This window comes from Mya arenaria, chromosome 12 (assembly GCF_026914265.1).
Source record: "Mya arenaria isolate MELC-2E11 chromosome 12, ASM2691426v1".
NCBI classification, from domain to species: domain Eukaryota; kingdom Metazoa; phylum Mollusca; class Bivalvia; order Myida; family Myidae; genus Mya; species Mya arenaria.
The window spans coordinates 53,463,297-53,526,653 of record NC_069133.1 but is presented as its reverse complement, the minus strand read 5'-3'; the positions used below and the strand labels follow the sequence as shown (position 1 = coordinate 53,526,653).

The 63,357-nt window shown below is 34.4% G+C and overlaps 3 protein-coding genes across 4 annotated transcripts; 2 read left to right on the top strand and 1 right to left on the bottom strand.

Moving 5' to 3' along the window:
- The first annotated feature begins 202 nt into the window (after positions 1-202).
- LOC128211242 (uncharacterized) lies at positions 203-2,939 on the top strand. Its single transcript, XM_052915795.1, has 4 exons — positions 203-272; positions 506-705; positions 1,319-1,423; positions 2,458-2,939. The coding sequence occupies exons 1-4, from the start codon at positions 257-259 to the stop codon at positions 2,803-2,805; spliced, it is 669 nt and encodes a 222-aa protein (XP_052771755.1). The 5' UTR covers positions 203-256; the 3' UTR covers positions 2,806-2,939.
- Positions 2,940-10,448: 7,509 nt separating this feature from the next.
- On the top strand, positions 10,449-13,263 carry LOC128211243 (uncharacterized). The gene is made up of 4 exons (XM_052915796.1): positions 10,449-10,506; positions 10,740-10,939; positions 11,554-11,658; positions 12,694-13,263. Exons 1-4 carry the CDS (start codon positions 10,491-10,493, stop codon positions 13,039-13,041), a joined length of 669 nt encoding a protein of 222 aa, XP_052771756.1. The 5' UTR covers positions 10,449-10,490; the 3' UTR covers positions 13,042-13,263.
- Positions 13,264-34,389: 21,126 nt separating this feature from the next.
- On the bottom strand, positions 34,390-38,797 carry LOC128211239 (uncharacterized). Of its 2 annotated transcripts, none has more exons than XM_052915791.1 (4): positions 38,737-38,797; positions 37,541-37,749; positions 37,082-37,198; positions 34,390-35,521 (listed from the first exon to the last, which is right to left on the bottom strand). In XM_052915791.1, exons 1-4 carry the CDS (start codon positions 38,747-38,749, stop codon positions 35,174-35,176), a joined length of 687 nt encoding a protein of 228 aa, XP_052771751.1. In that variant the 5' UTR covers positions 38,750-38,797; the 3' UTR covers positions 34,390-35,173. The 2 variants fall into 2 exon arrangements, with proteins under 2 accessions (XP_052771751.1, XP_052771750.1); XM_052915790.1 differs by lacking the exon at positions 38,737-38,797 and adding an exon at positions 37,924-37,987.
- Positions 38,798-63,357: the final 24,560 nt, after the last annotated feature.

The window sequence follows — 63,357 nt, the reverse complement described above, 5'->3', positions numbered from 1 at the left end:
AATATGATGACAGATGAACTAGCGATGTTTACATTCCTAAATTAAGTAGGGACTATTGTTAACGCCTATCAATTTATTTTCTTTGGATTTGGAAATAGTTCAGATTCAAAAATCACCACCTATATTTTAGAAATAACTGGGTTTTTTAGCAGGCTAGTATATAACAATCAAGACACATTTATACAAAGTAAAACTTCTAAACCAAAAATATCGTGAGCTGTTAATCGACATTAATTATTCATTTATCTCGACAAATATGAATTTTTGTATAAGTAAGTCAATTTACAACATAAACTGTTTGTATTTTCAAGATAATAAGTTTATTGATTTCACAGGATAACAATTAGGTATAGAGCATTAACTAGTGTCTTGTTTGGTTATTCAAATATGCTTGACAATTTTATCGTAATCGTTTAAGTTCGTTTATTTCCAAACGCATTATTATTATAAGTTAAAAACAATTTGAAATTCAATATACATTGCAAATATCTCTTCTAATTTTCAGAGTATATTCTAACGGCGATAATTGTGTCTGGTGTCGCGCTTGGTGCTATTTCGCATCCAAGACCTGTTGCTGTGGAGAACCCCTGTAATCTGGTTCTGGCAGAAGATCCTATAGATACCTCCGACTTCATTAGCAGACTTACTGACATACAGACAAGATCCGAAGGTATCGAGCTTGACGCCCAGCGCATTAAGACACAGGTATATATACTGGTGTACCTTACTTTTTTGTTGGCTTGATTCAATAAGATGTGTAGCATAAGAGGCCAATTCGAATACAGTTCAACCCCGTTGGCTTGAACTCCTAGGGACCGGCGAAAATACCTCGAGCCTCCGAAAATTCCAACCAAGCGGGAATTCTTACCTTCAGTATAATGAAATGAGATCTTAACATCCAGTTCGAGCCAATAAGGAATTCGAGCCAAACGAGTTCGACTCAACAGGGTTCGACTGTATATGTTTCCGAGATACACAAACACACGTGCTAAGGAAACTTTATTTATATATTGAACCGAGACAAGAATCATCTAATTTAAAATAAATCATTGGAGATGAGAATATTGATCAATGTTCAGACGGACTCATTAAAAGATCATTTGTATTCATACTACACAGCAATGAGGATATCAAACTGAAGGGAATACGGTTAACATTAAGTATCTATATCCGACTGCGGTACGTGACTGCACGGTCACAGTACTGACTTCAAGTTTGTTTTTCGCTTAAATAGGGAAATACTTATATGCATTTGCTTGTCAAGCTTCATGTATATGCAATTAAGTGCATCATAAAAGGTTCAATTGTTTACTTACAGCTCAAAGGTTCAGGAAAAGTGCGTTCATTTACTGCAAAGGTTTTGGATAGATACAATTTCATGGAAACTGTATCGCAAGATAAAATATCACCAGCTTTAAATAGCGTGAGTATATCCGTTTTAAATCAACTCGGGATTATCACTGTAGTTTTCTTCTTATTATTTTTTAAGTGATCTGTCAATTTAACACCACTTGTTAAGAGTCAAACCCATAAATATTGAGCAATCGGTCAGCCAATCCATCCTGTAATTTCGGAAATCACCGGTATTGTCCAACCAACTCTAGAAACTGATTAAACAATAACTTAGTAGTCAACAGCAGATTTTCAATTCTTAAATATTTACCAATATCACTATCGACACTCGAACTCAAAACTGGCATTTCTGCTTAATGTGTTCGGTAAGATGTAAGGCCTTCATGAAAGCTTTACCTTGGCTTTTACTACACTCATGTCAGTCCAATTAAAGGATACTACCTAACCCGCGACGGATAACTATTAAAACATGATTTAATATCATTTCCAATTTAATGCATTAAATCAAAATGTGGTCAACCAATAAATATTGTGGGTTTTTATCTTTCTTTGCCGATTCCTTAATAGTTCCGAATGTATAGCATTTAGATAGCAAACACAATTAATATGTATATTAAAGTGACACTCTTATTAAAAATCAATACATACACATGTATAACAAACATAAATTATGACTCATAAACCTTAAACTACTTACTAATTAATGCGTTTATTGGAATTATTTACTACCGATAAAAATATTGAAACTGTGATAGCAGAAAGCGCAAAAAATATTAAATGATTGGTGAATGCTTAAATATTGACTGTGGTCTACTATAGTCTCATAAGTAGAAAAACTGTGTTTTATGCTCGTTTCTTTTAAATTAAACTCGATAATCCTTCATAAGAACCATTGCTTTTGACATGTATTCATCCTTTTTGCAATATTCAAAATCTCTATTATCAATTGTGGAAAATCATTTATGGGTGTAAGAGTGCATCTTTAAAAAATTAAGGTGCATTGATGCGGTGGAATGTTCTTACAGACGTTATGCGTTACTTGTGTATTCTATTTTTACAAAATTTGTAAGATTAATGTTTCTATTCGTCTATTTTGTTTAACAGCAGGTTGAGGCTCTACAATCCCACTATGATTTCCTTTTCGAATATATCGTCCATATCCAGGACATTAAGGGCGCCGACAGTCTGAGCACCAACATCGACGTCGCCAATGCTGAACTGCTAAACGCCCTTGACAGTCTTGAGAACAAGATTGAACGCACAGCCTGCAGCGTCGTACTCGCACTAAGAGCCAAAGGAAGTGATATGCTCGAATACGAGCCGACGCTGTTAAACGGATATACATCGTCACCCTTTTCCGCCATTTACAACGCTTACATTCTGGCAAACGACGGTGTCAAACTGGGCGCCTACCTCAAAGAAATGTATGGAGAACTTTCAAAAGCAAACTAGGTTTAGTTTGGCTGGGAAATTTCAATGGTGGGGTTAAAAGAGGTTATTTTACATCACGTTTTTTACATTTATTACATGACATTATATTTATTTATGAATTTCAATGAAACTCAATCTTTATTTATAGTATTAAAATGAACGCTCGGTATGCCGGTTTTATTGCCAAGATTGCACATGTTTGATCCTTTATTTATTTATCTATTGCCAGTGTCTTTCAATGCTCCAAACATGCATAATTTACATTTGTATTTACATGATACTGAATGGTGTTTATTTATTTATACTCTATTTTTATAAAATCTCATAAATATGTTTTATTATTTAAGGTGAAACAGTTTTGTCGAAGCTTGTGAAAAAATAATTTGCCAGCATTTGATTTATCAAGATCAGTCGCAAACAGTTGTTATTTTTTTCGTTCGTTGTTTACATTAGGTTAAATGTTGATTGTGAACATATTTATTTGTGTATGAGTGTATTTATTTGTGTACTTGTTGTTGTACAAACGACTTTTAAACACTTGTGATATCTTATACTATCAAATATTTAATCTTTGTCAGGTTAATGTTGTTATAAAGTTTTACATTTATTTATATTAACTATGTTTTATTTCTTTTGCTCAAATAACATTTTTACTACTTTTATTTAATAAATTTTACACATTTTGGTGTGACCTTTATCAATATAGCCCACATTGAATTTGAATCAAACGATGGCATTGTCGTTAATATTCGACCATCAATACCTGTGCTATGAACAAGACCAGATTATTGCCTTAACATATTCCTTCACATGTTCAAGGACACTTCAGTTTGCATGATTGCGGAAAACAGATCTTGTCAAAGCACTTTTACAAGATGTTACTATTAAAGAAAAAACAAATTGAAAGCATACCAGGTAAATAGTATGTCGTAAACATGAAGCAGATTTAGTATGTGTAAAAACACTACTAAAATGAGGGAAATGGTCCAGTGGTAAGGTTTCCACCTTTCATTAAAGATGTCCTGGGATCGACACGTTCTCTTTACTTCACATATTGACAAGAAAGGACTGGATGGTGATTCCTTCTATCTTTTCTATGTATTAGTATTCAACTTTAATATAAATAAGTATAAACGAGCACGCACCGTGTTTATTATGCACAATCGTTATCTTGTATTGGTATGAAACTGCCGAAACAGACAGAGAAAACAACTTTACTCGCTCAGGTTGATTTCTACACTAATACCACCATCGACGGCAACCACGGTACTGTCTTCCGTTACTATTCATACACACAGTGGAACAATTGACTGACAAAATCTCGTTTTAATGAATATGCATAAGGCAGGAGATACAACTCTTCTTCCAATGATTTCGCATGTTACACTAAAATATTGTTCAATAACTTAACAGTGTCAGTAGCATTCATGACCGTGTGGTCTTGACTGTTGTCAAACATTATTGTACTCAGAAGGCGGACCCGGTTCAACACCGGCAATCGCAAGAATATTTTTCAGCCGTAAAGCATCTGGAACTTTGCGGAACCAGTGAAACTGCTGACTGCCTTGGAGCAGACAATGTTTATGTATAACGTAGCCGGAACTCATAACTAGGTAAGCTGATACCAATATAATAAGTTAATTGTAAAGACAGTAGTAGGCTGAAACACTCACGAGTTCGTTTTCCGGGTTGACACCGGTATTGCTGTGTGTTTTTAAACCCAATGATAATTGCTCTGGATTCATACCCATGATTTTGGGTGAGAAGGAAACTACATCAAACAACTAAAATAAATAGAAAACGTCAAGAATATATCAACGAATGGGATTATTTGTATTTCATCACGACGCTATACGACGGTTGTACAGAGACACTAAGCAAATTAAGGACATAGAGCTTCAGCAATGTATGATTAAACATTGGCTGCACCGAATCGTAAGATATTAATGTAAAGTTTGCAAGTCTTAGAAAAAGACAAGACCATTCAATACGTTGTTCAATAAATATGTAACGCTTATCTTGCTCTTGATAACAATATACCATGACATTTATAAAGTATTTGACTGTGTAAATAGCTCGTCCGTAAATTTATTTCATTGAATCGAACAGCATTATTTTTAATACAAATTGGCGTGTTTGTCTGCAACAAATACAATTAATTGTCTTTTATATAATTTCAGGGCGTATTAAAAACGTTTTGTTTACTTTCCAATAAATATATCAGACTTCAATGCTACTAACAGTTTTGATACTATAATTGTCCAATTCATAGTTATATGATAATGGAAGAATATATCTGGGGTATACGTAGATGTTTATCAAGTACATTTTGCATTTAAACTTTTTATTCTAATTGGCTCTTTAAAATGCCATTACGCTAAACAAAAGCTGAAAATCTGGCCTCAGAAGGCACAAGTATCTGTTTTGCTTTTGCAATACTTGCAAACGCAGGGCTCTTTGAAACTTGGGGAAAACCTTCTTCACCGCTGCTATGCTCAATTTGAAGAAGGTGTAATTTAAATGTTTCAAACGTTTTTTGTTGCAGATAGGGTCAATTTCTTTGATTTGAGTTGAATTGAAATTTAGAATTTCCTGGTTCATTTTATTGCTGATTTTACGTCCATTGTTTTCATTGGTACGTCATTTGCAAAAATTATCTGAAAGGAATCGTAAAATATATTATGTTTGAAAACTAGTCTGTGCAACATACCTCATTGTTGCTCTCGCTTTATGCCTTATATGCCCACTAACAAACTTGTTTCCATTTTTTATTCGTATTCATTTCAATCTTGAATGTCATGTATACGCTAATATAACTTAATGATGAGTGTTATTGATGGATTAATTTTATCTTTGCTTATGATCAAATAATAAAGATTATTGATACATGATGGGACAAGTATGGGGTTATTGCATTGCTAACTAGTTTAAGCCCCCAGTAGACTCGAGTTCGAGTTCGAGTTTATTCTTGTTTCTCTGGCCGTTCCAAGGCGAAATAATAGGATTACAATGCTAAAAATTAAATAACAAAGTTCATTGAGAGATGAGCGCTATGAATGAAATATTCCTTTCATGGTTTATCATTTATTGATCAAATGCACATTCAAAAACCGAATAGATTTTCATTTGGTTGCGTATTAACAATTCTCAGAAAGTGACAATTAGGGTCTTGTGCCAGAGATAATCAACACCGATTTGTCATAAAACAGCCCAAACAGCACTCGCTCACTCTTCGAGGTCAGATATTTATGGCAATATGAAAATATCCTATCTATCTATCTATCTATCTTCTTCTAGAGCTTAGAACTTAACAAATGAATTGATGTCATAACCGGGGTATGCATGAAGTTGAATTTGTCAAAGTGTGTGCGAACGCGTAATTTAAAAAGCCCAACTGCGTTCATATCCCTAATAATGACATCAATCCCGCTATGTATTACGTATATTTACACCAATTGATCATCATTTCATTCAGAAGGTGTTAACAAAATGCTTCATTTCATTTTTAAAAAGATTAAAGTGTTTTTTCTCACCCATTCTGTAAATAGAACGACCCGACCGTAACCGGAAACAGTTATATAAATTAAGTCACAATAACGCGGGAAAAAAATCAATCACTACGGATCACTTTTAAAGGTAAAACTGAAACACTATTGACAAGAATACATTTAAAATGTCATAAGTTTAACCTTCTAACATGTTGATTCAATTTACAGGTATGTTTTTATTCGATGATTCGCGATCCGAACATATCCGAAGATATTGCGTTCATCTGAAAATTTCCCAGCAGCCGAAAGGCAGTTTATATAAGGAAAGGAAGTTGAGGTGTAAATGTGTATTGGTAATCTTGATTTTTCTAAAATTGCCATCTGCAGTGTTCAATTTCGTCTCTACTAAACGTTACTGTTAAAATAAAAAATAGAATATTGCATATTGCATTGCTTCATTTAAATGACAGTGTTGATATTTCTCTGAAAGTCATCCTAATCTGTTACTTAAACTGAACACACATATTTCCCTTTTTGTATAAATTTAAATGAAAATAATATCAGGGTGTGAAACACGACTTTAATGTGTTCTTATATATGTATGTACAGCATGAAGGTGAGTTTATATGCGAAATACCACTGAAAACATGAACTTGTAGACTGCTGATACCCGCATAGACCACTTTCCACATGGATATCATTGACATGGGAACGTGACGTCAGTTTGGAATTGAGTTCAAAGTTGAACCATGCAGGGTCGCGTGATCAAAATGGACCAGTCAACATTAGTATTGTGAAATAAAACTCTAAGATATGTTTGATAAAAAACAACCTTTATGACCAAAAAAATTGTATGTAGACTATGAGTTTTTATAGCTTGGACCCGATTAATCTTATAAGCTCAGAAAAAAGTTTCAGAGGATATTTTACATATTATAATCTGATTTTTGATAAATGTGTAAACTTGAAAATGTAATGACATTCATTACATAATTATAACAGTATGATTTATATATGATTTATATAATGTATGAACTGTACGTAACCCAACTCTGGAACTATCATGGCCGTACCATTGTCCTACTACCTCCCTTTTCTTCAATTAATATAATTTAGCTTTAAATTGAAATAATTTATGAAAATACCAGTGTAAGTAAGATTATTTAGTTTACAAAAATATTCAAACGGATTACTTCGTAGTTAAATTATGAAAATTATTAGTATATAAAGCAATATAGTAATCTTAGCATTAAGAAAGTCATGTGATATGCAAGTTTCGTAGTGACATTGTGGCACTAAATGTAGACTTTGCTTTCGGTTTTATGGATGTTTGTTATAACGATAAATGCATTTTTTGATTAAAGATATAAAAAATGTCAAAACGTTTAAGAGAAGTCATCTGGATATACATACATTTTGATCAGTTTACATTGCTTAAATGTACTGGGACTGTAACATAAAGGATATTTGTGGTTAAATTTAGATAAATACGAGTAGTTGAATACTACTATTGTTTCTATCCTAAAGTAGTTGAAACATTTTGAAGTTCTAATATGATTTGAAAATACATCTCTTTTTTTCTAATTAATTGAAAAAAAATAAAAAAAAAATTTTTGAAGGTTTTGTAGTATGGGCTCTGCTGTACTTCTAACCTTCCTCTTAATACAATACAGTTTGATTATTCTGACCATTCTATTCTTGCTAATTGTCGAGTTTACAGTCATGTGAACTTTATTTTTAATATCATAATTACTCATTTTTGATAATAAATACCATTTAACTTGTTATAATTACTTTTCTCACAAACATCTTTGTAATTTCCTAACTTAAGTCATTTCTTTACATTAGGTATGTCACTGGTCATATGATATTCTAACTTAATGATATCTGAAAAACTTTATTTTCATTAAATTTATGAATAAATGCACATAATTTTATGTTCAAAAACTTGTAGTTTTTTTCTTATTTTGACAATGAATATTTTAGGAAATCGACTTAAATTAAGAAATGACTTTATATGTTTTATAAATACCAGCTTTATCATAATACATCTTATAAACTGTAAAACTATAGAATTTCCCTTATTAACCCAAAGCTTGTGTCACACTTGACTCATAAGCATAAACATTAAGTTCATAAATGTAAGTATTACAGCACCTGGGATTTTAATGCCCAAAAGGGTGGCATATAGTTATCTGATTGTCTGTCCGTCCATCCGTCCGTCCGTCCCCACGGTTTCCGATCAGTATCTGAAGAACGCTTAGGCCCAGGGTCTGAAGGCATGTTGGTTATGACCAGCAGATAAAGCCATTAGATTTTGAGGCCAGTTGGTCAAAGGTCAATGTCGTGGTGACCTTAAGATTATCTTCAGCTGAAAATCGAATTGCAATTAATATATGAAGGACACTATGGCCCAAGGACCTCAAACTCTGTACGTAGGCAGGTTGGACATAACCAGCAGATGAACCCTATTGCTTAAGATGTCTGTGGGTAAAGGTCAAGATCGATGTGACCGTAAGCTGAAAAAAGCGCAGTTTCCTATCAATAATTGAAAACGCTTAGGCCTAGAGACCTCGAACTTGGTAGAGGTCCCTTAAACATGACCAGCACCCTAACCTAATTTTGACGTCAGTTGGTCAACAGTCAAGGGCATGGTGACCTTCAGTTAAAGGTCCAAATTCGTTCAATAACTGAAGAATGCTTGTATCCAGGTACCTCAAGCTTGGTATTCTGGTGCACTGCGTCTGCTTTCTTTTAGTCATGTTTCAAAATCATTTTCGGCGTCTTTGAACGACTTGTACAATGTACTTTCATGGATTACATAGTGCACAAAAGAGAGACCACACATGCACACGTAAACATGTTTCGCGACCTCTCTAAAATGTGACTTTAAACACAAACCACTGCCTTATGAATGAAATAGTTTAAAACCTTAAAACCTTTAATGTAAAGCTGACTCGTAAGAGGCGAAATGTATCCGGTTTCAACACGCGTATGCATGTGATAGTTTACTAGTCTACATGTAGCGAAACTGACTCTTGAAAAGATCAATTTATCCTGTTTCAGAACGCAAAAATTATCAATGGCATACCTAGCATAAAAAAATACCCCACAGGTAGGTTATTATAGTAAAACTAGTCTTTCCCTTTTACTTGAATTTCCCGACGCAAGAGTGAAAAGTAAAACTCAGTTTCAAAGTTTTTTATGTAAAAGTGTACCTTACAAGGGCGAATCCGGGATTCGACGTAAGAGGGGGCGTTACTTAGGGGAGTTCCCTTTTCTACTTGCGCCCCACCCTGAGAAACGAAATTTATTTGGTTTATTAAAGTGTTGGCAGAGAGGTTTGAGGGGTCCTCCCCAAGAAAATTTTATCAAATAAATTCTAGTCCAAAATTGTGCATTTTGGGCGTATTTTATTTCTTTTCATCTTCTATATTGAAATAAAAAGTGAACTTGGACGATTTTAGGGTGGGGGTGGCTTTTAGTAGGCTTATACCTTCTTTAATTGAGGTTTTCTTGCCAGCGAAGGTTTGTTAATCATAATGACAAATCTAGATTGTATTACCTAAACTAGTAAACAAAGACTAACGACTTGATGTCAGATCCTTGTATCCAATCAGTGCAATTTCCATTTATTTCAAATTAGCTGGTATTGAATTTTCCTCATTAAGTACGTACTCGCATGACTTGTAAATGTCATTTTCTTAATTTAGCCCATACGAATGAGCGTTAACTGAATAACATATATCGCCATTATGCAAGAAAATTAAACGAATAATTGATTTGCATGAATGAAGAATACATCTTTTTAAACCAAATAGTAAAAAATAGAAAAAATAAAATAAATAAATACTATAATTGTTAGTATAATAACTACTTGATTGTAAAGATGAATGGACGCGATATAATACTTGTAGTGTGACGAATATGATTGACAGATGACTAGCCGATGTTTACATCCTAAATTAAGTAGGGACTATTGTTAACGCCTATAACAATTTATTTTCTTTCGACAAGTATAACCCGCTATCCCTATTTTTGGATTTGGATTTGGAAATAGTTCAGATTCAAAAATCACCACCTATATTTTAAAAGTAACTGGGTTTTTTAGCAGGCTTATATATAACAATCAAGACACATTTATACAAAGTAAAACTTCTAAACCAAAAATATCGTGAGCTGTTAATCGACATTAATTATTCATTTATCTAAACAAATATGAACTTTTGTATAAGTAAGTCAATTTACAACATAAACTGTTTGTATTTTCAAGATAATACGTTTATTGATTTCACAGGATAACAATTAGGTATAGAGCATTAACTAGTGTATTATTTGGTTATTCAAATATGCTTGACAATTTTATCGTTATCGTTTAAGTTCGTTTATTTCCAAACGCATTATTATTATAAGTTAAAAACAATTTGAAATACAATATACATTGCAAATATCTCTTCTAATTTTCAGAGTATATTCTAACGGCGATAGTTGTGTCTGGTGTCGCGCTTGGTGCTATTTCGCATCCAAGACCTGTTGCTGTGGAGAACCCCTGTAATCTGGTTCTGGCAGAAGATCCTATAGATACCTCCGACTTCATTAGCAGACTTACTGACATACAGACAAGATCCGAAGGTATCGAGCTTGACGCCCAGCGCATTAAGACACAGGTATATATACTGGTGTACCTTACTTTTTTGTTGGCTTGATTCAATAAGATGTGTAGCATAAGAGGCTAATTCGAATACAGTTCAACCCCGTTGGCTTGAACTCCTAGGGACCGGCGAAAATACCTCGAGCCTCCGAAAATTCCAACCAAGCGGGAATTCTTACCTTCAGTATAATGAAATGAGATCTTAACATCCAGTTCGAGCCAACAAGGAATTCGAGCCAAACGAGTTCGACTCAACAGGGTTCGACTGTATATGTTTCCGAGATGCACAAACACACGTGCTAAGAAAACTTTATTTATATATTGAACCGAGACAAGTATCATCTAATTTAAAATAAATCATTGGAGATGAGAATATTGTTCAATGTTCAGACGGACTCATTGAAAAGATCATTTGTATTCATACTACACTGCAATGATGATATCAAACTGAAGGGAATACGGTTAACATTAAGTATCTATATCCGACTGCGGTACGTGACTGCACGGTCACAGTACTGACTTCAAGTTTGTTTTTCGCTTAAATAGGGAAATACTTATATGCATTTGCTTGTCAAGCTTCATGTATATGCAATTAAGTGCATCATAAAAGGTTCAATTGTTTACTTACAGCTCAAAGGTTCAGGAAAAGTGCGTTCATTTACTTCAAAGGTTTTGGATAGATACAATTTCATGGAAACTGTATCGCAAGATAAAATATCACCAGCTTTAAATAGCGTGAGTATATCCGTTTTAAATCAACTCGGGATTATCACTGTAGTTTTCTTCTTATTATTTTTTAAGTGAACTGTCAATTTAACACCACTTGTTAAGAGTCAAACCCATAAATATTGAGCAATCGGTCAGCCAATCCATCCTGTAATTTCGGAAATCACCGGTATTGTCCAACCAACTCTAGAAACTGATTAAACAATAACTTAGTAGTCAACAGCAGATTTTCAATTCTTAAATATTTACCAATATTCACTATCGACACTCGAACTCAAAACTGGCATTTCTGCTTAATGTGTTCGGTAAGATGTAAGGCCTTCATGAAAGCTTTACCTTGGCTTTTACTACACTCATGTCTGTCCAATTAAAGAATACTACCTAACCCGCGACGGATAACTATTAAAACATGATTTAATATCATTTCCAATTTAATGCATTAAATCAAAATGTGGTCAACCAATAAATATTGTGGGTTTTTATCTTTCTTTGCCGTTTCCTTAATAGTTCCGAATGTATAGCATATAGATAGCAAACACAATTAATATGTATATTAAAGTGACACTCTTATTAAAAATCAATACATACACATGTATAACAAACATAAATTATGACTCATAAACCTTAAACTACTTACTAATTAATGCGTTTATTGGAATTATTTACTACCGATAAAAATATTGTAACTGTGATAGCAGAAAGCGCAAAAAATATTAAATGATTGGTGAATGCTTAAATATTGACTGTGGTCTACTATAGTCTCATAAGTAGAAAAACTGTGTTTTATGCTCATTTCTTTTAAATTAAACTCGATAATCCTTCATAAGAACCATTGCTTTTGACATGTATTCATCCTTTTTGCAATATTAAAAACATTTATTATAAATTGTGGAAAATCATTTATGGGTGTAAGAGTGCATCTTTAAAACATTAAGGCGCATTGATGCGGTGGAATGTTCTTACAGACGTTATGCGTTACTTGTGTATTCTATTTTTACAAAATCTGTAAGATTAATGTTTCTATTCGTCTATTTTGTTTAACAGCAGGTTGAGGCTCTACAATCCCACTATGATTTCCTTTTCGAATATATCGTCCATATCCAGGACATTAAGGGTGCCGACAGTCTGAGCACCAACATCGACGTCGCCAATGCTGAACTGCTAAGCGCCTTTGACAGTCTTGAGAACAAGCTTCAACGCACAGCCTGCAGCGTCGTACTCGCACTAAGAGCCAAAGGAAGTGATATGCTCGAATACGAGCCGACGCTGTTAGACGGATATACATCGTCACCCTTTTCTGCCATTTACAACGCTTACATTCTGGCAAACGACGGTGTCAAACTGGGTGCCTACCTCAAAGAAATGTATGGAGAACTTTCAAAAGCAAACTAAGTTTAGTTTGGCTGGGAAATTTCAATGGTGGGGTTAAAAGAGGTTATTTTACATCACGTTTTTTACATTTATTACATGACATTATATTTATTTATGAATTTCAATGAAACTCAATCTTTATTTATAGTATTAAAATGAACGCTCGGTATGCCGGTTTTATTGCCAAGATTGCACATGTTTTATCCTTTATTTATTTATCTATTTATTGCCAGTGTCTTTCAATGCTCCAAACATGCATAATTTACATTTGTATTTACATGATACTGAATGGTATTTATTTATTTATACTCTATTTTTATAAAATCTCATAAATATGTTTTATTATTTAAGGTGAAACAGTTTTGTCGAAGCTTGCGAAAAAATAATTTGCCAGCATTTGATTTATCAAGATCAGTCGCAAACAGTTGTTATTTTTATCCTTTGTTGTTTACATTAGGTTAAATGTTGATTGTGAACATATTTATTTGTGTATGAGTGTATTTATTTGTGTGCTTGTTGTTGTACAAACGACTTTTAAACACTTGTGATATCTTATACTATCAAATACTTAATCCTTGTCAGGTTAATGTTGTTTTAAAGTTTAACATTTATTTATATTAACTATGTTTTATTTCTTTTGCTCAAATAACATTTTTACTACTTTTATTTAATAAATTTTACACATTTTGGTGTGACCTTTATCAATAAAGCCCATATTGAATTTGAATCAAACGATGGCATTGCCGTTAATATTCGACCATCAATACCTGTGCTATGAACAAGACCAGATAATTGCCTTAACATCTTCCTTCACATGTTCAAGGACACTTCAGTTTGCATGATTGCGGAAAACAGATCTTGTCAAAGCACTTTTACAAGATGTTACTATTAAAGAAAAAACAAATTGAAAGCATACCAGGTAAAGTAGTATGTCGTAAACATGAAGCAGATTTAGTATCTGTAAAAACACTACTAAAATGAGGGAAATGGTCCAGTGGTAAGGTTTCCACCTTTCATTAAAGATGTCCTGGGATCGACACGTTCTCTTTACCTCACATAATTGACAAGAAAGGACTGGATGGTGATTCCTTCTATCTTTTCTATGTATTAGTATTCAACTTTAATATGAATAAGTATAAACGAGCACGCACCGTGTTTATTATGCACAATCGTTATCTTGTATTGGTATGAAACTGCCGAAACAGACAGAGAAAACAACTTTACTCGCTCAGGTTGATTTCTACACTAATACCACCATCGACGGCAACCACGGTACCGTCTTCCGTTACTATTCATACACACAGGGGAACAATTGACTGACAAAATCTCGTTTTAATGAATATGCATAAGGCAGGAGATACAACTCTTCTTCCAATGATTTCGCATGTTACACTCAAATATTGTTCAATAACTTAACAGTGTCAGTAGCATTCATGACCGTGTGGTCTTGACTGTTGTCAAACATTATTGTACTCAGAAGGCGGACCCGGTTCAACACCGGCAATCGCAAGAATATTTTACAGCCGTAAAGCATCTGGAACTTTGCGGAACCAATGAAACTGCTGAATGCCTTGGAGCAGACAATGTTTATGTATAACGTAGCCGGAACTCATAACTAGGTAAGCTGATACCAATATAATAAGTTAATTGTAAAGACAGTAGTAGGCTGAATCACTCACGAGTTCGTTTTCCGGGTATTGCTGTGTGTTTTTAAACCCAATGATAATTGCTCTGGATTCATACTCATGATTTTGGGTGAGAAGGAAACTACATCAAACAACTAAAATAAATAGAAAACGTCAAGAATATATCAACGAATGGGATTATTTGTATTTCATCACGACGCTATACGACGGTTGTACAGAGACACTTAGCAAATTAAGAACATAGAGCTTCAGCAATGTGTGATTTAACATTGTCTGCAACGAATCGTAAGAGATTAATGTAAAGTTTGCAAGTCTTACAAAAAGACAAGACCATTCAATACTTCAATACTTATATACGCTTATCTTGCTCTTGATAACAATATACCATGACATTTATAAAGATGTACAAGAAAGACCAATGATGCAAAGCATCAAAGGGCGCCGTTTAATAGTTTATGCATTTGTTATATGTTGAAAAACAAAGAATGTCAAGGCCAACAAGTATTTTATGGTGCATCGAACCGCATCCATGAAATTCTCAAAACATTTGTAGTATTCTGCTTGACAACATAGGCAAAAGCATTGAACTTGAAGAGTTTCAAGTTGAACATTTCATTAGGGGTGTGGTACATTAATGAACACGACAGAATTAGGGTGCTTGTGCACTGTACTTCTTGGCATTGCCACCTATCCATATACCAAGTTTTATTTCAATACCATAAGTAGTTTTAAAGTAATGCTCTGGTCAAGAAAAAGCGGCAAAGGGCAATAATTATGCAATAAGCTGAAAAACAGCTATAGTCATTGTGAACTGCACTTCCTCTCGTTGTGCTTAATACCATTGAATGATGTTTATGACATTCCAAAAAAGTAGTTTTCTAGTTATGTTCCGGACAGGAAAATGTACAAAGGGAATAACTCTTGCAATACGCTGAAATAGAGTTATTGTACATGTACACTGCACTTCTAATCATATAGGGGGAGGGGCAACGTCACCATGCTGGAATGACAACTTGTAGGGAAGAATAGGTTTCCTCATTCATCATGAAGAAGTGATATGAAATAACAATTTAACATTTTTTGTAGTACTTTAATAAACATTATCATTTCGTCTGAAAGTTGCAAACATAAATAGAACATAATTATTGAACTATTATATAAAAAGTGAACATTGTTTACTAGACGAAATGCATTTATAACATAACATGCCTTGTTTTTAGCTGTTTAATAATACTAAAATGTAATGTTAAATTGCATAAAAATCTGGTCAATGGAGTTATAATGTTAACTTCTTCATTTACATGGTAAAGAAGAGTTGAAAATGGATGTTTTTAGTTGATAATGATATTAACACAAAAACAGCATTTAAACTAACTGAATATGTATCAGACTATGTATGAAAGAAATAATACTGTTTCTATTTTTTACAAAGGTTTTGAAATACAAAAATGCACATATAAGCATAAATAGGCCAAATATGCAAAAAAAATAATAGTAAACAATGTGTGAAAGTGATACTGAACACTTAAAATAATTTCTTTGTGCAGTAAATGAATATATACCAGAAAAGCAATACAAAATCAAGTCCAAAATGTATAATAACATGGAGAACACCCCTTTATGGATATCTTCATAACAAATCAGAGTACATGTAAACAATAATCATTTATATCATTAGTATCAAATGTGTCTAGTTTAAAGTGTGTTTTTATTTGCATTAAATTACATTGTAATATATACCAGAAAAGCAATTATAAAAATCCTTAAATGTATAAGAAACTGAAGACAACAAAGAATAACACCCATTTATGAATATCTCCAAAACAATTCAGAGGTCACCTAAACAATAATCATTCATATAATAAGTATCAAATGTGTCCTTTTTTTGTGTGTGTGTTCATTATTTTTAAATGAGCATCTTTAAAGTGAACATCTTATTTGAAATCAATACATATAATTGTATTTATAACACACATCAAATTGACTGATAAAACAATAACTACTTACTAAATAATGCATTTACTGAAATATTGTTTACTGATAACAAGCTTGTGACCCTGTTTATAATAGCAGAAAGCATGACAAATATTAAATAATTGGTGATTGCTAAAAGATTTAATGTGGTCTACTATAGTATCACAAGGCAGAAATACCATGTTTTATGTTCATTCTTATTAGCAAATTGAACTCAAGATCCTTCATTAGAAACATTGTTGTTGACATCTATCAACCCATTTAAAAAAAATCAAAACTATAATATTAATTGTGATAAGTCTTATTTTGGAGTAAGAGTGCATCTTTAAAAATAGTGTGTGTGGTGTTTTTTTATTCACTTAAATATGTAACAATTCGATTCGACAAATGAGACAAAAAAAATAAGTTAGGAAATAGAAGTAGTAATTGTACATAATACAAAACAACAAAAAAATTGACAAAGCTCAATATAACAGGAAATCTATATGAAAACAAAAATCCTTAAAAAATAACTTGTATTAAGGGTATGGAGTTATGTAACCTCATTGGGTGATGGTCCTGAACAATTGTGTGAAGTATTAAGTCAATTGAATGAAGGGTATAGAAGTTATTAAACAATATCCCAACCTGCCCTAAAACTTTAACCTAAGTTCCATAGTCAATCAGGGGCCATAATTTGTATAAAAGATAATATGGAGTTATTTAACCTCATTATGTGATGGCTCTGAACATCTGTGTGAGCTATTAGGTCAATTGAATGAATGGTATTGGAGTTTTAAGTGAAAATCCCAAATTGCCTTAAAACTTTAACCTGCCCTCAAACTTTAACCTAAGTCAATCATGGGCCATAACTTGTATTTAGGATAATATGGAGTTATGTAACCTCATTGTGGGATGGTCCTGAACAACTGTGTGAAGTATTAAGGTAATTGAACAAAGGATATAGTTATTAATAAATATTCCAACTTGCCCTAAAACTTTAACCCAAGTTCCATAATCAATCAGGGGCCATAATCTATGTAAAGAATAATATGGAGCTATCTATCCTCATCATGTGATGGCCCTGAACAACTGTGTGAAGTATTAAGTCAATTGAATGTAGGGTATTGGACTTATAAATGAAAATCCCAACTTGCCCTAAAACTTTAACCGGACGCCGACGCCGACACCGACGCCGACGCTGGGGCAAGTAGTATAGCCTACCTATTCTTCGAATAGTCGAGCTAAAAATGAGCAAAATTGGCCAATTTATGAAAAAGAATGTTTAGCATTGGTGGAAGCAATCAAACAATTTCGACCATATTTATCATCTTCCAAATTTACAGTTTATACCGACAACTTTGGCGTCAAACACTTTCAAAAACTTAAAGATGTCAGTGGTAGGAAAGGTTGATGGGCAATGTTTTTGCAAGAATACAATTTTGAGATTTTTCATAAATCAGGTACAAAGAATGCGAATGCTGATGCATTGAGTTGAAGAGACTATTTGCCTATGAATGAACAAAATGACCATTACTCAGTACAGGTGAATTATCTAGATTCAAAATATTTACAAGCCGAGCTATGTTTATGAAACTTCATTAATAGCTGCAATGGATATTGCAGATGACAACGAAGATTTTAAGTCTTTAGATATATCGAGCATGTTCAAAGAAAAAATCGATTTGTCAAAGGATCAGTGGGAATGTCCTGATACGAAACCAATTCTTGCTTATTTGGTAAAAAATGAAATACCTGAAAGTCGTGTTGAAATTAGGAAGGTCATCATTATGTAAGAGCAATATTTCATTCTTGATTTCTCTATCATATCTATGACCCAAGCTTAAAAAGACATAAAAATCAGTCACCTTCATGGGCACAGGTTGTTTTACCTAGGAAGCATAGGTCAAACGTCATGATATCTTATCACGAACAACACGCTCATTTAGGATTTGAGAAAACATATCTTGCAATTAGGGCAAAATATCATTGGCCAAAAATGTACCGTGAAGTAGAAGAACACGTGAGCAGTTGCTTAGAATGTCATAAAGCCAAACGCAACTATAACAACTCGACACCACCATTATATCCAATTCCAGTGCACCTCATAGCTTTTATAGAATACATCTTGATATATTTGGACCACTACCTCCATCTAGTGAAAACAGGTTCAAGTATATACTAGTAGTTGTTGACTCATTTTAAAATTGGTGTGAAAGTTTTCCAATGCGAACTCAGGAAGCTGTTGAAGTAGCAAAGATTTTATTTGAAGAAATCATATGTAGATATGGAGCCCCTAGGATAATTGTCACAGACTTAGGGTCAAATTTTCTTTCAAAATTAGTGTCTGCTGTTTGCGAAAGATTTCAAATAACTAGGCACCATACATCTTCATTTTATCCTCAAAGTTACTCATTTGTAGAAAGGGTAATGGATCATCATCAACTGGGTTTACACCCTATCAAGTTTTGTTTGGTAGGCATATGAATTTGCCAATTGATATAGCTCTTATTCCTAAGGAAGACTTGCCTGTAAATGTCAAGGAATTTGTAGACAACCTAAATAAACAGCTGAAGCTTATGAACTTCATTATAAATGCAAACAGATCTGGCCAGCAAATAAAACAAAAATAATACCATGATAGGAAAGCAAAAGAACCATCTTATGTCAAAGGTCAACAGGTCATGTTAAAAAAGGAAAATGTCAAAGTAGGGCAATGTAGGAAATTGGCACCAAAATATGTAGGTCCATATGAAATTATTGAGTTAGGTCCCAATTACACCTACTAACTGAAACTAGTACACACGGGAAAAGTTTTGAAAGCATTGGTCAATGCTTCTCGTCTACAGAAATACCACATACCATTTGATCGGTATGCAGATGAAAACATTCAAAATGTTACGGAAAATGTTATAGGTCAGACTGGAGACCCTGAAATTGATGTCAGTGGCGATAGTCCAGATGATGATAATGTTTCCACAAACAAAGTAGAATGAATACTAAGATATTCTCATCAAAATGGAAAGAAATGGTAAAGGGTTAAGTTTGATAACCTTGATAATTCGCACAACAAATGGCTTCTTGCGGATTTAGTCCCAGAAGAGATGCGCAATACCTTTCATTTTACATGTACGTCTAAAAATAAAAGACGTAAGACGAAAGTATTTGAATATAGAAAGTGAACTGTCTTATTTTAAACAGTTATTTTAATTTTCAAACCATTTGCCTTTGGTTTGTATATATCATATAATTTATTACAAATAAACAAAAGTTTAAGTCTAATATTTTCTAAGATAAAACAATCAAATAAAAGATTACATACTCATATCATATACATAAATGATGTACATAAGTACATTTAAAAATATGTAACATGTACATAATGCACCAGTCAATTGTAACCACGTCCCCCCAGGTCATGGGATATGCCGGGGAAACCCGGGAAAATGGGCTGTGTTTTTACCTTTCAGGTGGCCTCGCAGTGCCGGGTGAATGCGATGGTTTTGTCTTTGAGCAAAATATAGCAGGGAATATGCCTTACCTAGGCTCCCTGGGGTACAGGGGCATATGGCGGGGATTTGACCATCAGTTCGTCCTCGCAGGACGAGGATTTTACCCGGGGTTGGCTGTACCGAAAGTCAAAGTCCAAGCTATTCCTCGGACCCGGGGGTGGGGGGGGGGGCGATGGGGGCGATGGGGGCGTGGTTACAATTGACTGGAGCATTATAAGTAGATGTAAAGTATGTAACATGTATATTTATAGTACATGTAAAAATATTAACACGCTGTCTTAACATTTAGCAAATAAAAATTATTTAAGAATTCCAAAGATAAATTAAAAAACAAACATTTTTAAACACATAAACGTACACAACTACTCAAGGATACTTACATGAATAGCCCTTTGATATGAATATTCAAGTTCATGATGACACTGATTGTTGACATGCGTTTTTTGACAGAAAATCTTCTCTTACGCGTATAATTCACTTATAATCCATGTTTTACTGTAATGACTCAAATTGTTAGATGCATCGTAATCAACTGTCAGTGTGTACTTTTAGTGTTTACTTATTTCAAACGTATATTCATGAGAAAACATCACCGAGTTTCCAACTATTGAAGGACGATGTAGAAATTCCATTATTGACCTATGAATAGCGGGGAAATACCTTCTGGTTCCAAAAATAGCAACATCCGGATATGTGTAGTATTCTAAAAATAAAACAACTCGGGGCAATCGTAATTAAATTTTACTAATGTCACCTTCAACACATTAACAAATAAAGTTAGGTGAACATTTAATTCCAATATCGATTAAATTAAAGAAAACAGCTTACCTCATGGTTTATCAATGCAGTAAACATAACAAAAGAACATAAAACATAATATTAAGCCATTTTATCGAAAATAATGGCCGAGGAGTTCCGAATGTTTACATTTCCGGCACATGATATTATGTGACGTAGCAAGATGGCGTTGGGTGGTCACGGATTTTATGCACTCCAAGTGGAAACTTTTTAAAATTAATATGAAATGGATATTTTGTAAAATAAAGAGTATATACATGGACTATTAGTTGCGCAAAACTGTTCTGTACTTTTGTCTTGGAGAAAAATACTGTTTTTTGTGTGTACGAGTGCATTACATTTTTCTCGTGCTTGTTTTCAATGGTACAAAATGGCGGCTAACTTTTCCCAGGTAGATATTTCTCGGGACGATGATATGGGTGAGTGGGAGTTTACGGCCAAGAATACTAGTAAACGGAAGCGCCATACTACTAGTGCTAGTTCGGTTCTTACAGGCGAGGACTTTGAAAATGCAAGTAATAATACCAAACTATCAATGATTTTTGAAGAAATATTGAATTTGAAAGGTGATCAAGCCAGTACACGTGAACTAATATCAATATCCAATCAGTACATGAAAATTGCCTGTGATAAGACTAACGTCATTAACCAGCAGTCAACACTTCTCAAAACGCTCTCGTATAAATCCATTGATATCGAGGCACGTGGCAGACGAAATAATCTTATATTTCGAGGGATCAAGGAGACCCGTTATGAAAACAGTGCGGTGCTTTTAATGGAGTTTTTAGCTCACACGCTGCAAATTGATACAACTGGAGTAGTGATTACTCGTGCACATCGATTAGGCCCCATTAAGATGGGTCAAAGCTATACTAGGCCAATTATTGCAAACTTTATGAACTTTAATGATGTAGAACATATTATGTCCAATGCAAAAACACTTAAACATTGCCCTGGTTATTCCATTGATCGAGATATGCCAAAGGAAATTGTTGACGCCAGGAAACGCTTATGGGGACAGTTTAAGAACGCCAAGAAAGATAACCCCGGGTCCAGCGTGCGTATCGTTTATCCGGCCAAACTCCTCTGTGGTAACCGTGTAATTCAAGATGAGTTTCCCGACTGGCACTCTGTACTTAATCAGTCCAGGTTGGTTGATTTTCCCATACTGGACACACATGGAAAATGTGACGTTACGTCGTACAACTTTTTGTCGCCAATAGACAGGACATCAGTTTCTCCTTCTAGAAACCCACCCCAAACTGCGCTTGATGTTATGCCAGATAACGTTGTGGCGGCAGAGAGTGTACCGTCTGCTGATGCCTCAGGACATACAGCCCAAATTACACCTGATGTTATCTTTCCAACGGCACGATCCAAAAGTCACGAGAAAGACATGGTGACCGACTTCCCGCAGCCACGTGATATTGTTGTACCATCACTCTTTAAACATAAGGAAACACGTGACGCCCCTAAACAAAATGGTACAAAACAAAAAACTGTTCAGTCTAAAACCCAGCCGGGTAAGGATGGTTCACATACTCCTAGATCAACGACCAGACGTAAGCCGGGTCCACGTCGGACACAGTCAGTATCAGCGCGCCGTGTAAACCTTCAACTTACTCCGGGTACAAACATTAACTCTGCCCCTGGTGGTGAATCTGTGGCATTAGGAGGTGCTGACTCTGGCTAGGAATGGCAGGAGAAGGTTAACCTTAAAATAGCCGTCCTTAATGTACAGTGTTTAGTGTCTAAATATTGTAACAAACTGCATTGTCCTGAAATTATTTCCATATTTGATAAAAATGACATAGTTATGCTTACTGAGACATGGTCTAATGAATCTATTGATTTAAATGTACAAAACTTTCAGCATTTTTGTTTACATAGGAAAAAAAGTAAAAACTCTAAACGTCATTCCGGTGGAATAATTATTTATGTAAAAGATACATATGTCAATGATAAAAGTTTGTTTTTCCAAAGTGAAGATGACATTTTATGGATACGGCTTGACGGCAATATTTTTTTGCTAGATAATGATTTATTTATCGGTTTATGTTATGTTGTACCAGAGAGTAGTGGAAGATTTAACTTACAGTTAGAAAATGTTTTTGACAGATTGTTAAACTCTGTAGCATTTATTCACAATTATACGGATGGTCAGTGTAATATATTACTGTCTGGTGATTTTAACAGCCGTACATCGGATAACTCCGATTGTATTGACTTTGACCTAAATAATGACCTGCTTATACTACCTGACGATTATACGGTTGACATATCCCGTCCTAGATTCTCTCAAGATAAAGGTCACACCAATAGTAACGGTACTGCTTTTATAGATTTTTGTAAACAAACAGGTTTACGCATAGTGAATGGTCGTTGTGGCGAGGACGCGGGGATTGGTAAATTTACTTTTGTAGGGTCGAGAGGATGCAGTTTAGTGGATTATGTTTTAGTTTCGGAATCCGTGTTTGACTGCATTACTTCATTTACCGTTCATGATCCAAATTCCTTATCTGATCATTGTTTAATTGAGTATGCATTTGAAAATACCGTTAACATTGACGCTTTATCACGTGATCAGACCGTAGAAAATGATACGTATGAAGAGATTAATTCTAGATATAAGTGGAAAGTTAATCTTACGAATAATTATATAAATGGAATTAGCACCGATGTATTTGTTGATGAACTGAATGCACTGACTCTTTTTACAAATAATTGTTCGACGGGTAGTGACATAGATTCTAGTTTATCACAGTTTTCCAAGCTTATGAACAATGTTACTGATGGTCTTTTTAAAACTTCTATTTATCATAATGCTAACAACTTAAATAAAACACAGCCTGGAAATAATCCTTGGTTTACTGAAGAATGCTGTCAAAAAAGAAGCATATTTTTAACATTTTTAAACAAATATCGCAATTGTCCTTCAAATGAAAATAGATTGCTTCTTGTTAAAGCTCGGTCGGAATACAAATGTACTATATAATCCTGTAAGAAAACATACCTCGCTTACAGAACAAACACTTTAGAGCAATATAGACATAATAACGCTAAACTTTACTGGAAAATGTTGAAACAGTCAGCACATGTAAAACCTCCAGACATACCATTGTCCTCTTTTGAAGTGTATTTTAAAGCAGTTAACAATCCTGGCGACCCATTTTTCCAGGCTGATGAGGATATCATGTATTTTAATGAACGATTCGTACGCGACGAATTTCAAGTTATGTTTTTGGAATTAGATGCTGAAATTAGTATAGCAGAGATAAATCAAGGTATTAAACAATTAAAACTCAGTAAAAGTGCTGGTCCAGATAATTATATAAATGAATATTTTATACATGGAAACACCGTGTTAAACCCTTTTTTACACTCACTATTTAATGTTATTTTTAAAACTGGATATTTTCCAGAAACATGGTCTGACGGTTATATAGTGCCACTACATAAGAAAGGATCTATTCATAACCCGGAAAACTACAGGGGTATTACTTTATTGAGTGTTTTTGGAAACTTTTTACCCGCATTCTAAATAACAGATTGACATCATGGGCTGAAAATTACAATGTTTACATCGAGGCTCAGGCCGGTTTTCGCAGTGGAATGGGCACTACTGATAATATATTCGCCCTACATGGCATAATTACACATATGATCAATCAGGGTAAAAAATTGTATTGTAGTTTCATAGATTTTAGCAAAGCTTTTGATTATGTTGAACGCAATAATCTTTGGTCTAAACTGATAAAACTTGGTATTCGCGGTAAAATGATGATAATTCTTAAAAGTATGTACTCAAGTGTTAAATCTCGTGTTAGGTTCAACAACAAGTTAAGCGAAGAGTTTTATTGCTTTTTAGGCGTTCGTCAAGGTGAATCGTTGTCTCCTTTCTTGTTTTCAATGTTTCTCAATGATATTGAAGAGCATCTAGTACTGAATGGTTTTAATGGTATCGAGATGTACATGACAAAAATGTTTATTTTATTATACGCTGACGACATTGTTGTTTTTTCTGATTCGCCCGAAGGCTTGCAAAACGGTTTAGATCATTTATATGAGTATTGTCGTAGATGGAAACTCAAAATAAATGTCCAGAAAACCAAAATAATTGTTTTCAGAAAGGGTGGCATTTTGCCAAGGAATCTACAGTTTTCATTCAATGGGGAAATTCTTGAAATAGTCAGGTCTCTTTCTTATTTAGGTGTTGTCTTTTCCTCGGGTGGTTCTTTTAGTAAAACAGAAGTAACTCTAGCTGGCAAAGCACAAAAAGCTATTTTTAAACTTAATAAATATTTATACAATTTTCCTAACGTGGGCGTGAAACACCGACTAGACCTTTTTGACAAGCTGATTGTACCTATTTTGAATTACTCTAGCGAGGTTTGGGGTTTTCATAAGGCAAATACTATCGAACGTATCCATACACAGTATTGCAAACGCATTCTTCAGGTAAAACGCTGTTCACAGAATGATTTTGTTTACGGTGTACTCGGTCGATTTGATTTAGCATACAATAGATATATTAGAATTGTTAAGTACTGGCTAAAGATTCTAACTAGTGACGACCTGAAGTATTGTAAAATTGTCTACGAAGTTTTAAAAACTGATGCTGATTTGCTTCCAAATAAGGTGTCGTGGGTAACATTACTTCAACATTTATTGTCATCATTAGGATTTTATGAAGTTTGGGTAGCTCAGGGTGTTGGTGATGCAAATGTTTTTGTAAGAATTTTTAAACAACGTTTGTGTGATACAAATGTACAAAACTGGAACGCGAGAATTGAAAATTCACCACGCAGCACTTTCTTTAAATCCATTGTTTCCTTTGGCTTTCAGTATTATTTAAAATGTAACGTATGTAATAGTTTAACCATAGCAATGTGTAGGTTACTTCTTTCATCTCATAATATGTCTATTGAAACAGGTCGATGGCATCGTCCAAACTGTATTCCACGTCAAGACAGAAAGTGTATTACATGCAATAAATTGGAAGACGAATATCACTTTGTGATAGAATGTAATTTATATACTGAACTCCGTAAAAGATACATTGCAAAATATTATTGGTCCAATCCAAGTATGTATAAACTTAAACAACTCTTCGAAAGTACTAATATTACTAAACTCAGAAAGTTATGCACATACGTAGATAAGGCTTTTAAATTTAGAAAAAGTTTACAAATATAAACAACCTTCTTTTTTCCATTTTTTTCTTCTTGTTGTTTTTACTGTTGTAATATGTTGCCTTACATTTCATTTTATGTATTGGTAAATTTGTCCTTTGATTTGTATGTATTGCAGATCGATGATTTCGTTTTTGAAATGTGTAAATGTACAATGTGTAAAAATTTCACTTTTCTCAGATTTCTATGTTGCACTTTGTTGACACTGTATGTAGTAGTATAGGTATATGAACACCTTCTCCGTATATGATGTCGACTTGCACCTTTAAGTATTACGTTGTCTCTTACCATGTCCTTCGTTAGCTGTAAAATCTATAGTAAAATTTAAACAAGCCTTACGTGCTCCACTTGCTATGTCATTTGTAAATGTTAAATCGTGTATTTTGTTTTTCTCACGGGCCATGTGGCTTATTGAACATGTATTCAAAATAAACCATCTCTCTCTCTATTACAGGTAACCAATCGGAAAACGTAAATAAACGAATCGGGAACAGTTATTAAACATATTTGTCGTCCTTCCGATATAATGTTTTGAAGATAAATTGAAGACAATCTATTCAACCATATAAAGCATTTTTAACATCAATGCAATCGCCACCCATTTGCATTTTTTAATCATAATAAAATAACACTAAAACCCAACTGTCAATCAACTTAAAAACCGCTCCTACTACTAACTAAAATAAATTCCCATTCCATAATAGGCGCGCACTTGAGTGCGGGGCCAATGAATGTGTAAATAGCTCGTCCGTGAAATTATTTCATCGAATCGAATAGCATTATTTTCAATACAATGGCGCGTGTGTCTGAAACAAATACAATTAATAGTCTGTTATATAGTTCCTACGCGTATTAAAATATCAGTTTTGATGCTATAATTGTCATATTTATAGATATTTGATAATGGAAGAACATATCTTGAGTATACATAGATGTTGATCATGTGCATTTAGAATTTAAACTTTTAATTCTAGTAGTCTGTTTTATAGTTCCTACGCTATTAAAATACCAGTTTTGATGTTATGATTGTCCAATTTATAGATATTTGATAATGGAAGAATATATCTGGAGTATACATAGATGTTTTTCATGTGCATTTATAATTTAATAATAGTTGGCTCTTAATAGTGCCATTACGCTTAATAAAAGCTGCTGATCTGGCCTCAGAAGGTACAAGTATCCGTTTTGGTTTGGCAATACTTGCAAACACAGGGCTCTTTGAAACGTTAGGAAAACCTTCTTCACCGCTGCTATTCTCAATTTGAAGCAGGTGTAAAATAAATGTTTCAAACGTTATTTGTTGCAGATAGGGTCAGATTCTTTTATTTAAGTTGAATTATACTTTAGAATGTCTTGGTTCATTTTATTGCTGATTTAACGTCCATTGTTTTCATTGGTACGTCATTTGCAAAAACTATCTGAAAGGAATCATGTAAAAAATATGTTTAAAAACTAGTCAGCCCTTGCGCAACATACCTCATTGTTGCTTTCGCTTTATGCCTTCTATGCCCACAAATAAACTTGTTTCCGTTTCTTATTCGTATTTATTTAAATCTTGAATGTCCTGTATACGCTGAGTGTTATTGATGGATTAATTTTTATCTTTGACTATGATTAAATGATAAAGATTATTGATAAATGATGGGACAAGTATGGGGTTATTGCATTGCTAACTAGTTTAAGCCCCCAGTAGACTCGAGTTAGTTTAAACATATTTATTTTACAACGATTGTGAAACAAGTTATTACAACTTTATATTAATCACTCTCGTTGGCCCGATTTTAGGCGAGAGTGTGGTCTTGTGTTATGGGGGAAAGCAGAGAACCCGAAGAAAATTCACATGTCCGGCTTGGTGACCACAAACCAAACTCACATGCGCCCAGGTCGGGAATCGAACCCGGGTTTCCTAGGTGAGAAGCGAATGCGCTAACCACTGCGCTAACCGGACGACCTAAACTCGACTCGAGTTCGAGTTAATTCTTGTTTCTCTGACCGTTCCAAGGCAGTAATCCCACCATTTTTGTATTGTGTGCGTGGTGTTTGTATTGTGTGCGTGGTGTTTGTTTTGTGTACGTGGTGTTTGTATTGTGTGCGTGGTGTTTGTATGTGTTTGTGGTGTTTGTATTGTGTTTGTGGTGTTTGTATTGTGTGCGTGGTGTTTGTATTGTGTGCGTGGTGTTTGTATTATGTGCGTGGTGTTTGTATTATGTGCGTGGTGTTTGTATTGTGTGCGTGGTTTTTGTATTGTGTGCGTGGTGTTTGTATTGTGTGCGTGGTGTTCGTATTGTGTGCGTGGTTTTTGTATTGTGTGCGTGGTGTTTTTATTTTGTGCGTGGTGTTTGTATTGTGTTTGTGGTGTTTGTATTGTGTGCGTTGTGTTTGTATTGTGTGCGTGGTGTTTGTATTGTGTACGTGGTGTTTGTATTGTGTGCGTGGTGTTTGTATTGTGTGCGTTGTGTTTGTATTATGTTTGTGGTGCTTGTATTGTGTGCGTCGTGTTTGTATTGCGTGCGTCGTGTTTGTATGGTGTGTGTGGCTTTTGTATTGAGTGCGTGGTGTTTGTATTGTGTTTTTGGTGTTTGTATTGTGTACGTGGTGTTTGTATTGTGTACGTGGTGTTTGTATTGTGTGCTTGGTGTTTGTATTGTGTGCTTGGTGTTTGTATTGTGTGCGTGTTGTAAGTTTGTTTTATTGGTTTGTTATTTGGTATGTGATGTTAATATGCTTGTATCTAAAGCCCATTGTCGTTTGTGCACTTGGATTGTGCTCCTAAACAGGATTTATTTGTTTTCATTTTCGACTACTGGGCTGATATTTGAATTAAGTACTGCCGGAAAAAGTATCGGTTGTCTGCCTTATAGGCCAACATCTTAACACAGTTTATTTTAAATTAATATCTACAAAACTTTAATCGACAACTATCAAAATAACCTGTCTTTTAGACGCCTGAATGGAAAGCTGAGCAAACAAATGTACCTCATAACTTCCATTTTGCTTATCAGCCCTAATCCAGTCAGGCTTAACCAGCCTTTATATGAACCAGTTGTGCGCAGCCAATAAGATCATCGATGCCCTTAATAACACTTAAAATTGGCCATGCCATGTCTATTGAGTGGTGTATCTATCAGTGAAAACCGTGTAAACACTGTTTTTCAATTATATATCTGTGACTCACCACGTGATTTGGGGCCCAAATGTGCGGGTCAAAGCGGGTCATGAAGCTAGTGAAAAGATTTGTTTTGAAATGCATGCAGTTTAATATTTTCTTTAAGGCAATGCACATTGATACCCCAAGTATCCGGGTATTGATACAGAAATCGAAAATTCCGAAACCTTTTAAGCCCTACATTATATGACTCCAGTGTGTTAACTGATAATGACGACGATATTAGTCTTCTACTTTCATTTCTGAGATCAGCGACAGAAAAAATTCTGGCAGTTGTTCTTGGTGAGTAGATATTGGTGCTGGCCGGTGGAATCTCTGCCACTGTTTGCGTGAAACAGAGATCAGCAATTTCATTTGCATGTGTATCAATATGCATTGCCTTAAAGAAAATATTAAACTGCATGCATTACAAAACAAATCTTCTCACTAGCTTCATGACCCGCTTTGACTTTGCTGTTTGCTTGTTTATTATAGAGACTAGCGCTAAATATATATAGGTTATGATATGCTGGGGTGCCGAGGATGGATTATGATTGCAACACACTTCCAGGGACCTTATTACTCGCTATTTGTAAATGAACTAGTTTGAAAATCGTTGGCCATGAGCAGTGGTTTAGCTCTAGTTTTAAACCTCTCTGACAGTTAAATCCATGAGCATTTTTAACTTCAATGATAAAAAACAAGATACATATTTTTGTGTACAGATAAAAAAAATTATCAGCGATATGTTGGTGCTTTTTAACCCTGGACTTTGTGGCCACGTAGCTATTTATTACAAAAATCCCATTCTTGAAGACTGAAATATCTTTAAATGTACACTTATCATTATGCTCTTTTGAATTAATCCTTAAAACCAAATGAATTAAACATAATAATACCTTAAAGCTGCACTCTGACAGATTGAACGTTTTGACAACGTTAGTTACAGTTTAAGCCATAAAACATTAATTTTCGAACGGAATATGATTATCTACGATCTGATGTTTTGTCAGAAATCTTATATTATTGGTTTGCAGATATGTATGCAAAAAATTGCTCTAAGACAAAAAAATATTTAAAAAAATGTAAAAATAATATATCTGTGAGAGTGCAGCTTTAAAATTAAAACAAAAATGCATAAATTCATATTATGGCCATTTAAACGGAATGTGTTAAACAACTTGACAATCATAGCTTTTCAGATATTACTTTTTGTCTGCTTATGGCATGCAGCATGCCTTTGTTACCAATACGGCAAAATACACCGGTGTAAACCCTGCAGTAAATATAACATTCAACTATTTTAAATGTTTGCTAATTAACCAATAAGACCGAATACTTATTTAAAAAAAACTTTGAATACCGCGTACAAAAATGGAGAGCTACATATTTAAAAAAACATTCGCAAATAGCATAAACCAAATATAAACCGATCTGATGGGAGATCACTCTTGGGTATCAAATATTGCTATATCTTGTTGCCGACATCCGAATTACATTCCCTTTAATAGTAAAAATGGATTTACGCATGAATCATTCATTACTTTGATTCAAAACATTTTATCAGGATGCGTCAAATCAAACAGGAAAATGTTTAAAACCAAATACACAGGGTGAGTCGTTAGAAGACAGACTTCTTTAATACAGCGTAAAATAGTTTACCATTTTGCGGTTGGGAAGTGTCTTTGTGCCACCGATCCTATGAAATTTGTTTTAATATTTCCCGGAAGCATAATCCTTTATTCAATATAAAATTAAAGCAGATGATGCGGCGAAAACACCTTGTTCCTGATGATGACTTGGGGAAAATAGTAAATAATATCAACAACATTTGTAAATTCCGAACGGAAAAAAACAACACATTAATAAATCTATAGAAAAACTAATTTCATGGATGAACTACATACAAATTTCATTAACACACATGATTGAACATAGACGAAAGATATTAACACACACCTTTAAAATGATTGCATCTTCATCTTTGTATTTTTTGCTGTAACAAGCGCTTCATAATTGTTGAGCGGAATCTTGATCGTTCAAGTCATGTCTATAAGAGCTTTTGTTTACAAGCATATTTTTATTTTAAATTTTGTAATTAGATGTTTCTACAAGTATGAGGTTATCGTCATAAGTATATACCCAACTAGTTTAAACCCTCAGTGGAATCGTGTTCACGCTATTTTGATGCGTTTGTGGGCCTGTTTGTGGTGCGTGTATGTGGTGTGTGTATGTGGTGTGTGTGTGTATGTGATGTGTGTATGTTGTGTGTGTATGTGGTGTGTGTGTGTATGTGATGTGTGTATGTTGTGTGTGTATGTTGTGTGTGTGTGTATGTGATGTGTGTATGTTGTGTGTGTATGTGGTGTGTGTGTGTATGTGATGTGTGTATGTTGTGTGTGTATGTGGTGTGTGTGTGTATGTGATGTGTGTATGTGATGTGTGTATGTTGTGTGTGTATGTGGTGTGTGTGTGTATGTGATGTGTGTATGTGATGTGTGTATGTGATGTGTGTATGTGGTGTGTGTATGTGGTGTGTGTATGTGGTGTGTGTGTGTATGTGATGTGTGTATGTGATGTGTGTATGTTGTGTGTGTATGTGGTGTGTGTATGTTGTGTGTGTATGTGGTGTGTGTATGTTGTGTGTGTGTGTATGTGGTGTGTGTATGTTGTGTGTGTGTGTATGTGTGTATGTTGTGTGTGTGTGTGTATGTGATGTGTGTATGTTGTGTGTGTATGTTGTGTGTGTATGTGGTGTGTGTGTGTTGTGTGTGTGTGTATGTGATGTGTGTATGTTGTGTGTGTATGTTGTGTGTGTATGTGGTGTGTGTATGTTGTGTGTGTGTGTATGTGATGTGTGTATGTTGTGTGTGTATGTGGTGTGTGTGTGTTGTGTGTGTATGTTGTGTGTGTATGTTGTGTGTGTATGTGATGTGTGTATGTTGTGTGTGTATGTGATGTGTGTATGTTGTGTGTGTATGTGATGTGTGTATGTTGTGTGTGTATGTGATGTGTGTATGTTGTGTGTGTATGTGGTGTGTGTGTGTGTATGTGATGTGTGTATGTTGTGTGTGTATGTGATGTGTGTATGTTGTGTGTGTATGTGATGTGTGTATGTGATGTGTGTATGTTGTGTGTGTATGTGGTGTGTGTATGTGGTGTGTGTGCGTGTGTGTGTGCGCGCGTGCGCGTGCGCGTGCGTGCGTGCGTGCGTGCGTGCGTGCGTGCGTGCGTGCGTGTGTGTGTGTGAATGTTGTGTGTGATGTGTGTATGTGGTGTGTGTGTGTGTGTGTGTGCGTGCGTGTGCGTGTGCGTGTGCGTGCGTGCGTGCGTGCTTGCGTACGTGCGTGCGTGCGTGTGTGTGTGAATGTTGTGTGTGAATGTTGTGTGTGAATGTTGTGTGTGTGTGTGTGTGTGTATGTGTATGTGTATGTGGTGTGTGTATGTGGTGTGGGTATGTGGTGTTTGTACGTTTGTGTCCCAGGTTCATTGTCGTATGGACTCTTGCCTTGTGCCTTTTAATAGGGCTCTTTTTTCGATTTTCGTCTACTGGGTTGTTCTTTGTTATTTCATTGTGTTATTGCAAACATTACATCAAGCTCTGTACAAAAACAGTGTTAGGTAATGTTCGGTCCAGAAGACACATTAGATAAGCCTTGGGTCCATACGTTGCATATAGCAAATTACCGAAAAGTATTCCTTGAGTTGAAATAATCATATACATTAATGTAATCTTGCTGTTTAATTGTTAACTTTATATGTTGATTGCAGGAGTTCAGTCGTTAAAGTGTTTGCTTCTCATCCAATTAGTTGTAGGTTCGAGTTTCACAAGGCGCAATTTTCTAAAAAAATTTAAAGACACCAGTACCATTCGCTAGCCGGGAAAGGAATTCAAGAGTGAACAATTGTCATAAGGCTCTGCCCTTTTCTTATTTCCCCGCCCACTATAAACTGGGCAGTGTCTTTTTTCACAATTGCTCCAAGTCTTTTATCCCCTTTTATCCCCGTAGTGCCGTTTATATTATCGAAATAATCACCAAAGATCGACGGTTCTGTGATCCACTGCCACAATCTAGACATATTTCGCAATGCACATGCTAGTAGCTCAAGTGTTTTGTGTATGGCACCAGCCTCCTGCTGTCCTTTTGACTGCGGACAAAGTGCCGAGCTGCTCATTCACCTTCCAATGTGCAATGCCGTTGTCATATGACCGCTTCGTGTGTATTTGTAAAATGAGCAGACGACATGAGATATGGTAATCGATAGTCTGTTTATTAGTTAGCGTATCGGCCAATCATATGAACATGGCCAGTAGGCGGACCTATCGAACGTCAGCTAATCAGGTTGTTCATTGAGGACACTCTCATTAAATAATGAATGTTCGTGAAATACGATAAGGATAAATAATGTTGTCAAGCATTAATAAGACTTTGAAAACATTTGATTCTTGTACTGAACAAACCAGGAATATTGGTTCTTTAGCGGACTGTCATTGGAGATATTTGTAAACATTGGCAAGATGGCCCTAAGAAAATCGAATACATTATTACTTATTGACAAAGCTTTGATAGTTTATCATGAAAGTTTTCTTTGTAACCACAAACATATTGTGTGCTTTATGTAGCGTTTACTGTCATGCCTACGTTGTAAACTATGATAAAACGTTTAATATAAAACCTCAAGATAAAGCATTTTAACAGGTTGTCTGGTAGCATTTATTTATTATACCAAGACTCCTCCGGAAACGACGAAAAGATTTAAACTTAATGGACGTTCACGTTAACAATCACCGCCATTTTGTTACTTGGGTGCCTTTGTTTTTTATGCATTTCCTTAGTTCAACTTTCCGTTGGGAGTTTACACAATATAATTCAATAATGTCACGGAAACAACAGTACCAATCTCTATAACCGAACCTCAATGTGACCTTCTTCAATGACACAAGGATCAAAAGACAGCAAGAAGCATTTGGAAAATTAATTGTCTCTGGTCTAGTGCATGTTTGGGTAATCGAAAATAGTCTGCAATGGAATCGATTGATTCAAATACCTTATGAACCAAATTGAAGATAATTCACTCCGCAATGTGTAAAATTTATTTCATATGTTTTTATAAAAGGGGTTTTGAGCTTAAACGTAAAACATACAACATGTAAATGAATGTAAAAACGTTAACATAAAAAGGATTATGTGTTTGAAAGTATAGCATATCACATTTGTTTAAAGATGGTTTAGACAACAACAGTTACACAAATAAATACACTCACACAGTTAAATACATTCAAACATCAACATTTAATCTAGTAAAACAATAAGTAATAGAGAAAGAGTATAATGTAAACGTGTGTAAAAACAGATCTTGGAAATGAAAAAGATAAAAAGAAAATAAGCAATTCCTGAGCAAATTATTTGCGCAAGTTTATTCGATAAAACTGTTTCACCTAAAAGTGTTAGCTATACTTATGAGATTTTCAGTATCAGCGTTTATGCAATTATAAAGATGCCCTAACAAGAGACAAACAGCGAAAATAAAATTGCCAAAGAGGACAATCAGATTGGTACCCTATGTGTATTGCAAATAGTCTTCCGATGAAGGTAAGAGTATAAAAAGTATAGCAGAAAAACATCAACAATATTCAACAACATGTAAATACGTACACTTGTAAAATGTATAAAATTGCATTGAAAGACACTGGCAATAAATAGATAAATAAATACATAAATAAAAAAAATTAAAACATGTACTATATTGGCAATAGAAGCGGCATATGGAGCGTCCATTTTAATAGTATTTCTATAAGGCTCTGCATTTCGTTTGGCACACTCAAAAAGAATACCATATAATAAAAACGTCATGCAAAAGATCTTCTTTAAACTTCAACCTTAAAATATCACTGCCAAACTAATCCTAATTTGCATTTGAAATTTCACCATACATTTGTTTGAGGTAAGCGCTCAGTTTGACACCGTCGTTGGCCAGAATGTAAGCGTTGTAAACGGCGGGATAGGAAGATGAAGTATAATTTTCTAACAGTGTCGGCTCGTATTCGGGCATATCACTTCCTTTGGCTCTTAGTGCGAGTACGACACTGCAGGCTGTGCTTTGAAGCTTGTTCTCAAGACTGTCAAGGGCTTTTAGCAGTTCATCATTGGCGACGTCGATGTTCGTGCTCAGACTGTCGGCGACCTTAATGTCCTGGATATGGACGATGTACTCGAAAAGGAATTCGTAGTGGGATTGTAAAGCCTCAACCTGCTGTTAAACAAAATAAAAGAAATTGTAATCACACAGTTTATAACAAAAGTTAATGAATCGTCTTGTGCGCCTAAACCGGATATATATATTTTTACCTACTGGGTGTGTCCCTGTGGATTTATAATTATTTTTTGGAAACATGTGTTTTTACAAACAAACATGATACATTTAAAGAATAAAATCAATAACGAAAAGAAAAGCACAGGTCCTTGGTTATATTATCATTGTGAATTATTAAGCTTAAGGTTTTGCTGAAGCTCCCATGCATCACCCTTTTACTCAAATCAATGTTTATTATTGACAAGTCCGCCGTTTTTAAAGTGTCAATCTTATTCAAAATCAGTACATACACATTTAAAACAAACATCAATTTTGACTGATTAACCTTTAACTACTTAAAAAATAATGCATTTATTGAACCTATTAATGCCTGATATCAAGATTATAACCGTATATTTAATAACAGAAAACGTAAAAATATAAAATGATTGGTGAGTGTATAAAGATTTACTGTGGTCTACAATAGTCTAATAAGGTAAAAATACGGTGATTTATGCCCATTTCTTTCAAATTAAACTCGGTATCCTTTATAAGAACCATCGTTTTCGACATGTATTCATGTTTTTTTTGGAATATTGAAACATTATCATTAATTGTGGTAAATCTTATTTGGGAATAAGGGTGCATCTTTAAGAAGTCGTTGTTCACCGGATGAATGAGTTTAAATGTTTGGTTGAAAACTTTTTTTCATGAACATATTTTAAGAATTTGATTGCAAAATAAACGCTTATAAATCATCTTCTTTAAAATGCTTCAGTTGTGATCTTAACATTGCGTGTTATCTCTGTGCTATACATTCTGACAGAACTAATCAAACAAAAATAACCCGTCACAATGTTTTGACACATACAACTAAAACAGGATGAATCAATCAATCATGGTTTCGAATCAACTTAACCGTAAATTAAATTAAATCATGTTAAGTTATCCGTAACCGGTTAGTTGATGACTATAGTTTGGAAAGAGGCATGAGTTAAGTGAAAACTTAAGTGGGGTGTGACTTATTTCAAAACCTACAGAGCCGTAAATTTCCGGACTTCTGCCTGTAAGTTTCCGTTTAACCACACATACAGCAGAAGTCCCAGTAGTGACTGTTTAGATATTGGTGGTAAATTTTGGTGATATGGGATCATGTGATATTGGAATGTTAACCTGCTGTTGGAAAGACCACATGTTCATCGTGGAATACCACCAATCGTTAAGAGGTGCTCGGACAACACCGGTGATTACCCAATGTCAGGATTTTTCGGCTAACTGACTGACCAATATTTTTAAATTGACCTTTGACAAATAGTGCTTGATTGGTCGTTCATAAAATTACACTCATTACGTGTTTTTTGTGTGCGATTAAATTGATAAATATGTCTGTTAGTACAAATTTGATTTCCAGATTATCTCATTTAATGAGATATTATGCTGTAGAGCATGATATATTATCGATATGATGTGTGTGTATATATATATATAATAAATAACTATACATATAATTGATGTACTCACATTATTTATAGCTGCTGATGTTTTATCCTGCGAAACGGTTACTCTCTCTGAATCCAGAAAAGCTTTTCTATCCAAAATCCTTGCAGTAAATGAATGCACTTTTCCAGATTCTTTAAGCTGTAAATAAACAATTGAAATGTTTATGATGAATTCGAAATAAGTCCGTTTTTAAGCATTAACAAACTTCATGTCAGTATTGTAAATGATTAGTCACGTCCATACCGAAGCCGGAGATAAAGACTTAAAGATAAGCGTATTCATCTACATTGGTTATCCTGTTTACAGGGCTGTAAAGAGGCGATGTGTTCACTGTTTCGTAATATATGACACTTACTCGGTTCAATGAAATTAGCTTCGCACGATTATTTCTATACTTCATCAACATGTATTCAAACCTCTTATGTTACATACTTTATTGAATCAACCTTAAGTAAAAATAGTTTAAACCAATAATTATACCTGTGTCTTAATGCCCTGAGCGTCAAGCTCGATACCCTCAGATCTGGTCTGTATGTCAGCAAGTCTGCTCTTGTAGTCGGAAGGCTCTACAGGGTCTTCAGTCAGCACCAGATTACAGGGGTTGTCCGCAGCAGCGGAGCGAACGGGTCTTGGGTGAGCAATAGCACCAAGTGCGAACCCGAATACAGCCATTGCGTTCAGAATAGACTCTGATAATAATAAATAATTGCAATGTAAATTAAGTTTATTTATATTTTTTTATTTTTCTTGGAAACAAAAGTACTTAAACGATAACGATAATTTCAAGCATACTTGAATCACCAAAATGCTTTACATCAAACTCTTATAAAATCTGTATAAGGTTATATTGTAAAAATACATACTTATTGAGAAATTCATATTTTTTTAAAATTAATGAAAAATTAATGTCGATTATGAGCTCACGAGGTTTTGGTTTAAAAGCTTTACTTTATTGTAATTCGTCTTGATTTTTATATTCTAGCCCGCTAAAAATAACGGAAGAAAACCCAGATTTTTAAAAATAGATGGTGATCACTATTTCACAATGTATTAGCTACATATTCATCTCGAAAGAGAAATTGTTTGTAGGAGTGTAAAATAGTCCCTTCTAAATTTGCGATGTATGCATCGGTCAATCATATTCGTCATACGACTTTTATTAGTTTGTGTTCTTACATCGTTTCCAAAAAGATCGTAATAATACTAAATATTAATCATACAACTGCAAAAAATTAATCTTGCAACTGCAAACAATATACATTTATAAACGGGTAATTTGAAAATGTAAAAAGAAAAATATCCAACTCTGTCATTGTTTCTTTTTTTTTAAATTACAGAAACACTATTTATGAGGATCATTTTTAACTTAAGTACCGACACATTTTGATTATTTAGCCCTGTATTTTTAACAACTTTGACTGAAACTATTTGTAGAAGGATAATATTTTTATTTAACTCTAAGTCTGTTCGTATATGTTCTCTTTATCTATTTACATATATATTACTTCAATTAATGTTTTAATTTGAAATATATTTTAAATTCATTTTATTGAGCAAATTCCTTTTTATGTTTAATTATTTAAGCTACAATAATCCGTTTATGCTATTTTACACCAATATAAATCGTACGGGTATTCTATAGTTAGTGAAAAATAACAAAACATTCGAGTACTTACTTAAAGTAAACATTTTCGGAACGAAAATTCAAATTCAGTTAGTTTGTAAAATGAACAAATGTACTATTTGGATACAGTTATTTCATTGTAAAGTCAGGGGTCTTTATATACTAGTTTACGAACTAAATTCCAAATTTATCTTTGTGAGTAACGGACTTTCGCTCTCAAGAAAACAACAATTCTAAAAAAAGTAATAGGTTCATATTGACATGAAAGACACCTGAAACTTAGTTTTGCTTTAAACGGTTACAACGGGAAATTAGGCTACTAGGGAGAAACTGTTTCAGCTGTACTATGATAACCTTCCGGCGGGGTATTATTTATTCAGGTATGCCATTCATAACTTTTGGCATTCGAAACCGGATACGTTTCGCTTCTCACGAGTCTAGTTTACTACCTAAAGCTCAGATTTAAACTATTTCATTCATAAGAAAGTCGTTTCGTTAAGTTTAACAGTAGATAATGGTTGCGAACATTACTTGTACGGGTACGTGTGGGCTACATTTTTCGCACTACTCATCCATGCATATACCTCTTAAAATTATATGCACAGGTGACTTATTTTCAAGAATAATGCTTTTTCTTTTGTTTCTTTACTTTGAAGGCCATATTGAAAATTAGAATATATGTTCTCATATGTCTAAATGTGTAATCTTCGGTAAATAAAGTTTGTATTAATATTATTATTAAAATGATATAACAAGAGGGAAGTTATTTCCACTTTGACTCTAACGAGATTTACATGCAAGCAATGTATAAGAACATGTAAAAGTCGTGTTTCAAACCCTCTCTGTTTTTGTCCATTTAAAGTGCGTCAAAAAAGGACAGACGTTTACAACCTAAAAAACGTTCTAGGGTAACATACAAGCAATTGTACTGGAATAGAGCATGCACCATTTTTTAATATTAATGTAGATATGATATTGAACATTGCACATACTAATTTCAGGAAAGGCATGATTACCATCAGGTAAATTAATCAGGTAAATCTAGGCACTGACCATACAAAACCAAAAGGATCCTCTGTTGGAGCGTATGCTAAAACAGGATTAGTTTTGATTTGTCATAAAACCGCTAACCTTGAAGAGTGGGATAAAGCTAATTATGGTAGTTTTTGGACAAATCGGTATTGATTAGTCCTGGTACAATGCATTCTTTCCATTTATTTCGTCCGCTGTATTCTTTTCTTAACTTTATATAGTTAAAATGAAAGTAAAAGTAACTTTCACAACAATTGCTGAAGGCAACCTAATCAACATCTGTTTCGGTTTGCAATGTACGTATTTGATTAATAAAGGACAGCTCACTACGGAACTATTTCGTTCATATTGCTAATCTTGCAATTACCTTGATGAATTCGATTTATAAGCTCAGTTGTTATGCTTTTAAATATTATCATTCCGATACCTGTGAAAATAAAATACATAAGCAAACTTACTGTGAAAGTAGGTCTAACAATCGGAGCGGTTAAAGTGACACTCTAAATCAAAATCAATACATACACATGTATAACAAACATCAATTTTGACTGATAAACCTTTAACTACTTACTAAATAATGCATTTATGGAAATATTAATTACTGATAACAAGATTGTAACCGTTTATCTAACAACAGAAAGCGCAAAAATATTAAATGATTGGTGAATGCTAAAAGTAGACTGCGGTCTACTATAGTCTTATAAGGTAGATATACCGTCTTTTATGCTCATTTCTTTCAGATCAAACCCGGTATCCTTCATAAAAACAATATTATTACTTGTACTAAATCGCATTTGGGAGTAAGAGTGCATCTTTAATAAGATAGCAATTGATCGATTGACGAAAATCCAATGAAATTCAACAATGCGATTATTATTGTAAATAGGAAAAAAGTTAAAATACGTGTTGCCTCTGTTACAGTAAATATAGTAACTTTAGTTACTCAAGCTTAAACTCCTTAAACATTGTATGACCGTATATAACTAGTCATGTCGTACAAATAAAATTGCATCAATTTACATATAGATATGGGATGAAACAAAGTCAAATTGTAAATCTGGTAATAATGATAAAAAAACTTTTAAAGGTTTTAATCCAATTACGAATTGGGAGGTAAAATATTCTCTGACATACATTTGCCAGAGGAAACCATAACTACTTTTCTACATTTTAAGTGCCAGGGAGCAACTATAACGCAAGAATGTTGTATTACCGAATCATTAAAATTCCATTATAATTATTTGTTTTGTTATATTCGCATGTTTAGTGACAAATGTTGAAGACTATCCAGTATCTGGCTTTTTGTGACAATTTGTCAAATGAGAAAGTCATTTGAAACATAGAGACTTACATTAATTTCCTTGTTACAAAAATACAAATGTCTTCTTTAAAACAAAAGCAATAACGACAAAGAAACAAGCCATTGTTTGAACAGTGTTGAGTGTACGTCAAATGAAACATGTCCTAGACTATAACCACTGTCGCGTTAATATGCAAATGTTCCTTGAAGTCAGTTTTTTTATAGATTTGTTTGCTAAACAATTAATTCGGCATCCGAGACATTTCTTGCGTATGTCTTTACAGATTAAGTAAATAAAACTATTATTTATTACTATAACTATTAATATGTCTTTGGTAGTAACTGGAACATGTTCATATCCCTTTGCCAGGCATGTACAGTGTGTGTATACCACGTGATAAATTACGTCATAAATGCTATGTCGGAAGGCAATATTTTGCCTCGAATAAAGACTTAAAACAAAAATAACTTCACTATTTCTTCACCATTTGCAATGAAACATAGCGCAGTCTACGCCTCTTAATGAGCCCCGCCTTTGGTCTTTTACCAGAGTTTGATTAAGAGTTTAGTTTCTTCAAACACTTCGACAAATCTTTTCACAATACGGCCGTCTGACGGAGCACTGTCAAAACATTATTTGGAAACAGGTTTGTCGAAGTATTTGATTAAACTATTTACCTTATCAAACTTCGGTAATAAAACAAAGGCAGTGCTCTTTAAGCGGCATAGACTGCCCTTTGTTTTATTTAAAATGGTGTAGTAAAAGAAAAGTTATCTTTGATTTAAGTCTTAATTTTAAGCAAAATATTGCCTTCCGACGTAGCAAATATGACGTCAATTATCACGTGGTATACACACACTGATGTAGTTACCTATAAAATAATCATTCCTATCTAGCCGAATAGCTGAGGCCCGGAATTATAAAGATTCTGGTTTTCTCAAGCTAATCTGCCGGTACAAAACAAAATTTAACTGTTATAATACACACATGTTACTTTGGAAACAAAAGAATCATTGACCTGTTACATTATATATAGTAACTTGAATGTCACCCTTTATTGTACCGCTATGGGAAAACCCAGTTATGTGAAATCCGGGCTACATGTTTTAGACTTTGGTTACCCATCCAGTTTCTGGGACACACTGTCGTAAATGTACAGGTTACTCTGTGACCTCTGTGTTCAGCAAAGTTGAAAAACAGTTAAACATTTTTGTTTTATCAGATATTTTTTTGAGTAGTATAAACGGTGTGGCATGTGCTATTTAAAAAATAATGTCTTTATGGTAACCTGTCTGAGTTCATTGTGAAAGTATGTGTTTAGTAGTGGAAATATCATTTGAGAGACACTACAATACTTGTAAAATATTCGAACCAATGCCTATGAAAAGAATGGGTAAACTTTTATAAATAGCAAACTAAACATAATAAAACAATGACACATTTAATCTTATATGAATTCCAATCAATTAACTATTTACACTACTTGAACGTGTAGATTTGTTAGAATATGTACAGATATCAAAATATTCAGCTCTCGCAGTTAACTTATGACATAAAAACTTCTAAAATAGGGTTTCAGATATTATAATGTCGCTTTTATTTTTAACAATGTTTTCTTTATTTGTTCCCAGTTTTAGTACAATGATGCTTTTCATTATGATCACACAGTTTTAAACCTTTTAATTTATAAGGCAGACTGTGTGTGATGCTCATAGTTAGCACAATGACTGCATCGTATCTTTAAAACCTGTTTGCATTAGGTGCTCTGAATTGTATTCCTCCGTTTTCAGATAAAGTTGGGATCTCTAATGATAGTACTTGGGGCTTACCTATAAATTTATTATTATTTGTTTCATTGTTAAGTTTCCTCAAGTTAGTGCATACTTTGATAAGATTTACCTTTTTGCGTTTTTTTATTTAAGAGTGTTGGGATAAGAGTGAGGTTTGTGCACTTAAACTGGTTTAAATCCCCAGTAAACTTACATTTTACTGACCGTTCCAAGGCGGTACCTAACAATCCTTGATAAACATACCTAGTTTTTATAGTATGTATGCAATGTGCTGTCTGTGTACTTTTGTGCTGTTTTTCTAGTTTCTTGTTTGTGATATTTTTTGCTTTTATGTCCTATGTCTTTGGCGTTTACCCAGTGCCATTAAACCGGGTTTATGTTTAAACAATTTGCTTTTGAGCCTGTTTCTGCAGTGTGTTTTTTTGCATAATTATTGTCATGGTCACAACAAAACGTCTGTAGAGCAGGAGTTGGAAGCCTGCTAATTCTATCGCCGTACATATTCAACTTTAATGTATTAGAAGAGCTCTGATAACTTACAAGTTCATTTAGTAGATTACAACCGCCAAATGTCATATAAGTAATGGAAACAACCGTTAAGTCCAAATAATAAATATTTACTGGTTTTATAAAGTGAGTTATAAAGGTGTTCGCGCATACGCATTGATAAGCAGAGTGCAGAGTAATTAGCGGTGCATTTTTGCCGAACACTAAGAATGCTACCATTTAGTTTTGGTCTTCTAATGGTTAAGTTGGCGCCGGGTTTCCCCCGGTTTCCTAAATAAATCTTAAATAAATAAATAAATGAACGAATTTATCAAAGTGTAGTTATCTAAGAATCTAAAACTATTTATTTAAATATTTTCATCCTTCTGATCTGTTTAAAGGACATTTTAGATGGACAAATATGCAAAAAAAGTACACAAGTTGAATTTCGATTAACACAGGGTATGTTTTCAATCGAATCCATTTATTTAACGTCCCTATATTTATAACATATGGAAATACTAAAAAGAAAATAGTTTGTGATCCTAACTGATCCACATAAAAGTCACTTCAATTCGCACTTGACACTTGAATCGATCAAACAAGTCCTTAAATTCTGCCTTTTCCGTTATAGCCATTATCTATGGATGAGACATAATGGGGGTAATGTTTATTCATTTGGTTTGTCCTATCCAAAGGCACTTCAACTACATTAAGATGTACGATGTACTTAGGTTTACCGGTGATCACAAGCGGATCCAGGGGGCGCCCCCACCCTAAAACCGTCCATGTTTACTTTATATTTCAATATAGGTGAACAAAGAAATAAAACGAGCTCAAAGTGTACCATTTCGGACTAGAAAATGTAAAAAAAAACCTTGCCAACACCCAAAGATTTCGGTTTTGATGGAGGGGCGCAAGTCAAAAAGTTTCGCCCATAGATTACGCCCCCTCTAACGACAAATCCTGGATCTACCCCTGGTGATTAGCAATAACAAAGCGTACATTACTTCTTAAGCATATGCAGAAGCATAAATTGCAAAAAGGATTTTTTTCGCCTACGTATTTAACATGATATGAGCTCTTTCAGTATAAAGTCGTAATGTATAAATTGATGGATCTTTTTAAAAAAAAATCGCTAATAAAAAAAAATCAATAAAGAATCTGTAAAACAGATTTATTTTTTTTGAACTTATGTTTTTAAGGAAATTCCATATATTTTATTTTTCTACGGACGGGCAGTGTTTACGGGGACATTGTCATTTAGTAAGATAACTGTCGTAATAATGTAAAAAAAATATATATATATCTAAACATATTAACAACTTAACCGATACATTAAACTGGTTATGTTCATAATAACATACAAGAAGGAACCCGTGTCGACCGATGGGGCATGGTTTTTACGGAGGGTACTAAAGCATTCTGTAGGTTAGCTTTCGCAGAATGTAAGCGAAATATAAATGATAAAATTTTATCGTATAAATCATATTACCAATACATATAAACTGTTGGGGTTATTTTTTCATTACAGAACATACGAGAAAACGAAGAAAAAAAAATGTCTACGGATTGAACAGAAGAGTGAATGTTTTGTTATAATTGATTTCAAAGAGCACTTGATAGTATAAAGTTAACATAAGGTATCAGAATCAGTATTCAAAGAAACGTAACGATTTTTACGTTAATTGAATTAAATGAAATGCATTGATACATTTGTGTCATCTTTCAATTTGGGCATGTAAATCATGTTTTATCCCCTGTTAAATTTGGAAAAATACATGAAGAAAAACAACGTAAAAAACGTGTTCACGAGACGATAAGTTGCAGCGTTTATCTGAATTGACTTTCCATTAAAACGTGTATAGTCATAGCTTTCAATCTTACATTTCGATCATATGAACAGTGTGTCGCTTTAAAACATAATTATTAAAATATATTTTTTACAATAAAACAGAGTCAAGACAACTGTTCGCCATTTTGAGAACGATTTGCTTGTAAAACATCATTTTACTAAGTCAGTACAATGAAACTTATTTTTGTTGCTAACATATCATATTGACCACGTGTTCGGTATAAAGAGGTAGTCACTTGTTACATAAAAAGATATGCACCTGTAACACACGCGATTATTGAAATATCATTCTTCTGTGTCCAAGGCATAACTTTGTCACTTCCGAATGTATTCGGGTAACTTTGGATTTTATTATTGCATTCGTTATGAGTCATCACACTGTTCTGATTTAAGCCCATTTTCAGAAACAGAGTGTTTAAAATAGCCCTTGCGGAAAATTGCGATAGAAAATAAAATCAAAGGATGGTTTGAATGTTTTAAGTAGATATTAAATTGAATTTTATGAAATGTATTTGTGTCCACTTTCGATTCGGGCATGTAAATCAGGTTTTATCCCGTGTTTCAAATGGCAGAACATGTAAGAGTATTATTTTTAAATTAGTAAAACGTCCAAATGCATTGGAAAAACGGTACACATAACAAAACATGTTTGTGAACATTTTCACAGAATTCTTTAAAATATGTACAACAGTGGACAGAAGTAAGACTATGCTTAACAATATTTATCATAAAAAGCAGCATGGCTGTTTTCCCGAATCCGGCCAAGGCAGTGTCTAACATTAATTGTAATTGACAAATTGTAACAACAATAGAAGTATTTGTGTTTTATAACTTGTATGTGTTTGTATCTTGTTTGTGTTTGCTAAGGGGCGATTGAATATGTACATGTGACATTGCTGGGTTGTTCGTATAAGTAATTGTTAACGTGGGGGTCTTAATTAAGATCATTATGATAATTTAAGATAAACTCATTCAACATGTTTTAACCAAACCATAAATATGACACGATACACATATAAAGGATTTTCATAGACGAACATAAAATTTGAGGCATAAGCGCCAAACAAACATATTCGCTTTTAGTTTCAATCAAATCGAAATAGAAAGCGTTTGACTGGGTAGGTGAATTATTATTATTTTTATGGCAGTTTATGAGCCATGATAGTAGAAGTGCACTTTTAGAAAATGTAGTTGAGTTAATTCAGTTTTCGTAAACGTTCATAATGGCATATAAGTTGGCTAAAACTTAAGGGAAAGCTATGTTACAAAAACAGTTACTATTTCATGTGCATATTTGAAAAGTTTTTCTTTCTCGTTTTGTTCTCTGTTTTCTTCCTCTTCTGCTCTATAGCCATTTCGATTGCTTTGCGTGATGTGAACATTCTATTTATATCTAGTGTGTGCTATTGTTTCCCGTGTAAAGGGGGACTAAACATTTACGAAAGAAAAGTTTTAAGATGATAATCGCTTTACCAGCTCTATTTTCGTCTAGATGTTAGGGAATGCATTGTTTGTTTTTATTACAATTATGTTTTGGGAATTATATCAACTTTTGAACATTTATTATTTCCCTTTTTTACCAGGGAAAGTATTCGCTAATAACAGATATTTACAATTATACTTTTAAAATTGATTCTGCCATGTCAATTCACGATTTTCTAATGGATATCAATGAGTCCTGTGTATGAAAACTTTTAATTAACGTTTTAATTTTCACTGCCATGTAGTTATAAACATGTAACTAAATCTGATTTCCCTCTAAATTATAAGCGTAAAAAATATCCGCCACAACGGCTTATAGTCCAGTAAATCGTAAAACGCCTTCAAATGGGTATACGGATACAATAACCAACGAAGACATCATCCTCGTTTCAGTTTTCATACCTTCATCTCCAAAAAAGCATTGCTAATTTGCATAAACCTTTATAAAGTTGACATATTTTTTGAATGTTTGCATACATTAACATAATTCAATTATAGTTCTATCTATTGAAGATTCCCTGTGTTGCACGACAAAACACAATGTTATTGCACTTAGTGTTCTTCCGGCAAGCTAATGAAGGCCATTCATTACCATAGAGTTATTCAATATTCGCTTTTACTATATTTCTTGCTTTGAATGGAATATTGATCATGTCTAGTCAAAAAAGACTTTGTAAGGTCAATAATACTTTTACTACAATTATAGTACGTATATGGGTGCCATTTAAACAGGATTTATGTTTAAACGTTTTGCAACTGAGCTTGATTCTATTGTTGATTAACGTACTACACACGTGCACAGGAACCGCCACTGTGTCTTCAAGCGGATGCTGGCTTCGTTTTAATAGGCTTATATTTTCCATCTAATGTTTGGACAGGTTTTAGGTGCGCACACGCCTTGTCACCTGTCCACCCACTCCGCCTATCAACACCCACGATCAGACTAGAGCTTGAAGGTAATTTTAAAAATGTTGACGCGTTAAAATGTCAAAATTGTCACCCAAAGCGACAGGAAAATTGAAAACTACAAATTACTTCTTACACCCTAAGAAACGTTAAAGCATGTGAATTCGAAACCTAATCGATACGTTCGGGATATGAGGACATTCGAGCTTGCTTAAATTATTTGATCAAGTAACTTGAGAAGCACAAAATAAACTATCTTCGATTTTGTGGTGGAAAATAAAATGCGAATTTATAATTGTGGTGTTTTCCTTCCGATACTCCATACAGGCAAAGTTAACAGGGTGGTGAACTTGGCTTGGTGAAAAAACGTCCTTGTTGCCGGTTTACCACTAAAGAAAAGTGATCTTTCTAAACTGTGTAGTCATTGGTATTAATTGGGTGATACGTTTACTTCCCGATTGGCCATTTAGTACAGTTCATGGTTTAAACAACAGGAATAACCAATACAATCAGCGGAGTTAACGGATTCTGATCGTGACTTCCAATTATGGAATAGGTTAACAGCATATTTCATTGCTGACATACAAACTTTCTACGTTTTTGGGTGTATTGAAGTATAAAGTGAAATGTCTCAATCAAGGAGACGTCCATGAAAGTATATAGAACATAGTATACGGAACTAATTCATAGATACATGGAATAACCCATGTCCTGAAATCGGCAGTGCTACTCAACTGCCTTGAGTTGAGTTCATTTACGGCGATATAATGTATATGGTTATTTTTGCCAAATTACTTGCATATAATATAAATGAATTAAACGTCAACAAGGGAATAAATCCGTGAATAATACCAACCATCTTTTAAGAATCTTATGTGTATTTCCTTTGATAATACATATAGGAACAAGACGCGAAATATATTCAACTTGAACGGGCATTATGTTTTAACTTTCAACTAATGGACCTCTTTGTTCTAATGCAAAGCGATTGACTAACACCCAAGATACAAAACATAAAATGTAGACTAGAATCACTGTATGGCTCTAAATCAAACACACTTTTAGGTGAATGTAACATTTATTTCCATGTTCAATTTGCCAATTTTTGGTTATGTCAAGGGCCATTATACTACTTTGCACAGCCACAATAAAACTCTATTAGTACACGTGCACATTCATTTATCTGACTCAATGGTTATTATTCTACTCTTACCGGAAAAACATACATGCTGGTTAGCATATCTCACTCTGGCTCTTTTACTTTTGGAATAATTTGCGATACAAAATTGCAAGCTTAATGTGCAACTTTATGACCTTTCCTTATAAATTAGCCATACACGGATGGCTAACCCTGTGTTTGTTTTCTCAGCCTTATTAATACCAAAATTTATCATTTACAGCCTAAGTCGAAACGTCGAAACGTCGCTGAATTTCATGTAAATTTTCTAATAGTATTCTCTGCCACGGAATATATATAGTGGGTATTTTTTGCGTAGTTCATTACAGTTACACTTTTGTAAGCAAGTTTGTAAAGTAAAGACACGAAAAAATCTCGTATTAGGGTAACTATATCCGACACATATACAAAGTTATAATTATAACAATATAAATACATCAAATGTATTGTAAGAGTATTCAGTTTACCCGGTTTATGAAATGCAAGATATTATTTCGCTAGAGTGACCCCTTTTTAGTCGTTAGTCTGTGAAGGTTAATTATTGTTGAACGAGAATAAAAAGACGAGAATATGTTTAAATGTTACTTATTTTATTTGTTATAATTAACCAACAATGAAGCAATATAGTTACATTTGCGACGCCATCCGTAGTAGTCTTAAGTTGTGTAAGTTACTGTTAGTTATGTAAGTGTAAATTTTGATGTTGTCAGGCCTAAAGAAATGCAAAAAGAGATCCCTGTTCTTCTGCGCGTTCCTTTTATACCCAGCTCCTTGATACATCTTCAGCAGCCACCGTAGTAGTACTTCGTCAGCTCCCGCCAATGAAAATGCTGCATTCGCAAATTTCCCTCTTCTCAGCCAATCGAAAAGACGCGACAAAAGTATTCTACCTTGTGTCAGTCCGCGGTCCAAGAAATCATAGTGTAAATTAACCTTACATGATTTGCTGTATTACTTCGCAAATCTCACGAACCAATATTTCGTATACAGACAAGTTCAGATGGCGCCACATATACATGTGATACAAAAGTTACTTTCCAATGGAATTATGACGTTACCAATGAGATACGAATAGTGTAAGATATACTCTTTCACAAGTGACAATATATTTTATAGTGATATATGCATGAAACCTTCTTCAATGGTTATTTACATGCAAATGTCATATATTTCCGCGACCTGTCAAAACTGTCAGAAACTTGGCACATTGATATCTATAGAAATTGTGGTAAATATGTAAGTAATGTTAAAGTCAGCTGGATTCACTTATTTTGCAGTTGTTATATGTTGCCGGTTGTTCTTGAAAAATATAAAACACTTTACAAAATATTTTCATTTATTGCATTCAATTTGTAGCTATTTGGCCTTTGCCGTAAGATAAACAAATGGTTTACAGCTGGGAAAGGAAGATACTTCAGTTGTATATTGTTGTCTATAGATATCTTTTAGTCCCCTTATATTGTAAATTCAGAATCGGCTATATATTTCTGTGCACTGGTAAATGTTATAAACATTAATCACTTCTGACTTAACATAAACTTTCAATATGTTTTCTGAATTGTTTTATATTTGAACGCTTCAAATACATTTAAAAGGCTTAAATCCGTAATGTGTTAATGAGTTAATTGGCGACATATAAAATCTTAACATATGATAATGTGTGGTATTCTGTTTGCTTGTAACATATGAAGAAAAAGTCAGACTCGAGATTCAGAAACTGAAAATCTTGTTTCAATTTCTATTTTCCGTCAAGCATGGCGTGTGGGTAAAAACGGCTGTAAAATCAATAACACTCGAATGCTTCAAAATGATTTAAACGTTTTTATACAAATAATGCTCTACAAAATTGTATATGTCTTGTCATCATTGAAAAAAATGATCTTCTGGGACTGAGACTAGACTCAGACTAAGTTCGTTTGTCAGCCGCCAGTTTGGGATCTACTATGTTTTTGCTTCTATTTCTAGGGCACAATAACAGATACCGGGAGGTCCAATGTAATCAAAACCCTTCCTAATGATTAAAAGCTGAGGTAGAAAAAAACGAAATTTATCCACACATAAAACAAAACGCACAATCTACAGTAATATCAACACACACTGTGTATCAGTAAAAGCTGGTTTACCGCGTTAGAAGGGTCAGCAAAACAAGATTAAATATCTAGGGGATATACGGTCATCATACTGTTCACTACATTTACAATCAAACTGATTGAAATCGCCCAAACAAATCCACATTTCACAAATCCATCGACAGTGGCTCCTTTTTTAATTTCTTATGTTTGGTAAAGCCTTCTCTTGATATTTTATCAACGTCTACATTTCTTTTGTTTCTTATTTAAAAAAAATACCGGTAGAAGCAAAACGAATACATCCAAAGTATGTAATGCCATTCAAAATTGATTTGATGTTAAGTGTCAGGTACCAAAAACCTACCCATCAGGCAGGGAAAAGAAAAAAACGACGAGAAAAAAAGCAAGCATAGTTTCATAAATTCAACTTAATTTAGCTATTATATACAAAGGCATTCGGAAGAGCTATGGTACACGAAAAACTTTACTACAATTCACATGCAGATCATTATATAACTATAGCGAATTAAGTTCATCTGTTAAAATATGTTAATTAACCTGTTTCAACTCTATCTTTACTGTTATATATGCTATTTTAAATTCTCTTTTATTTTGTGTTGTTGTTTTTTGGTTTTCGACATCCAAAATTATACCCAACGAATGATGCTATAAATGGATTGATTGAAATCATTTATTGAAAAAAGTATTGAACTGCGCAACACTGTCAACGTCCCTAGAACTGACTGAATGCGGTTTTTAATGTTCAGGAACCAAAGCGTTATTCTATTTAAAGAACCATTAAGACACTATTAATGAATACGACTTAATTTTGCTTTTATTCGAAGTGATCACGAGTTGTTGTTTTTTTCTATGCATTAAATTCTGTTCCTTTTAAACCAACTGTTATCATGGTTCTGTGCGTGTATAAGAAACTCTACTATTGTCGAAACCTGTATCGTTAAGCGACAAGATTCTTGAATCTATATTGTGTTTTCCTCAATGCCGCTGCCATTCTCTTATTAAGAAAACTTCATATTGTTATAAATGGACAAAGTAAGTGTGTCAATTTTATATGAAACACTACAGAAACAAGCCCAGTAGCCAACACTTTGAACATAAACACCGTTTAATGGCACAGGGTAAACGTCAAATACATAGAACACTAACACAAACAATCGCAAACAATACAGTGCACATATGCTATATAGAAAAATCTAGGTATGTTTATCAAGGATTTGTCAACACTAATAATAGCCCATATGTTTGGTATTTGTGTAGTCATTCTTCCAAAATATATAAACAATTTTCCGGGAATGCACACCACATAGTTATTACAGGGTTATAATAAATATGCACATATTTTCCCTTTTGAGGGACTTCAACACAAACAGAACCCTTTGTGTACAACTTCACATGCTGATTAATATTCTTGTATTTTTATGGCTTAAGCTGAAATACCTATTGGAGAAACCCACGACAAAAGAATCAAACCTATTTATAAAAACCTATTTATAATAATGATTACAAATCATCTATGTTGACGCAAAATTAAGTGCTCTACGAGAATGTTTCACAATGAGTATAAGAATAGAAGGTTATGGTGTTTATTTATCAAGTCTCTTTATTCGAGCAATGACGCAAAAACGGTCCAATGAGAAGGTCAGAACTAAAGGTTCTGGATGTCTGTGTGACTGTTAGTGGAGACGTGAAACAGAACGATGAAGAACTTCTTACAAAGTCTACATATATCATTAAGGCTTTTCGCATGTATCACATCCCTCTGATGTTATCATTTCATACCACATTTGGACTATAGTAAAGGTTTAGTATGTATTTCTTTAAACGTTGCATCTTGAAAATAAAAGGTTTTGAAAAATCAAACACAATTTTACACAGCTTAAAATGTTGAATAGATCGGTTTAACGCAGAAATATGTACGTAAGAGTCAATAAACATATAATATTTGAAATAAAACCACAGGATCGAACACAAGCTTGTCTCGTATCATTACTTCGTTATACCGAACATCTGCTGGAGAAGGCATTATGATATAATCTTATCTAAAGTAACGGGCAGGCAAGATTAAGGACAAGTTAAACAGCTTAGAGTTTACTTTTGTAGAAACAAACAGCGTGTGACCTACTTGCTATATCAAGAACTAGTTTGCACTTGCACATATGGTATATTACATATATGGATATAAGTATATGTTTTGTATACATCCAGCCGAAAAAATGAAATGATTTGATTTTGACCTTGTTCATAGTTCAAGAATGCATGGTAGAATATGGTCTTCAATGACATCGTTTGATTAATTCAAATATCATTTGAGATTAATTGAAAAAATGCACTTCTGAATTTGCAAAATTTATCAATTAAACTATCGTTAAACAGACGTTTGACTTGAACAAATAAACATATTAAATACAAATAAATAAAAAACTTTAACACGAAAAGATCAATTAAATGTTTGATGGTATAACATATGATGTCATATCACCTGTGATGATTGAAATAAAACAATTTACACAAATAAATAAACTCATATACAATAATAATTGATACAACGACAATCTATCTAGTGCAAAACATGACCGAAATGAGCATTATGTAAGAACAGATCTTGAAAATAAAATAAAAAATAAAATCCTGAGAAAAGTATGTTCGCAATCGCATTCGACAAAACCTTTTCAAACTTAAATATATCCATGAGATTTTAATGCAATGTTAATTACTCCATTAGAAAAGACAAACAGCCAAAATATAATTAACAAGGATGGCAATCGTCTTGTTGCTTGCTAATAGTTTTCGATGATAGTAGAAGTACAACAAAAGAGCTGAAAATAATTAATCAACATTCAACAACTTGTAAATACACTGTAAAATGTGCATGTTTGGTTGATTGAAAGACACTGGCAATAAAAAAAATTATGAGTGAGTGAGTGAGTGAGTGAGTGAGTTAGTGAGTGAGTTTTGGGTGGGTTTTGGATGGATGGATGGATGGGTGGATCTATGGATGGATAAATGAACGAACGAACGAACGAATTGAACGAATGAATGACTAATAAATAAAAAAATAAAAAATAAAAAATAAATAAATAGTAAAAAAAATAAAAAGAAAGAAAGAAACAAAATGATAAATACATAAAGAAGTAAATAAATAAAACAAAGTAAAAGTATCATAAAGCATTTACAATATTCGCAATAAAAGAGGCATGTCGAGCGTTCAGCGTAATATCAAACTCTGAATTAAGTTTTGGCACAATCGAACACATATACAAACCAGAATATAACGTAATGTTAAAAAACATAAAAATGCACTTTTTAAAACCCCACCATTGAAACGTCCCTGACAAACGAATCTTAGTTTGCTTTTGAAAGTTCTCCATACATTTCTTTGAGGTACGCTCCCAGTTTAACACCGTCGTTGGCCAGAATGTAGGCGTTGTAAACGGCGGGATAGGAAGATGAAGTATAATATTCTAACAGCGTCGGCTCGTATTCGGGTATATCACTTCCTTTGGCTCTAAGTGCCAGTACAACACTGCAGGCTGTGCTTTGAAGCTTGTTCTGAAGACTGTCAAGGGCGTTTTGCAGTTCAGCATTGGCGGCGTCGATGTTTATGCTTAAACTTTCAGCTCCCTTAATGTTCTGAATATGGACGATGTATTCAAAAAGGAATTCGTAGTGGGATTGTAGAGCCTCAACCTGCTGTTAAACAAAATAGAAGAATAAACACATTTATCCGACATATTATATTTAAAAAAAAAAATGACCTGTTGAACATATGAATGTGTTTTAAAACACAATCAAATAAATATTATATATCTCAAAATCAGATCAACAACACAAAAGTAAAACACAACAGCATAGTAAATTTGGTTATTTCACGTGTTCACTGTTGCAGAATAAAAATATCTGACTGGGTGAATTTAAAAACACAAACAATTAAATGTGATATATCTTATGAATAATTTCAACAATACGTTTAGCACATTGGCTTAGCTATTTTGAGTATTGTATTTTTACTAAGATTAGAGGTTCGCTTGTTCTCCGTTGCTAAATTAATTTACAGTAATAAAGGTTAAAATTGTATGTGTCCATCATTCTTTAAGAATATTTCACTGGATGAATGCGCCTTTACGTTTAAATTTAATTATTCTAGTTCATGAAAGAGTTCAAATTACAATGTATATTTCAATACAAATATTTGTAAACATGATTGGAAGCTAAAACCAGAGATCACTGCCTTTAAAATGTTTCAATTATAATCTTTATTGTGTTTGTTTTCTCCAGACTGTACAATCTATACCAGTACGACTAAACAGGATTGGTTTGCTCAAGATTTACTTGTACATAAACTGATGTTCATAACTTTGTAGCACTCGAGGGATGGGTAGATATAACTGAAGTTTATGTTCTGTTTAAAAACACATGCAGCAGAATGTCCAATATTGAGTGTTAGAATATTTATAGTGAATATTTGTGATTTTGGAATGCTAATCTATAGTTGGAAAGGCCACTTGGTCATTGTGGAATTCCATCAGTGGCGGAAGGTTATATCCCCAATCAAACCAAATTTCAGGATTAACTGGCTGACCGACTGACCAATATATTTTGAATGATATTTCAATTTTGGTTTGACCTTTCACAAGATTACTTTCCATTCCGTATTTGTTAAGCAAATAAATGTATAAACATGCCCGTTACATGTCTGTTAGACCAATTTGAATGTATTATTTGACGAGATATTCGACTGCAAAAAATGTTTTATTAACATGGTGTATGTACAATAAATTGTTAAAGAACAAGGATGTACTCACGTTGTTCACAGCGTCTGATATTTTATCTTGCGATATGGTCATTCTATCTGTATCCGTGAAATTACGACTATCCAAAATCGATGCAGTAAATAAATTCACTTTTCCAGATTCTTTGAGCTGTAGAAAAAAAACAATTTAAATATTCATGATATACCTTATTGCAACTGCACAAAATTACATCAGCAAGTGTATCCAACTTATTCCATATATAACCATTACCAAACTTTAATTCGGTATAGTTAATGTCATCGAATTTAAGCGTCGGTGTGTTTATTGATCATAACGACCGTCTTCAGTTATGTGTTTTATATAAGATTAGCCAATTTTATTTAATACATAAATAAAAATATACGAGTGTTTGTATACCATAGAAACGTCTAAACCAATTTGGATATAATGCTACTGATGTAATCTAATCAAGCTCAATAATAAAATATACACCAGTTTTTATACCTGTGTCTTAATGAACTGGGCGTCACGCTCGATACCCTTAGATCTGGTATGGATGTCAGTAAGTCTGCTTCTGTAGTCCGAAGTTTCAACAGGGTCTTCTGCCAGCACCAGATTACAAGGGTTGTCCGCAGCAACAGAGCGAACGGACATAGGATGCGCAAGAGCACCAAGCGCGATACCAAAAACAACCATTGCCTTTAAAATCGACTCTGAAAATAAGAAAAGATAACTGCAATGCATTTTGTGTGTGTTTTCATTCAATTGTTTAGTTTTTTGACATAAACATATTTAAATGATTACGATTATTTATGATAAGCAAATTTAAAGCTCCACATTTACTGTTATCATATTAAATCTTTATAAATCCATATAATAGTTGATATTAGAAATAAAACCTTATTATATTGTACATTGTATATATATATATATTATATTATACGTACTAATTAAAAAGTTCATTGTGTTTTTTTCTAATTTTATATTAATAAATAATGTCGGTTTTCAGCTAACAAAACTTTAGGTTAGAAGATTTACAATTAAATTTTGTTTAGATTTTTATATTCACTCCGGCTAATATAATGGACGAAACCCCGTTGCTTTAAAATTAGACTATGGGTGTTTTTTTCGATTCATAACCATTTCCAAATCACAATTTAGTTTCATCAGCATATACTTGTCAAAATAGACATAAAGTGTTGTAGAAGTGCCTAATAGTCCCTACTTAATTCAAAGTACAGTTATTAGTTTCTGTTCATACCTCTTTTTCAATAAAGTACAAATTTTACAAATACTTAAACATTCATCGGCAAACATGTCAAATATTTGATGCATTATAGCGTCTTATACAAAAACGTATTTAAACTGTTTTATTTCAGTTGATTTCATGTTAAAGAAAGATATATGTATGGTGATCATTCAAGGAGTGACATACCTTGAGTATAAAAACACGTGTTGTTAATAACTTAACTGAAACTTAATAGAGCTGAGTGATAGCTGTCAAACTATTTTTACTATTTATATATTTTTTATATTTATTAACGTTTTATCATTCATTTTTCTCTTATATATTACACCCTCGTGTTAAGCTTTGAAGTGTTGTATTCTGTTTGCTTGTAACATATAAAGAAAAAGCCAGACTCAACTTAGGTTCCATATCCCCTCCTCAAATTAGATTCCATATCCCCTCCTCAACTTAGCCCCTACATACCCATCTCAACTAAGGTCCCAAATACCCTCCTCAAATCAGGTCCCACATACCCTCCACAACTTAGATCCCTTCCAAACTCAGGTTCCACATACCCTCCTTAACTCTGGTTCCACATACCCTCCTCAACTCAGTTTCCATATCCCCTCCTTAACTCAGGATCCATATCTCCTCCTAGACTCAGATTCCATATCCCCTCCTCCACTCCGGTTCCATATCCCCTCCTCAACTCAGGTTCCACATCCCCTCCTAAACTCAGGTTCCACATGCCCTCCTCAACTCAGATTCCTTATCCCCTGCTTAACTCAAGTTCCACATCCCCCCTCAACTAAGTTGCCATATCCCCTCCAAAACTCATGTTCCACATTCCCTCCTAAATTCAGGTTCTATATCCCCTCCTCAATTCGGATTCCATATCCCCTCCTCAACTCAGGTTCCATATCCCCTCCTCAACTCAGGTTCCATATCCCCTCCTAAACTCAGGTTCCACATCCCCTCCTCAACTCAGATTCCATATCCCCTCCTCAAACTCAGGTTCCACATCCCTCCTAAACTCAGATTCCATATCCCCTCCTCAAATCAGGTTCCATATCCTCTCCTTAACTCAGGATCCATATCCTCTCCTCAACTTAGGTACAATATTCCCTCCTCAACTCAGATTTCACACCCCCTCCTCAACTCAGATTCCACATCCCCTCCACAACTTAGGTTCCGTATCGCTTCATCAACTCAGGTTCCATATCCCCTTCCAAACTCAGGTTTCACATACCCTCCTTAACTCTGGTTCCACATACCCTCCTTAACTCAGTTTCCATATCCCCTCCTTAACTCAGGATCCATATTTCCTCCTCAACTTAGATTCCATATCCCCTCCACCACTCCGGTTCCATATTCCCTCCTCAACTAAGATGCCATATCCCCTTCTCAACTCAGGTTCCACATTCCCTACTAAATTCAGGTATCATATCCCCTCCTCAATTCAGGTTCCATATCCCCTCCTAAACTCAGGTTTCATATCCTCTCCTAAACTCAGGTTCAACATCCCCTCCTCAACTCAGATTCCATATCCCCCCTCAACTCAGGTTCCACGTCCCCTCCTAAACTCAGGTTCCATATCCCCTCCTCAACTCGGATTCGATATCCCCTTTTCAACTCAGATACCATATCCCCTTCTCATCTCAGGTTCCATATCCCCACCTCAACCAAGGTTCCAAATCTCCTCCTCAACTCAGGTTCCATATCCCCTCATCGACTCGGATTCCATATTCCATCATCAACTCGGATTCCATATCCCCTCCTTAAATAAGATACCATATCCCCTCCTATACTCAGGTTCATATACCCTCCTCAACTCAGATTTCATATCCCCTCCTCAAACCAGATTCCATATTCCCTCCTTAACTCAGGATCTATATCCCCTTCTCAACTCAGGTACCATATCCCCTCCTCTACTCAGATTCCACATCCCCTCCTCAACTCAGATTCCACATCCCATCCACAACTTAGGTTCCATATCCATTCCTCAACTCAGGTTTCATATCCCCTTGCGAACTCAGGTTCTACATACCCTCCTAAACTCAGGTTCCACATCCCCTCCTGAAATCAGATTCCATATCCCTCCCTCAACTCAGGATCCATATCTCCTCCTCGACTCAGATATCATATCCCCTCCACCACTCCGGTTCCATATCCCCTCCTCAACTCAGGTTCCACATCCCCTCCTTAACTCAGGTTCCACATCCCCTCCTCAACTCAGATTCCATATCCCCTTCACCACTCCGGTTCCATATTCCCTCCTCAACTCAGGTTCCACATCCCCTCCTAATCTCAGGTTCCACATGCCATCCTCTACTCAGATTCCATATCCCCTTCTTAACTCAGGTTCCACATCCCCTCCTTAACTCAGGTTCCATATCCCCTCCTCAACACAGTCCTACATACCCTCCCCAACTCAGGTCCCACATACCCTCCCAAACTCAGGTCCCATATACCCTCCCCAACTCAGGTCCTCAACTCGGATTCCATATATCCTTCTCAACTCAGGTTCCATATCCCCTCCTCAACTCAGGTTCCACATCCCGTCCTTAATTTAGGTTCCACATCCCCTTCTCAACTCAGATTCCGTATCCCCTCCTTAAATTAGATTCCATATTCCTTCCTCAACTCAGGTCCCACATCCCCTCCTCAACACAGGTCCTACATACCCTCCCCAACTCAGGTCCCACATACCCTCCCAAACTCAGGTCCCATATACCCTGCCAAACTCAGGTCCCATATACCCTCCCCAACTCAGATCCTACATACCCTCCTCAACACAGGTCCTACATACCCTCCTCAAATCAGGTCCCACATACCCTTCCCAACTAAGGCCCCAAATCCCCTCCCCAACTCAGGTCCCACATACCCTCCCCAATACAGGTCCTTCATACCCTCCTCAAATCAGGTCCCACATACCCTCCCCAACTAAGGCCCCAAATCCCCTCCCCAACTCAGGTCCCACATACCCTCCTCAACACAGGTCCTACATACCCTCCCCAACTCAGGTCCCATATACCCTCCCCAACTCAGATCCCATATACCCTCCTCAACTCAAGTCCTACATACCCTCCCCAACTCAGGTCCCACATACCCTCCTCAACTCAGGTCCTACATACCCTCCCCAACTCAGGTCCTACATACCCTCCCCAACTCAGGTCCCAAATACCCTCCTCAAATCAGGTCCTACATACCCTCCCCAACTCAGATCCCACATACCCTCCCCAACTCAAATCCTACATACCCTCCCCAACACAGCCTATATACCCTCATCAACACAGGTCTGATATACCCTCCCCAACTCAGGCCCCAAATCCCCTCCCCAACTCAGGTCCCACATACCCTCCCCAACTCAGGTCCCATATACCCTCCCCAACTCAGGTCCCATATACCCTCCTTCACTTAGGTCCCACATACCCTCCCCAACTCAGGCCCCAAATCCCCTCCCCAACTCAGGTCCCACATACCCTCCTCAAATCAGGTCCCATATACCCTCTTTCACTTAGGTCCCAAATACCCTCCTCAACTCAGGTTCCACATTCCCTCATTAACTCAGGTCCCACATGCCCTCCTCAAATCAGGTTCCACTTACCCTCCTCAAATCAGGTTCCACATCCGTCCTTCTACTGTGCATCCAATTTGGGATCTACTATGTTTTTGCTTCTATTTCTAGGGCACAATAACATATACCGGGAGGTCCAATGTAGACAAAACCCTTCCACAACTAACGATTAAAAGCTGAGATAGAAAAAGACGAAATTAATCCACACATAAAACAAAATGCGCAATCCACAGTAATATCAGCATACACTATGTATCAGTAAAAGTTGGTTTACTGCGTTAGAAGGGTGAGCAAAACCAAATAAAAAAATAGGGGCTATACGGTCATCATACTGTTCCCTACATTTACCATGAAAATATTTGAGATCGCCCAATCAAATTCTCATTTCAGAAATCAATCAACAGTGGCTCCTTTTTTAATTTCTTATGTTAGGTACAGCCTTCTTTAGATTTCTCTGCAATCAGGCAGGAAAAAGATAAATGTCGAGAGAAATAAGCTAGTATAGTGTCATAAATTCAACTTCATTTAGATATATATACAAAGGCATTCGGAAGAGCAATGATACACCAAAACTTTACTGCAATAACTATAGCTAATTGTGTTCATGTGTTACAATATGTCTATTAACCTGTTTCAACACTATCTTAACTATTATATGCTATTTTTAATTCTCTTTTATTTTGTGTTGTTGTTTTTTATGGTTTCGACATCCAAAATTATACCCACCGGATGATGTTATATATAGGATCAATTTGGAATGGACTAGACAGCAGTATTGGATTGATTGAATTCATTTATTGAAAGTATTGAATTGTGCAACGCTGTCAACGTCCCTAGAACTGACTGAATGCGGTTTTTAATGTTCAGGAACCAAAGCGTTATTCTCTTTTGAGAACCATTAAGACACTATTAATGAATACTACTTAATTTTGCTTTTATTCGAAGTGATCACGAGTTGTTGTTTTTCTCTATGCATTAAATTCTGTTCCTTTTTAACCAACTGTTATCATGGTTCTGTGCTTGTATAAGAAACTCTACTACTGTCAAAACCTGTATCGTTAAGCGACAAGATTCTTGAATCTGTATTGTGTTTTCCTCAATGCCGCTGCCATTCTCTTATTAAGAAAACTTCATATTGTTATAAATGGACAAAGTAAGTGTGTCAATTTTATATGAAACACTACAGAAACAAGCTTAGTAGCCAACACTTTGAACATAAACACCGTTTAATGGCACAGGGTAAACGTCAAATACATAGAACACTAACACAAACAATCGCAAACAAGAAACATGGAACAACAGCACAAAACAACACAAACAATACAGTGCATATATGCTATATAGAAAAAACTATGTATGTTTATCAAGGATTTGTCATCACTAGTAACAACCCATATGTTTTGTATTTTTTAGTCATTCTTCCAAAATATATAAAAAAAAAATCCGGGAATGCACACCACATTACAGGGTAATACTAAATATGCCCATATTTCCCCTGTTAGGGGACTTCAACACAAACAGAACCCTTTGTGTACAACTTCAGATGCTGATTAATATTCTTGTATTTTTATGGCTTAAGCTGAAATACCTATTGGAGAAACCCACGGCAAAAGAATCAAACCTATTTATAAAAACCTATTTATAATAATGTTAACAATTCATCTATATTGACGCAAAAGTAAGTGCTTTACGAGAGTGTTTCACAATGAGTATAATAATAGAAAGTAATGGTGTTTATTTATCAAGTCTCTTTATTCGAGCAATGACGCAAAGACGGTCCAATGAGATGGGCAGAACTAAAGGGTCTGGATGTCTGTGTGACTGTTAGTGGAGACGTGTAACAGTACGGTGAAGAACTTCTCACAAAGTCTACATATATCATAAAGGCTTTTCGCATGTATTACATGATGTTACCATTTCATACCACATTTGGACTATAGTAAAGGTTTAGTATGTATTTCTTTAAACGTTGCATCTTGAAAATCAAAGGTTTTGCAAAATCAAACACAATTTTACACAGCTTCAAATTTTGAATAGATCGGTTTAACGCAGAAATATGTACGTAAGAGTCAATAAACATATAATATTTGAAATAAAACCACAGGATCGAACACAAGCTTGTCTTGTATCATTACTTCGTTATACCGAACATCTGCTGGAGAAGGCATTATGATATTATCTTATCTAAATTAACGGGCAGGCAAGATTAAGGACAAGTTAAACAGCTTAGAGTTTACTTTTGTAGAAACAAACATCTTGTGACTTACTTGCTATATCAAGAATTATTTTGCACTTCCACATATTGTATATTACATATATGGATATAAGTATATGTTTTGTATACATCAAGCCGAAACAAAATTGAAATGATTTGATTTTAGCCTTGTTCATAGTACAAGAATGCATGGTAGAATATGGTCTGCAATGACATCGTTTGATTAATTCAAATATCATTTGAGATAAATTGAAAAAGTAACTTCTGAATTTGCAAAATGTATTAAATAAACTAGCGTTTAACAGACGTTTGACTTGAAAAAAACATATATAATACAAATAAATGAATAGCACGAAAAGATCAATTAAATGTTTGATGGTATAACATATCACATGTGATGATTGAAATAAAACAATTTACACAAATAAATAAACTCATATAAAATAATAATTGATACAACGACAATCTATCTAGTGCAAAACATGACCGAAATGAGCATTATGTAAGAACAGATCTTGAAAATAAAATAAAAAATAAAAAATAAAATCCTGAGAAAAGTGTATTCGCAATCGCATTCGACAAAACCTTTTCAAACTTTAATATATCCATGAGATTTTAATGCAATGTTAATTACTCCATTAGATGAGACAAACAGCCAAAATATAATTATCAAGGATGGCAATCGTCTTGTTGCTCGCTAATAGTTTTCGATGATAGAAGAAGTACAACAAAAGAGCTGAAAATAATTAATCAACATTCAACAACTTGTAAATACACTGTAAA

Coding starts and splice junctions, on each gene's coding strand:
- LOC128211243 (XM_052915796.1), top strand. Junction 10,940..11,553: donor CCCAGCGCATTAAGACACAG/GTATATATACTG, acceptor GTTTACTTACAG/CTCAAAGGTTCAGGAAAAGT. Junction 11,659..12,693: donor TATCACCAGCTTTAAATAGC/GTGAGTATATCC, acceptor TTTGTTTAACAG/CAGGTTGAGGCTCTACAATC.
- LOC128211239 (XM_052915790.1), bottom strand. Junction 37,199..37,540: donor CTCAGGGCATTAAGACACAG/GTATAATTATTG, acceptor GTTTATTTACAG/CTTAAAGAATCTGGAAAAGT. Junction 35,522..37,081: donor CATCAGCAGCTATAAATAAT/GTGAGTACATCA, acceptor TTTGTTTAACAG/CAGGTTGAGGCTTTACAATC.
- LOC128211242 (XM_052915795.1), top strand. Junction 706..1,318: donor CCCAGCGCATTAAGACACAG/GTATATATACTG, acceptor GTTTACTTACAG/CTCAAAGGTTCAGGAAAAGT. Junction 1,424..2,457: donor TATCACCAGCTTTAAATAGC/GTGAGTATATCC, acceptor TTTGTTTAACAG/CAGGTTGAGGCTCTACAATC.